The 53,639-nt window shown below is 32.1% G+C and overlaps 2 protein-coding genes across 2 annotated transcripts; one reads left to right on the forward strand and one right to left on the reverse strand.

Moving 5' to 3' along the window:
* Positions 1 to 2,889: 2,889 nt before the first annotated feature.
* Positions 2,890 to 43,444, forward strand: LOC107456453 (procathepsin L-like). The gene is made up of 8 exons (XM_087153495.1): positions 2,890 to 3,062; positions 5,786 to 5,935; positions 11,711 to 11,878; positions 21,828 to 21,951; positions 25,285 to 25,385; positions 27,351 to 27,511; positions 28,170 to 28,283; positions 43,317 to 43,444. Exons 1-8 carry the CDS (start codon positions 2,967 to 2,969, stop codon positions 43,417 to 43,419), a joined length of 1,017 nt encoding a protein of 338 aa, XP_087009621.1. The 5' UTR covers positions 2,890 to 2,966; the 3' UTR covers positions 43,420 to 43,444.
* Positions 43,445 to 44,948: 1,504 nt separating this feature from the next.
* LOC122273720 (uncharacterized) lies at positions 44,949 to 47,008 on the reverse strand. The gene is made up of 3 exons (XM_087152934.1): positions 46,947 to 47,008; positions 45,592 to 45,887; positions 44,949 to 45,325 (listed from the first exon to the last, which is right to left on the reverse strand). Exons 1-3 carry the CDS (start codon positions 47,006 to 47,008, stop codon positions 44,949 to 44,951), a joined length of 735 nt encoding a protein of 244 aa, XP_087009060.1.
* Between the last annotated feature and the right edge of the window lie 6,631 nt (positions 47,009 to 53,639).

The raw sequence follows: 53,639 nt of genomic DNA on the forward strand, positions 1-53,639 counted from the left end.
TCATCGATGTTTGGAACTGTGTGTGTAATAAGCTATCAACAGTAAAAATATTGTCAAAAGCATATTGTTCCAAAATTGTACGGTCGGCAGAAGGAAAAAACAGCAATCAGAAGAATTTGCAAAGATAAAGGTTGGTTTATTTGTTGACGAAAAATATAGTTTCTTAGATGCCAATCCTGACGGAATTGTACAGAATTTGGACGAAAATGAAAATAATTGTATTGTTGATGTTAAGTGTCCTCTAGCATGTACGAATTTGTTTCCAAATGAAGCTATACGAGAGAAAATTCACCTTTTGGAAGACGAATAAAGAAAAATCTTGCATTAGGGGAATACACAAAAAACACAATTTTTACTTTCAAGTGCGGGAACACTTGCAAGCGACAAAAGCAAAGTTCTGCTTTTTTACTTTTTGGACCACAAAGGGAATTAAAGTTCAAAATACTGAAAGAGTATTGATGACTTGATGTAGTTATATGTCTTGAGACTAGTAAAACCAATTATAAATTTTTAAATAAAGAAGATAACTTGTCTAAATGCAAAATTTTCAGCAATTTTCCAAAATCGTGCCAGCCGATAATCTCTTCCCAAGTGTAGTTATGTCATTATCGACCTATAGAGTAATCCGGCCCAGGGCTAGTTCACTCCGCTCTTAGAGCTGAAGCTACGATTTCCCTCCTCATGACGTCACTGTGTCCACAGATCTCGGAAGATCGCACGCGAAGATATTATGATAACTTAGCATCTTTCTCTTTGTAAAAATAAGTTAGAATTTTTCTGGTTATTAGCTTTCAAACTTTACGTAATTAACACATTATTTCCGTTCATAAACATAGTTCAAAAAAACTTTCTTGGCCATTATATTAAAAAAAAAATATACCATTTTAAACTTACAAAAATGTTTTACTAGTTGGCGAAAATGACGCTATAAATACTTTATTTTAAAAAGTTCAGTTTTAACTTTAATTATTAAGATAAATGAAAGCATATATCGACACTTTTTTATCTACATATTCTTTTATAACAATAAGTTGAGTTAAATTTAGAATCCCCGATTTTAAAATATGCCGTTAATAGCAATTTGTTCATACTTAATCATTAGGAAACATCAACCTTAAACGCTAATTACTGAAACAAAATAATAATTTAGGTTCATAATGACATTAGGAATTTTACAATTGCTTATAGATATTTAAATTTCAGATGATATAATTTATAGATATTTAAATTCAAGAGAATAAAATTTTTAAAAGAATCATAAATATTTAGAATAACTACATTAAAAATATGTTATGAAATTACGAGAATTTCAACTGTACACTATATATTTTATTTATACGTTTTACTTACGTTTTAATTTTCTTTGACTTTATCCATTCATTAATTATTTTCACATGCCTTTCTTTTTGAAGTAACGAGGCGGTTTCTATTTAGATAACGAATTTTTATAAAAAGTTCTTAACGATAGAAAAAACGTATTGCTGTTTTATATTAACTGTGTCATTTAGGGAACACACGGAAAATTATATTTTTTCCTTTTGTTTTTCTATCAGAATTTTTTCAAGTTGCAATCGCGCAAACTGGCATTTCGATAATAGTTTCAAAATTTTGTAAATTCGTGGCAAAAACTGAGGAAAGTCATTATAGAAAATAACAAATGTCTTAGAATATGTCACAAAAAGAAATGCTCCAATATTAGTTAGAGCTAGTAAGGCCGAACGCTCTGTTCTTGAAGTAAAAGTGCGAGCTTTGCGCCAAAGTGACGTCACTAGAGAAAATCGGAGGTTTGGAGCGGCGAGAGTTTCTTCAAAGGAGTGCACCAGCCCTTCTATTCTCTTTAGCCCTGAATCCGGCCACTTTGAAATTTAACCTCTCGTGCTCGAAAGCCTTTTCGATTTTAGGTATTTTGGTGAAAGAAGGCAAATTTGTTGAGTAAGACATTAAGTTAGGTTTTTGACCTTAAGGCTGAATCTGATGAAGGGACAAAAAATGGAAGATGCAAAGTACAAAAAATAGAAGATTCATTTGTATACTGACTGATTTGTATGAGTTCTTAGTGGCTAACAATCTAAGCTCACCAAGAGCTATAAAAAAATTAGTTATTGCATGCTGGCCTGCGTTACTTCTCAATCTTTTTTTCATAAACTAAGTGTCAGCTACGCATTATTTTTATCAGTTTATTATTAGTTTTTAATGATGTATTTACTGTTATTTATTTTATATAATATTTTCAGCAGCAGTTAATTTTTTACGAAATCATTTCATGTTACTATGAATCAAAGCGACTATTTCAAAATTGAACTAAAAAATTTATTTTTATTCACTCACAACTTACAGATTTTTTTTTTATGATGTTAAAAAACTTACTTTTCTGACAAAACTGGTATATAATGAATAAAAAAAAAGTATATTTTCTCTGTAAAATTTATAGATAAGGCATTATCTATGATCAAACCAGCTTTAAAATTATGGGCTAAATTATATTTAACTGTTTTGAAATTTAGCGAAATATTCTGTTTTATATTTTAAATTGTATTTTATGATGTTTAAAAAAAAAGATAAATTAGCAACAACTTTATATATACTCTACTCACTCTTAAGCTGGTTTAAAATTCGCAACGAATATCATTACATGGAAAAAGTTAATTACTAGTTATAAATTGCACGAATCGATTTCGCAAGCTCTACTTTTTTTTAAAAAATTAACGTTAAAAATAAGCAGATAAAAGTTTTTCTTTTCTTTGTGATTGAACTTAATCCAGTTTTGCATTCAACTGTAATTGATTACGAAAGAATCCATTATTTACTCGTAACAATCGTTATAGACACATTTATCTAAGAATTCAAAAAGCTTAAATTAGCAGTAAAATATTATGTTTAATGCATAGTATATAAACTCTAGATTTTGACTTCGTTGTAGCAATAATTTGTTGAATAAAACTAACTGATTTCTGAATTTACATAACATGAATCAATTTTTTGTGAAATTTTTAATATTTTTGTCGATTCTAAATATTATTGTTAGCGATTCCAGGTTTAAAGACATGTGGGACAAATATAAGGTAATGTATCTATACCATTATCTGATGCTCAAAATATTTACATAGTAGGTACTTCTCGTAAATAATGATTATTGTATAAAAAAATTACCAAATTTTTTTCTTGCTTCTTCAAAAATGTAACTAATTGATCACCCTGTGGGGTCGTGAACGAATTCAGGAGAGCTCTGACTTATTAAAGTATCAGTTTAATCAATCAAGAATAGTCTCTGAGAGGCTTCATCTTTCAATAAATTAAAAATATGAAGGGGAGTCGGAAGGCCAAAAAACAATAATGCTTAAGCTGGCCTTTTTCGATGTACCTTTTCTAAGAAATTACTCATATAGCTATGAAATATTTGGGGGATATTTGAGATTTCTGCAGTTGTATGATGTGATAATGTTTTAGAGTTAACAGGAGTACTTTTCGAGTTGTGAAAAGTTTCTGATGAAACTTTTTAAAAAATTAAACGTTCTCAGTTCATAATTTTTAAACAAATTTCTACCAATCATATGTATTAACAGTTACCACAATGCAAACAGGTATATGTAAATATTCTGTGGGAAAAAAAACAAGCAATATTTTGTTTAGATGTTGAGAAAAGGTACATCAAAAAAGGTCAGTTTTATCATTATAAGTATAAGGCCTACCGATTCCCCCCTAAAAAAAATTTCTTTTTTTTTTTTCAATTCAATACTTTTTTAAAATTCATATAAGTACAAACGAAGCGTTTCTTCTTTTCTGGATAAGTTTTCCGTTCACCACATAATACAATAGAAACCGCTTCAGATTTTTTTGAGGGGGTGGGGAAGGTATATTCTTACACGGTAAAACTTTTTAAGAGAGTATTTTATTTTTAAAAAATGAGAAATGTATTTTAAATTTGTGACTTATACATACCCTCCAACTTATGAATATTTTGAAAATAATTCTTTCTAGTGGTAGCGAACCAAAGTAGACATTTTTAAAGCAAATGGATCTCTCATAAAACTTTTATCAGAACTTAAGAATCTAGCCATATGGCCTGCACTTTTATAAGTAATAGTGGACAAGTTACGCTAAAATAAATTTTTTTTAAATATTAAGACATTAATTTTGCTTCCGTCTGAAAAGAAGATTTCTGAAACTACGGAAATTCCGTAGCAGTTAGTTATAAAACTCGTGTAACCTGATGACCCTTTATAGTAGTTCTATTTTATTTATTTGTGCAGGATTTTTGGAGTAAAATCCATCAATTTAATAGCTTTGCTTTACTACGCACTTATTAATATTTTATAATAGACTAGGGGCTTTGCTCGCTGCCAGTGATCCACCCCTATTATTGCTTCACAATCATATTTTTTTTCTTACGATAAGCAGATTTATAAATCAAAATAATGTATCTAAAAGATAGAAATATATTTAATTCTGTTAAAACGGATTTGGTTTCACAGATTCAATTCTCAATACCATACCAATAAACTTAATCGTTTTGCTTGGTTATTGCTGAAACTTCATCTACATTCATATTTTTTAAAATCTTGTTTAAATTCAGGCAACTATGAGAACTGGTAAACTGTTTTTCATCAAAGAATTTTATTTTTGCGAACTCAATTTTTTATAACACTTCAAAAAAAAAAAAGAGTTTATTTTTTAATACTTCATCCTATTTATTGGAGTTTTCAATTCTAGTTTCCGAACATCAAAGAACAATTTGATAATGTGTTTAAATTTTTTTTAAATGATCGGACACGTGACCCACGTTACCGTTTTTTCTTTCTTTTTTCTAGGAAATGCGAATTCTTTCTTAATATCCGTGACGCAACAACGACCTTAAAGCCTTAACAGTAACAAGTTAGTTAACAACTACTTTTTTCATCTAAAATGCACCCATTATGCTCCAAAACCGATGCTTTCAACGTCTCGTAATATTTATTACACAAAAACACCACCCCCAGAACGTACACATTATTTTACACTGGTCCAAAATTTTCGGGTAACTGAATTTGATTATCAAAAGTTTCATTACAGTTCAAGTTTATTAAAACAAGAGTTTTACGGTCAGCGGACATTATTTTACGGTTTTCAATAGAATGGAAAATTTCATGTAATTTGTTATCATTTTGTGTATTCCATGTGATCTTTATGAACTGATGATTTACAAATTTCCTTGATGTTCAATGAATGTTTGAAAGTATTCATCAGTATGATTACAATTATTTTAAATTTATTTTGGAACAAATACATTTTAAGTTGCATTATTGGTTCAAAAACTCAAACTGTGAAGTTCCATTTAAAAACGTTACCATCAACTCTTAAATTTTTCATAAACCTACTCAGAAAAATCAGGGAAATTTTTAATTTTAAAAATGATCCCTGATGTACCGTTTAACCTTAATTTCAGAAAAGCAAAATTATGAATAGTTTTTTTAATAATTTAGAATTTTTGAAAAGGGGACGCATATTTTCTAAAGAGACCAATGGACCTTGAGCCATAAAAAACCAACATTCAATCCATCAATATATAGAGACCACTATTAAAAGTGCTACTACTAGCCATTGTCCCGCAACAAAATTTCTTAATTCTGTCCTAGATTTATTTTGCGCCAGACATAGTATACAGCATGTTTGATGCGGTATAGGCGATTCTCCTGCTATTTAATTCTACATTGAATACTTGATATTTTTTTAAAAATTCAAATTTATTGAGAGATATTGTTTATAGAAATTCTGATTAAAATATGATTTATGGTAATTGGATTTTTAGACAGAATTTGATAAGAGTTATGATCCTGACGAAGAGAACTTTCGAAGAGAAATATGGGAACGGAAACATCTACATATAAGGGAACACAATAATGATTTCGAAAAAGGTGTTCACCGCTACAGTAAATCTCACAACCACATGTCTGACATGGTAAGCATGTTCTTTACACATATGTTAATAGATGCTACAGTTATGGTAAAGCTGGGCGATATGTTGTGAAATATTGATGTTTTTTTTTTAATTATCGCTTTCACGATATTTTAAATGCATTCTCTCGATATATTGTGGACACGACACATATCTACAATGACTATATCGTGATCCAGTAAGTAAATCCTCCTCCTATTTGCCAAAAGTTCTAGAACAGAAGAACTTACATGAACTATTATCCAACTTACATGAAGCCGGGGGCCGCAATTAAAAACACCAGTCAAATGGTAGGCAGTAACTTTATCAAAATCTTATATAGGAATCTTTAATGTTTGAAGGAACATTAAATATTACTGTCAGACTTTTATCAAGTTGTACAAAACAAAAGTATTGAATTACAAATTAAAATAATAAGTGGATTTTTACCCGAGAAATTTTTTTTTTGCACCGTCGGCATGTTAAATTTCACAGAAACGAAGAAATAAGGTCATTTTTTAACGAAAGAAAAGTACTTTAAACTCATAAAGATTTTATACGAGAATCGCTAAAAAAAATGACAACTAATATATTTTAGTTCACGAGCCGGACGTGGCCCGCGGATCGCCAGTTGGTAACCACTGTTCTAGAACATATGTGCTGAGCTCTGCTTTTCTAGATGCTATTTCACTTGGTGGAATTGACAATAAGCTATTTTAAGCTAAGACCGTCAAGTAGTCAATTCTCTTAAGTGACACATTCTAAATTCTTTCACTCTTATGTTTACAAAAAGACCAAACACAAGTTGCCAGGTACACAAAACAAAAAAATATCACGGTTACAATGAAATACATAGACAAATAAATTTACGTTAATTAAAAGAAGTAGACGAGAAAGATTTATATTTCAACTATTTCGATACGACTCTGTAGTTAGTTAACGTTAATTAACATTAATTAACGTTAACTAACTACAGAGTCGTTAGTTACGTTAATTAAAAGAAGTAGACGAGAAAGATTTATATTTCAACTAATTCGATACGACTCCGCAGTTAGTTAACGTTAATTAACATTAACTAACTACAGAATCGTTACTAGTTAGTTAACGTTAATTAACATTAACTAACTACAGAATCGTTACTAGTTAGTTAACGTTAACTAACTACAGAGTCGTTACTAGTTAGTTAACGTTAACTAACTACAGAGTCGTTAGTTACGTTAATTAAAAGAAGTAGACGAGAAAGATTTATATTTCAACTATTTCGATACGACTCTGTAGTTAATTAACGTTAACTAACTACAGAGTCGTTACTAGTTAGTTAACGTTAACTAACTACAGAGTCGTTACTAGTTAGTTAACGTTAACTAACTAACTTCTTTTTCGCCGGTGGCAACGTTTGCTTTGTTTTGTTTACGTTACTATTTCTCTTACACGGCGAATCGACAAATGATTGCCGCTAAAAATGTCACATGCCAAATCTAGCTAAGGTGGCTCAACAAATTGGCTAGTTTCAAATAGCGCTTTTAAAAACGGAAACTGAAATAACCAGAGAGCATCAGCTGCGGCAATCTCATACTATTAAGCTAGGCAGAAGTGAGTAGTCTTTGTCGAAAGATCTCTATTTTAGTATTTTGTCGAAAGCGCTTTTTTTCACGAATTTATATCTTACGAATTTATTTGACGTTTTTTGATTTATATCACGAATTATACTATAGCACGTTTCTAATAGGTTTAACGAATTACATGTCATTTATTTGAATTCAAATTTATTTTATTGACTTAGTATTTACTAAAAAGATGTAATTTTTTTTTTTAAATTTTTTTATGTGGATTTGAATAATTGTTTTGAATTCTTAGAATTTTGTGCATTTGCAATGTACCGAAGTTAGTAGCGAGCGAAGTGATCCTGGTTTGCGAAGCAAACCCTATTAGATTGCGTAGCGATTTTCGGGGGTTGGCGAGCGTTAGCGAGCAGGGGGTGCAGCCCTTAGGAAAATTTGCCATAGAGGAGCCTATGGTAATCTATGGCAACCTATGGCTACCATAGAAATTTGTATGGCAAGATACCATACGCCTATGGTTACCATAGAGATTTGTATGGCAAAACCCCATAAGCCTATGGCTACCATAGAAATTTGTATGGCAAGATACCATAGCCCAATGGTAACCATAGAGACCTGTATGGCATTTATACGGCACGTCACCATTCTCCTATGGCAACCATAGAAATTTGTATGGCAGTATACCATAGGGCAATGGTAACCATAAACATTTCTATGGCAGTATACCATACGCCAATGGAAACCATAAGGATTAGTATGGCACATCACCATTGGCCTATGGCAACCATAGAAATTTGTATGGCAGTATACCATAGGCCAATGGTAGCCATCAAGATTTGTATGGCAGTATACCATAGGGAAAAGCTGATCTAGATCCCCACCAACGAAACAACAACTCCTATGGAGTCCTCGAAAACATCTTCTAAAAGAAATAAATATCCATTTTTTTCACTCCGAAGTTAATTAAATTCAACTTGTAATCCCACAAGGCATTCCAGGTGAGTCTTTTCCTGCCTCCAGGTGGCTAATTTTCTCATTTTTGAGTGTTTGAAGTTCGATGTTCCATTGATTTAGGCTTAGAGTATCAGACCGCCATATTAACGTGTCATCCACTACAAGTGGAATCTTTCACTAACTTTGGCTACTTTAAAATTTTTTCGATCTCATTCTCGGTCAAAAACATTTTGTTGCAAACGTCTATGTGATTATCTATCTGAATTTATTAAGTTTCTAATTTCCGGTGGTCTGGTACTTTTATTATTTGTATCTTTTCAAAATATGTCGCGATTGGGTATAAGTTTTCGCTATGTTAAATTTTGCCGTTTGTTAACGCTGACTTTGTACACTTTATAAAGGGATGAAAATATAAGAAAGATAATTGGTTTGCAAAAGCATGAATAAAAGTAAAAATATTGAAAAAATAACGGGCTGGCAAAAGCATAAATAAAATAAAATAAGCATATAAAGAGATAAATTTAAAAAAATAACAGCAGACGATAAAATTAGAACACCAGTTGATTTTTTAGAATTAGTTTTGTGTGGAATTTAGGTTCTCATATATCCCGTTACGGGCACTTTATCTAGTTTGTTTTATAATATTTTATCTATCCCGCTACGGGTTTTTCTTGTTGTTTTATGATCTTTTCCCTATCCCGTAACGGGTACTTTATATTTGTTACTGTATGTGTTGTGGTGTGAAATAAACGTTTTTTTAATAAAACATAGAACTGTTTCCTAATATAGCTTGATACGTTACAACTTTAATTAATATCTTGCAGTTTATATTTTTATCTAAAATTTTTATATTTCTTTTTCCCAACTGTTTTTGATTAAACGACATCTTGCTTTTTATTTTATCCCCTCCCTCTGATTTTATATAAATTTTTAAAGTCACATCACTTTTCCATTATTAATGGTGTTCTATTCCCCATAGCAATTTGTAATCTCATGATGAAAAACGCAGTTAAGTGCTTATCATTAAGCCAGATCCATCATTTCTTTAATAATTAAAATTTTTTAATTCTTTTAACTTCTTCGGTGACAATTTCATTTTATTGCTGTCATATATCAATATCAAAGTCAGTGTTTACATTCTCATTAGTTTTTGATTTTAATTCCACTTGGGTTCTTGCAATGCTTTTTTACATTATCTTACATATGTTAGGGCTTTATATTTCTATTTGGTGTTTAATTTTTGCTTGCCATTAAATTGTTTATTTATCATGTCTCTGTGTTTTACTATCTTACAACTAATATTTCTTAAGTATCCACATAAATTTGTACAATGTTCTGTTGCATATTTATACTTAACTTGGGGTCATCACTTAACTAGATTTGCTGGATTACTGTTTGACAATTTTTTTGCTTCAATATCATCAACGGGACAGTCCCTGGCCAAATCATTTGTTGCTGTTACTAAAAATGCTTTTTAACAATTTAATCTTTCCTTAAGCTTACAACTTTTTCGTCATAGCGATTCCCTATACCTAATTAATTTTTATTTACTATCCCAACCAAGTGTCAATTTGTCAATAGCAATTACTAATTTAACTCCTGTCTTAAACAAGTTTTGTATTTACCAATGTTTCTATACTGCGTTCTCTTTTCTAACTGTGCTTAACGCAACTCAACATAAATTTTTTGAGTTTTATGTCCCTCTCTAATAGGGGATAAACTAATTTATCCTGTTTTTTATTCTTAGCTTTTCATAGTCTAATACCATCTTTTTTATGGATAAAATTTTGTTCACATGCCACCACTGGTTGCACCGTTACATATTCGGCTTTTGTCCCGTTTGATCTATTTTAAACTAATTTCGCTTCGACCACCGGCCCCACTCTTTATCTTTTGAGTTTTAATAGTATTTTATTGTTTCAGTAGTCTGTTTAATTTTTAGTTTAGTATCACATATCAAAATTTAAAGAATTTTCATACTCGCTCCGACCATCGGACCGTTATTTTGCTTCGCGTTCTTTTAGGTTCCTCTAATATCTGAGGCTTATCTAACTAATTATGATACCAATCAATCAAATTAACGTTTTTTATACTCGCTCTGACCTCCGGACCCACTTTCTATTTTCTTGTTTTTACAGCTTTAACAAATATTAGTTGCCTGTACTCAATATATTTTGTTCCTAATCAACATAACCAATATTTTTCCTACTCGCTCCGTCCACAGGACCCATTTTCTAGCGGTTAGTACTAACTGTTTGAAATTTATTTGAATAAGAACCGCATACAAAAAGGATTCTGCAAGTAAAACAGGAGAAGTTTATCAAAGAAATTTAAAAAAAAGCTTTCTGGATATATATTTATTCTACAATTATTAAGTTTTGCATTTTTAATATCCATTGCGAAAGATTCTTGTAAGTAATTATTTTTTGACGTATGGTAAAATATCAACGAGAAATGTTGCCATAGCTGTATGGCAAAGGTATACCATAACCTATGGAAAAATATTTCTTCATAAGTTCTTAGTTTTATGGCTAGTTTTATGGCATACTTCTTAGTTTTATGGCAAAAATTTGCCATATAAAAAAATGCCATAGGATATTCCTGTGGGGTTTTGCCTATGGCAAAATTTTGCCATACACTTTTGCCATACACTTATGGCAAAACTTTGCCATACAAAAAAATGCCATAGGATATTCCTATGGGGTTTTGCCTATGGCAAAATTTTGCCATTCAAAAAAATGCCATAGAATATTCCTATGGGGTTTTGCCTATGGCAAAAATTTGCCATACATGTATGGCAAAATTCTGCCATACGTATATGGCAAAATTTTTGCCATAGGCAAAACCCCATAGGAATATCCTATGGCATTTTTTTATGGCAAACCTATGGCAAATTTTCCTAAGGGAGCCCACTAGTTATTATATAATATAATAAATATTATATATTTATATAATATATCGTCTCATTTTAGCCATTGATACACTAACGTAAACAAGTGCAAACCGGTTTCAGTCACATAAAAACAATAAAGCTGTATAGTATCATCTGAAAATTAAGATTTTACATAGAATCTTAAGAGTGCGTTTAATAATTTGGCCAGGAGAGTAACTTAGAAGAGTATAAACTTATGTAGAGAAACTTTAATACGTCATTTTACTGATAATGATTAGAGGGGGCTAACGTAATAGATTACACGTGTGGGGTATTGTGATCTTCTTCTTCGTAAAGTACCCTATTTTATTGTTTAATGATAATGTGTATTGAAATGAGCGTTTGTTGCAGACAGAGGGAGAGCTTAAACGTCACCATCAATGTGCATTCATGTCTATGGAGAAAAAGGATAGCGGTTACGTTGAATTTAAGAGCGATTGTAACGGAAAATGTAAACGAAATATTCCAAAAAAACATGATTGGAGAAAAAAGAATATAATTACACCTGTAAAAAGCCAAGTGAGTAACAGTATTTATTTCATAATATTTAATTTTTTATAACAACGATTCCCAAAAGGTGTTTAATGGAACCTTAGGGTTCCGCGGAGAAGTCACAGGGGGGTGCGTAAGTCTCTATTTTTAATCAGTAATGATTTTTTTAAACCTGTAATAGGCTTGTATCCAACCAGTAATTCATTATTTATTTAATATTAAGATTTGTATGAAATTATTTAGGTAAAATTAATATCGGAAATTTAAAAAAAAATATTTTTTTTCCATTAACGATAGATTGCTAAAAGATACGCATTTATAAATTAGTGCATCAGTATTTTTCATCGAAGTTTGAAATTCCAAAATAAAATAATCAAATTCAAGAATAAAGAAATATTTTTCTTTGATAACCTTTTTTACAATTTATAAGTTCTTTTTCAAAAATTACAATTCAGCTTATTTTACACAATTTCAACTTAAATGGCAAAAATTGCTAGACCTAATATATACAGAAGAAACTCTCTGCAGACTTAAGAATTCAACTGCCTAACACAAAACATTAAGGCTTGTTAATGAAACAATGAAAACATTTCATTTACATTAAAAGTTTCTGAATTCATTTGAAATTTTTTTTCTCGTTTGCATATTTACACTGACTAATGAACGTTTCTTAAAAGTCAGGGTTCCACCAAAACAAGTTCGATCGTTTAGGGTTCCATGGCTGAAAAAAATACGGTTGAAGAAATGTATTTCTCACCTACAAAAGAAATGAAACAATCAATTCGCATAGAAAACAAGCTTGATAGTGAAGAGGGCTAGTTATAAAAATTTCCACTAACATCATCGTTTATGGAATTTTTTCTTCCCTCCTATCAATTTTTGCTTTAAAAATTTATGAGAATTGAAGAAAACTTAAAACAAGGTAAGTAGAACTTACCTTGTTCTCCTCCAGGACTACCACAGGTATCCGGTAATAAATATTAATTTGTTTTACTGCATAAAGGACTCTAGCATGTTTAAGACAAGCACTTTTAATAACTAAATTAGATAACACAAACAAAAAGAAAACACAATTAAGCTTCAATTATTTTACGGAGAAGATGCTTGATCGACATTATCGAGATCTTGATATCAACTGTCCTGCTGCGCCGGACAACTATAGACGGAATTCTCGACACCTCCTTTCGTTTCTGCCAAGTCTTTAACTTTATCAAGGGTAATTGCGGCACTGAGTAAAAAACACTGAAAATTTGAGGAGTAAAAAATCGATACCAAAATATATCACTCATGGGCACAACTCAAAAAACACAGGTGTAAATATAAAAATACACATTCTTTCAGCAGCAATACTAGCACAACTCATAATTGAACTTGAAGGTAATCCTCGTTTAAGCAAACTGAAACATTTCTTATGCATTTTGTTTAGCAATGAAAACTTTAAACCCACTTATCTCACAACTTGATTTTTTTTTTTAATTGCGCCGCTATCAGTCCATGAGCGATATATACCAAACATGATTACATGTGAACTTTTCAAACTAAAATGTTTAATTAAATTACTCGCTAATGTAGAATATCACACCTTTAGAGTAACTCCCCTTTGGAAAATTTGCCATAGAGAAGCCTATGGTAATCTATGGCTACCCAAGAAATTTGTATGACAAGATACCATACGCCTATGGTTACCATAGAGATTTGCATGGCACAACCCCATAAGCCTATGGCTACCATGGAAATTTGTATGGCAAGATACCATACTCCTATGGTTACCATAGAAATTTGTATGGCAAAACCCCATAAGCCTATGGCTACCATAGAAATTTGTATGGCAAGATACCATAGACCAGTAGTAACCATAGAAATTTATATGGCAGTATACCATAGAGAAAAGCTGATCTAGCTCCCCACCAAAGAAACAACATCTCTTATGGAGTCCTCAAAAACATCTTCTAACAGAAATAAATATTCATTTTTTCACCCCGAAGTTAATTAAATTCAGCATGTAATCCCATAAGGCATTCCTGCCCTTAGGAAAATTTGCCATAGAGAAGCCTATGGTAATCTATGGCAACCATAAATAGTTGTATGGCAAGATACCATACGCCTATGGTTACCTAGAGATTTGTATGGCAGGATACCATAGGTCAATGGCAATCATAGAAAATTGTATGGCAGTATACCATAGGCCAATGGTAACCATAAAGATTTGTATGGCATTTATATGGCAAGACACCATAAACCTATGGTAACCATAGATATCTGTATATTATTTATGTGGCAAGACAATTCCTTATGGAAATGTTCCCTAGAGATATGTATTGGAACTCACCATACCTTTATGGTAAACTTAATGTAAAATACCTACGGGAAAGTAACATATACACATATATGGCAAACTTATGGAACACACCATGTACCATACAATGTATGGTAATCACATTGCAATGCATCATAAATGTACGGGGAACAGACTGTGATTCAAAACTACTAATATTGAAGAATATAGTTATTTCTTCTTCTTCAGGAGCTCAACAGCACGCCTTCTCCAGCTCCCTCTGTCCATGGCAACTCCCCTCCAGTTCTTAAGTTTTAGGACTTTGAGGTCGTTTTCGGTGTCGTTGAGCCATCGAGTAGGTGGTCTACCTCTAGAGCGGGACCCCTGAGGGTTCTTGAAGGTGGCAATTTTTACAGGGCTATCTTCAGAGCCTCTCCATATATGGCATCTTAGTCGGTTGCTTCGGATTATCTGCATAATTTGAGGATTTTTATAGAGCCCATAAAGTTCAAAGTTGTACCGCCAACATCCCCCCTCTGGTATGGTACCAAAGATAGTTCTAAGTATCTTTCTTTCAAACGTTTCTATCGGGCGTTGGACGTCAAGGTTTCAAGTCCAGGTTTCGTTTCCGTATAGTAAGACAGGCAGAATGAGTGCCTTATATAATTTTAGTTTTGTTTTTCGGCTAATAAAATTCGATCTTAATTGACTTTTTAGTCCAAAAAAACATTTGTTGGCCATATTGATTCTATTGTCAATTTTAGATTTTAGTTTGTTTTGGTCATTGATAATTGTACCAAGATACTTAAATTTTTTAACCTTTTCAAAGGAATATCCGTTTATCTGCAAAGGTTCACTATAATTTACAGTTGAGCTTGAAAACTCCATGAATTTGGTCTTGTCTTCGTTAAGAATATTGTTACACTATTGAAAATATTGCTACACCATTGAAGAATATTGTTTATCGTAATGTATATAAGTGTGGTTTAAAACTAAATTGTTAACGAATAAAATATGGGCAAAAGATGTGATCTCTGTCGAAAGGGAACTTACTTAATTTTAACATTATGTTTGTAGAATTCCTCATGCTTAATTTTTTTTTTTTGGCCCGGCATCCTTAAGAAAATTTACCCTACAAGAATGATAAATCTATAACTTTCCTGGAGTCATATTTTGCCTGGTTTTTGCATTTATAACTTTTTCTAAATCAATTTCTAAACAGTAAGAAAAAGCTCAACTTTAAATAATTAAATTCAAAAGTTTAAGGAAAATATTATGTCTGCTGGTTAATATATTGTTTTGTAGCTTATGTTTGGTTTTATTTCAACTCCTTTTTAAATAACAACATTTTAAGGAAAGCATATTGTAGTTTTTCTTTTTTTTCAAATTAAGCGTTCATTTTTCAACTTTTTTCCAAGTTCATAAGGTCCCCTAAATAGTTCATTTTGTAACGCGGCTTTGAAATCCCAGAAAAATACCTACACAATTAGTCAAATCAAAACATTGTAATAGGCCAAATTTCTTTTGAACATTGGTTTGGTTACACAAAACTGTATAAAAATGTGTAAACTAAAAATAATAACTTTGAAAAATCAAAAGCCTATTTTTTATGAACACAATATTTTTCTACAACTAAATTCTATAAGTAAACTGATGTTAATGTTAATTAAGAAAAGATGAATTTTAAAATAATTAAAAAAAACATTTAAACAAAAACATTAATTTTATTTTCAAATCTCATACATATTAAATGCCAGGTTACATCAAAAATAAATATGAAGTAAAATAAGAATCATATATGAAAATAACAATTTATAGAAGTATCAGATTAATTTTTTTCAAAAAAAATCAGAACACATGAAGAAGACGAAAATTACATGAAAGAGATTAGTCAACTGTGGTAAAACTTCAGAAGACCACATTACAATACTTGTAGCTCAATTTGCTTAAAGTAAAAAATAAGCATTTGATCAATGAATTTATCAACATAAAAAGTTGTAAAAATGTTTGAGTTTATTTGTCATAGAATGAATGAATTCCTAAAAAAGTTTAAACAATAAAAGCCATATATAATTAGTAGATAGTCCCTAAATTTAAACTATCAAATCTCTGATAAAATTTTGAATGGTATAAAATACCTTTCCACAAAAATCTTTCGAATACTGAGATACGTTTAAATCAAGAATATCGGGGGTACCAAAAATAGTTAAACTTTGAGGTTGTGAACCATTGGCTACTAAATAAAAATCTCCCATACATAATTTAAATACGTTTTGAATTTCTGTAGGCGAATTTGAAAAGACATTTGGACCAGTTCTTTGCAAATATTTGAACTGGTTATAATATCCCTTAGGAAAATTTGCCATAGAGGAGCCTATGGTAATCTATGGCAACCTATGGCTACCATAGAAATTTGTATGGCAAGATACCATACGCCTATGGTTACCATAGAGATTTGTATGGCAAAACCCCATAAGCCTATGGCTACCATAGAAATTTGTATGGCAAGATACCATAGCCCAATGGTAACCATAGAGACCTGTATGGCATTTATACGGCACGTCACCATTCTCCTATGGCAACCATAGAAATTTGTATGGCAGTATACCATAGGGCAATGGTAACCATAAACATTTCTATGGCAGTATACCATACGCCAATGGAAACCATAAGGATTAGTATGGCACATCACCATTGGCCTATGGCAACCATAGAAATTTGTATGGCAGTATACCATAGGCCAATGGTAGCCATCAAGATTTGTATGGCAGTATACCATAGGGAAAAGCTGATCTAGATCCCCACCAACGAAACAACAACTCCTATGGAGTCCTCGAAAACATCTTCTAAAAGAAATAAATATCCATTTTTTTCACTCCGAAGTTAATTAAATTCAACTTGTAATCCCACAAGGCATTCCAGGTGAGTCTTTTCCTGCCTCCAGGTGGCTAATTTTCTCATTTTTGAGTGTTTGAAGTTCGATGTTCCATTGATTTAGGCTTAGAGTATCAGACCGCCATATTAACGTGTCATCCACTACAAGTGGAATCTTTCACTAACTTTGGCTACTTTAAAATTTTTTCGATCTCATTCTCGGTCAAAAACATTTTGTTGCAAACGTCTATGTGATTATCTATCTGAATTTATTAAGTTTCTAATTTCCGGTGGTCTGGTACTTTTATTATTTGTATCTTTTCAAAATATGTCGCGATTGGGTATAAGTTTTCGCTATGTTAAATTTTGCCGTTTGTTAACGCTGACTTTGTACACTTTATAAAGGGATGAAAATATAAGAAAGATAATTGGTTTGCAAAAGCATGAATAAAAGTAAAAATATTGAAAAAATAACGGGCTGGCAAAAGCATAAATAAAATAAAATAAGCATATAAAGAGATAAATTTAAAAAAATAACAGCAGACGATAAAATTAGAACACCAGTTGATTTTTTAGAATTAGTTTTGTGTGGAATTTAGGTTCTCATATATCCCGTTACGGGCACTTTATCTAGTTTGTTTTATAATATTTTATCTATCCCGCTACGGGTTTTTCTTGTTGTTTTATGATCTTTTCCCTATCCCGTAACGGGTACTTTATATTTGTTACTGTATGTGTTGTGGTGTGAAATAAACGTTTTTTTAATAAAACATAGAACTGTTTCCTAATATAGCTTGATACGTTACAACTTTAATTAATATCTTGCAGTTTATATTTTTATCTAAAATTTTTATATTTCTTTTTCCCAACTGTTTTTGATTAAACGACATCTTGCTTTTTATTTTATCCCCTCCCTCTGATTTTATATAAATTTTTAAAGTCACATCACTTTTCCATTATTAATGGTGTTCTATTCCCCATAGCAATTTGTAATCTCATGATGAAAAACGCAGTTAAGTGCTTATCATTAAGCCAGATCCATCATTTCTTTAATAATTAAAATTTTTTAATTCTTTTAACTTCTTCGGTGACAATTTCATTTTATTGCTGTCATATATCAATATCAAAGTCAGTGTTTACATTCTCATTAGTTTTTGATTTTAATTCCACTTGGGTTCTTGCAATGCTTTTTTACATTATCTTACATATGTTAGGGCTTTATATTTCTATTTGGTGTTTAATTTTTGCTTGCCATTAAATTGTTTATTTATCATGTCTCTGTGTTTTACTATCTTACAACTAATATTTCTTAAGTATCCACATAAATTTGTACAATGTTCTGTTGCATATTTATACTTAACTTGGGGTCATCACTTAACTAGATTTGCTGGATTACTGTTTGACAATTTTTTTGCTTCAATATCATCAACGGGACAGTCCCTGGCCAAATCATTTGTTGCTGTTACTAAAAATGCTTTTTAACAATTTAATCTTTCCTTAAGCTTACAACTTTTTCGTCATAGCGATTCCCTATACCTAATTAATTTTTATTTACTATCCCAACCAAGTGTCAATTTGTCAATAGCAATTACTAATTTAACTCCTGTCTTAAACAAGTTTTGTATTTACCAATGTTTCTATACTGCGTTCTCTTTTCTAACTGTGCTTAACGCAACTCAACATAAATTTTTTGAGTTTTATGTCCCTCTCTAATAGGGGATAAACTAATTTATCCTGTTTTTTATTCTTAGCTTTTCATAGTCTAATACCATCTTTTTTATGGATAAAATTTTGTTCACATGCCACCACTGGTTGCACCGTTACATATTCGGCTTTTGTCCCGTTTGATCTATTTTAAACTAATTTCGCTTCGACCACCGGCCCCACTCTTTATCTTTTGAGTTTTAATAGTATTTTATTGTTTCAGTAGTCTGTTTAATTTTTAGTTTAGTATCACATATCAAAATTTAAAGAATTTTCATACTCGCTCCGACCATCGGACCGTTATTTTGCTTCGCGTTCTTTTAGGTTCCTCTAATATCTGAGGCTTATCTAACTAATTATGATACCAATCAATCAAATTAACGTTTTTTATACTCGCTCTGACCTCCGGACCCACTTTCTATTTTCTTGTTTTTACAGCTTTAACAAATATTAGTTGCCTGTACTCAATATATTTTGTTCCTAATCAACATAACCAATATTTTTCCTACTCGCTCCGTCCACAGGACCCATTTTCTAGCGGTTAGTACTAACTGTTTGAAATTTATTTGAATAAGAACCGCATACAAAAAGGATTCTGCAAGTAAAACAGGAGAAGTTTATCAAAGAAATTTAAAAAAAAGCTTTCTGGATATATATTTATTCTACAATTATTAAGTTTTGCATTTTTAATATCCATTGCGAAAGATTCTTGTAAGTAATTATTTTTTGACGTATGGTAAAATATCAACGAGAAATGTTGCCATAGCTGTATGGCAAAGGTATACCATAACCTATGGAAAAATATTTCTTCATAAGTTCTTAGTTTTATGGCTAGTTTTATGGCATACTTCTTAGTTTTATGGCAAAAATTTGCCATATAAAAAAATGCCATAGGATATTCCTGTGGGGTTTTGCCTATGGCAAAATTTTGCCATACACTTTTGCCATACACTTATGGCAAAACTTTGCCATACAAAAAAATGCCATAGGATATTCCTATGGGGTTTTGCCTATGGCAAAAATTTGCCATACATGTATGGCAAAATTCTGCCATACGTATATGGCAAAATTTTTGCCATAGGCAAAACCCCATAGGAATATCCTATGGCATTTTTTTATGGCAAACCTATGGCAAATTTTCCTAAGGGCTGTAGCACATCTTAGTTTATGGCAAAAATTTGCCATATAAGAAAATGCCATAGGATATCCCTATGGGGTTTTGCCTATGGCAAAATTTTGCCATACAAAAATATGCCATAGGATATTCCTATGGGGTTTTGCCTATGGTAAAGTTTTTCCATACGTGTTGGGCAAAATTTTGCCATACAAATAAATGCCATAGAATATTCTTATGGGGTTTTGCCTATGGCAAAAATTTGCCATACACTTTTGCCATACATGTATGGCAAAATTTTGCCATACGTATATGGCAAAAGTGTATGGCAAAACTTTTGCCATAGGCAAAACCCCATAGGAATATCCTATGGCATTTTTTTATGGCAAACCTATGGCAAATTTTCTTAAGGGATTTGCAAATTTGCTGTGGTACAGATTGTGTACCACGAACCAAATTAACTAAAATCCCATTACCCTGTTCAAAAACAAATGTTGATGATGCCCAAGGAGACCCCCAATCCTGCACATACTTGGGGAAAGTGGAGAAGGATATGGACATTAAATGTTAAGTACTCTGAACCATACAAATCTTTTAAAGATCGCACAAACTTACAAAGTGCATTTTTAGCATTTGATCTATCTAAACTAGACACATTTTCTTGTAACAAGATATTAAAAGAGTAGACTAATGGTAGCCAATGGTTCAAATATTTCTGTGGAAGGTGATCTTTCAAGAAAGACAAAGAAAAGTACAATAAGAATGATATCCATTCTGAAGCTTTTCCACATTTTCCTTTTTTCTAGTGCGCTCAACAGGTGGTTTTATTATCATTAGTTTTTCATTAATTTTAGCCATTTGTTGACCAAGATAAAACTGTTTAGTATGATTTGTGGAGTCAAACCATGCAAAAACCAACATTCTGACGACACCCAGCAAAACAGAATGTATATAATCGGGTGCCATTGAATATATAATATTATGGCCTATAGTAAAATTTTGCCATATGAAATAATGCCATAGGATATTACTATGGGGTTTTGCCTATGGTAAAATTTTGCCATACGTGTATGGCAAAAAAAATGCCATAGGATATTCCTATGGGGTTTTGCCATACGTATATGGCAAAATTTTACCATAGGCAAAACCCCATAGGAATATACTATGGCATTTCTTTATGGCAAATTTTCCTAAAGGTCATTCAAGAAAAAACTTACTTCTTACAATAGTCGCGATATTGGATTTTAAAAAGGCGTAAAGTCAAATTGCGATATTTGGTTTTAAACAAATCATGATATTGGATTATAAATAGGAATTGCGATGTACGATTTTTAAATCGCGTGAATACTTTTCACAACGCATAGCTTTTAATTCAGGTAAGTATACGAAAATCGATGTTTGAATAAAGAATCCAAATATTAGCAGATTCCGGTGCAAATCCAGACATTCAAAATGGCAAAAAGCAGCCAAAACAAAAGAATTAAATTGGCGAAAGAATAATTTAAGACTTAATCCTTCACGTAATTGACGAAAGAAAGCAAGTAAACGTCTCGTCAACGGATTTAGAAACAGCTTCAAAATTTTGTCGGATTATAAATTTTTGATTCGCGGAAGTCCACGAACCCAATGATGGTCTTGAGATAAGCTGGATTCTGCGATATTCGCGCAAAAATTGCTAGCCCTGTTTCTAGTGTTCAGTCACGAAAAAATAATGTGAAAAACTCGGAACTCCAGGGTACCCTTGAAATACAATCACCCCTGCGTTATGTAATTGTCTTTTTCCAGCAGTTTGTAACATTTTATGTCTCCTCAATAAATAAATAATTTAAGATTAAAATTTTTGCTTTATTTTTGTCGTTCGTAAAGCTCATACTATTTTTTTTTAAGCGACCACCAATTTGAGGGTTAGTTTTGCACTCCAAATTGAAGAATTTTTCCGCGAGTGTTTTTATTTTCCACAATTTTAAATTTGATCTTAAAATTAAGTACTACTTTTACTTTTTTTACAGGGTCATTGTGGATCTTGTTGGGCATTTGGAACAGTTGCAGCTCTCGAAGCTCACTTAGCTTTAAAAACTGGTAAATTGGTAGAGTTAAGCGAACAAGATGTTATGGACTGTTCCAGGAAATACGGTAATCTTTAATCACCGATCTGTTTAAGTTACTGGATTGCTGATACAAAACAACCATAGACTCATAATATAAGTAGACTGCTCTCGCAATGGTACTACTGCTCACTTTGAAACCAACATCTGTATGATTCAGCCACAGTGAGGAATGAATTTTTTTTTCCCTTTTGGACCTAGTGCTGTTTCATTTAATCCGCAACTTAATTAATTTTAATCGTTTAGTTCAGTCTTTCTCAAAGTGGGCGATAACGCCCCCTTGGTGGCGTTTGAAACCTAGAGGGGGGCGTTAAGGGGCCCAGAAAAAATGGGGGGCGTTGATGTGGGTTAGGGGGGCGATGTATAATTTGTAATTTTATTTACTTTATATAGTATTCTAAATTTCACTAAAATTAAAACCCACCTACTACACAACAACGAATAATTAGTTTATATTTCTACCCTGTATGATGTTATAAAAACTTAAAATACTTAACATAGATTTCGTAGGATAGCCTGCACACCGTACGCAATCAAGTTGTAACAAGTTTCTGCGGATAGATAAAGGAACATGATCGATGATAGTTAATAAAATTAGAGCAATTTTACCTTAATTACATTGCTCCAGAACGACGCGATGAAGCCTTCAAGACCATTTGAATAAAATGCATCTTGATAAGAAGGAGAAAAATGTAGCCTATTTTCAAGATCTAGAAAAGAAGCATAATGCTCAGCCAAGTCTATCGAAACTTTTTTCTATGGCTGCTAAGCAAGACGATGACGGACTTCGAGCAATACATATATACATACAATATCTCTCATACAATATCTCTCTGTTAATTGCTCAAACAGGTAAACCACATACCATCGGAGAAACGTTAATTTTGCCGGCGATAAAAAGAAGTTATAACTACTGTGCTCCATAAACCGGTGGCAGATATAATTCGAAAAATTCCTTTGAGCAATAGTTCTGTTCAAAGACGAATTGATGAAATGGCTGAAAACATTGAAAAGTCATTGTGCAATTATCTGAAGACTTGTAAATTTTCAATTCAGTTGGATGAGTCCACTTTACCAACTAATGAAGCATTGTTGTTGTCTTACGTGAGATTTATTAAAGATGAAAAAATATGTCAAGAACTTTTATTTGCTAGAAATTTAGAGACAGACACGGAAGGAGAAACCATATTTAAAACACTAGAAAAGTTTTGTGATGAAAAAGGAATTCCGTTGAAGAATATTATATCAGCTGATACAGATGGCGCTCCAGCTATGACGGGTTGTCAAAAAGGCTTCATATCGTACTTAAAAAAGAAAATTCCTGATGTGCTTGCTGTACATTGCGTTATACATCGACAGAAATTTAAGTGAACGGCTATTTCAATCATTGCGACATGTCATCAGAGCAGTCAATAAAATCCGAAACAACTCTTTAAATGACAGATTATTTAATCAGCTTTGTGTTGATAATGATGAAGATTTCAACAGATTGATCTTTCACACAGAAGTGCGTTGGCTATCAAAAGGAAATTGTCTGACTCGTCTTTACAATCTGTTTGACTCTGTCATAGAGTTCTTGGAAAATAAAGACACAGAATTGCGCGAAAACCTCATCACATCAAAGAATGATATCGCATACCTGACAGACCTTTATACATTGCTTAATAATATACATGAATCGCCAACTTCGAGGCGATGACTTGAACTTAATAAAAACAAAAAAAGGCGTCGCTGCTTTTATAGCCAAGCTGCTCTTACACAAAAAGAATATCGGCAGACGTGAGTTCCATAATTTTACCAATTTATCAGTATCCTGCAACAAAGACGACTTGCTCGTCTACTGCCAACATTTGAAAAATCTTCACAGTGATTTCATTGAAAGATTCCAGGACATTTTGAAATTGGAAATACCAGACTGGGTGTTAGATCCTTTTTCAAATGTCAACATAGAAATATCACCCCAGTTGGAAGAAGAACTTATAGAACTGACAACGAACGAGGAAATAAAAATCAAATACAAAAATGGCTACAAAAGTCAATTCCGCAGTTGTACCCTGGATTGTGGTCTATAGTTGAACGATTTTTGATAGCATTCCCATCGTCATATTTGTGTGAACGTGGATTTAGCGCTGTGACAACGCTGCTTACTAAAAAGAGAAATCATTTGCAAGTTACCAAACGCGGCGACTTACGACTGTTTTTGAGTAAAATCTAACCTGATATCAACAAACTTATTAAATATCATCAAATTCATTCATCTCATTAGATTAGTATAAAAACGAAAACTGATTACATATTTATATTGTTTCTTTTAATTTCATTAAAATATATTATTAATATTATAAAGTTAAGTTTTATTTGCTCTCACTGGTAAAAATTTCTAGTTTAGAATGTAAGTTTAAACATCAGAACCGACTAATACGTATTACTAAATTAATTAAAGTAATGAAATTGTGGTTTTTAAGTTTTAGGGGTGTATAAAAAATGGGGGGCGCTGAAAAATAATTGATTTTCAAAGGGGGCGGTAAAAGAAATAAGCTTGATAATCACTGGTTTAGTAAAACAAATTGTCTCTCACTATACCTGTGAGTGGCGCTTTCTTCAAGTGCACAAGATTTTTTCTTAAATCAAAATATTTGGTACAAAAAGGAAGAACTGGCAACACATTTATTGCCACATGCTGACAGATTGTATCCCAAATTCGATTGGATATTCGGCAAGGTTCTTCATTCAGACTATTGTGTTTGGGGGATTTAAGGGTCTATAGTTAATGCTAAGCAAGCACAGAAGGTTTGACGCTCTCAGAGCTTCTTGATTGGGTGATAAATTATCTCTTAAAATGGTTCGTGCAGGTATCGGACAATGGCGTAAGAGATAATCTTTAGTAATAAAATTTTTTTTAAGGTAAACTTCTATTAAATAAGACAATATCGGGTCAATACGAATTCCGCTCCCGGTTAAAGTAAAATATCTTCAGTGGTGGAAGGATCCTGGGTTAGAGTCCTTTACCGTTAGTCTGACTGTGGGTTAGTTCCATCAAAAAGTCCTCCACGAAGGCAAATACTTGATCCAGGAGTTGAACATTAATAAACCCAAAATTAGGTCGGCTGTTCAACGACGGTTATAAAATAAAATAAAAACTATGTCTAACTTCGGGGTTAGTAAGGATTCACTACAAACAGTTCTGGTTGTTCCGTATCAGCAATCCGAATAACCTCTAGAAATCAATGATCCTGAAAATTCGTTTCGATGATAAGTTACACAAGTGTTCTGTAACTTATTTTGCGCACCCTACATAAACATTAATACATTTTTTTCGATATTTGAAAATAATTTATATTTTTTATACCTTCGACGACAGGAAATCATGGTTGTCACGGTGGATTTACGGATCATGCTTACCATTATGTCAAAACAAATAAAGGAATAAACAGAGCAAAAGATTATCCGTATAAAGCCAAGGTAAGTGACTGACACAAGAGTGATATAGGGGAGAGTCGGGTAGCCCCGCCCACAGTCAATGTCATATGTATAGATTATTTTTTCACATCAATGGGCCATCGGACATTAATTGTTATATTAAAAAAAGATTATTTTCAAAGTTTGAAGTATTTATGCAGCTGTTAACATGGTAAACAATAGTTTTGAAGATATGTTGAATACAGTAGTCATGAAATTAAGAAAAATTGGTTGAATACTTTGATTAAACTTCATTTTAATACTAAAAAAATAAATTTTTCTATACATACAACATTAAAGTATGTAGTCTTAAGTTTAATTTGCACGAAGAAAGAAGTTTATATGTGAAAAATTTTTCGAGTAATTACAAATTTACAAAAAAAATTGGATTTCGGGTAGCTCCGCTCACATGAATGTCGGGTATCACCGCCCAATTTTATTTCATCGATGAATGTACGGTTGCAAAGATTATTATTTTATTGCTTCAAATTTGAATGTTATATGCATTTTTAACAACAAATATTGTTGTTTTTAAATGATAGAATTCACTAGAAGTATATAAATATGTAATAAATAAAATAATTTTGTGATAAAAAGGATAAATGAGGTTTATCTATTGTCAATACATTGGTCACTTTCATTTACACCTGAAAAAACAGTCAAAAAACATAATTTTTGTAACTGGACGGGGCTACTCGACACATTTTGATAAGCACTGAAAAACATGTTTTAAATTTCTATTTTTCTTAAGTTAAGTTTTTTTTTGGTTTATTCTTTTTGCATTATTTAATTAGATGGTAAAACAATAGAAACATACAAAAATATTGATTATTACTCAATATTATGCAGAAATATAAGCAATACTCCTTAAGAGGGCGGGGCTACCCGACTCTCCCCTATATGTAATTAATTACATTAATATGGATATCATAGTTCAGTTCTTCTTAAACATAAATATTACCCACAAAAACACTGAACATTTTGGTTTTGAAATATTGTTACCTTATAATATATTGTAGCTTAAAAGGATTGTAGCTCTATGCTAAACATTTAGTTAATGTAGCTAAAACGACAATTACGTAGATTTGGAAAATTTATCATCCGTACCCGTAAATTAACTTAAGGAATACAGATTCTGAGGCTCAATAACGATAAATAAGTAATGCGAAGTAATTTTACTTTTGAAGAGATGTATGACAATTTAAACAGGATATTGTTTTTATCACTAGTTAAAACTACATTTTTACAGTATATAACTACTAGATTTTTTTAAAAAATAATTTGCTCTGAATGTTCAAATTTTAATTCTATAGTTCTGTACTGCCCAACACGGATTTTTATTTTACTACAAGTTTAACAGTTATTAATTTTCGAACTAATTGTCAAATCCAATTTTTTTTTATTCCCTCCTACTCTCTATACAACTTTATACCTAATTTTTACCTAACCTAATTTTAAATATCTAGTGTTATAGACTTAGAGCAAAAACAAAGCAATCAAAATTGCAACCAAAAAAAAAAACTCATTAAGTTCATAAACAAATATGGTTATTCAGCATGCCGAATTTCAACTTGTTGAGAGGCTCGTCTGGTACTTTTCCCAAGATTAATGGACAGTGGAATGTGGCTTAATGAGTTGATCTAGTGACATCATTTAGCGTGAAGAGGAATATTAGATTTTTGTGATGAGCACACTTGTGGTGCTGTCATCTATGTTTGCCCACGAGAGTTTCAATAGCCTCAGATCATCATTTCAGAGGCGCAAAAAACTGGAAACTCTTCATACGTTGAATGAATGCGGGAAAGATAGCGGTATCCACGCTGGGTCTCATTTACTTTACACCACACTTTTCTCAACGATTTTAAACCAAAGTTGTATCACCTTTCTCATGATCAATTTTGAAGCCTTAAATTTTGAACACGGTTGTTATTACATTCTTTAAAATTGATAAAATTATTTTTTTCTTAGGAAGGTAAACGATGCAAGAATAAGAAAAGAAAAAATGAAGCACCCATCAAGTACTATGGCGTACTACCAAAAGGAGACGAAAAATTATTAAAAGAAGTCATTGCTACTCATGGACCAGTTACTGCCTTAATTCATGTCACGAAAAATTTACATCACTACAAGTACTGAAATAAGTATCTAGTTCTAAATAATAAATATTTGGTGATGCAGTATGGTGAGATCAGCCGTTAGCTTATTTCAAGTAACATGTTTCAGCTGTTACGACATAAAAACCTATCAGTTATTAATTGCGGTTACAAAATAAGAGGCCATGGAACATTTCATAGTACATGGAATAGATGTCATGGAATATTTATTCTCGTTACTTTGAAATTTTAATAAAATTAATATAGTTTTAATTTAAAATCTACCAAATCATATTTTTGCGAGGAATATATTTACAATTAGGAGAAATAGGCTTTTAAAAGGATAGTAATTACACAATTAATTCTGCAAATTGTTAACATTAAAGACAAGAAAAACTTTACTTTGGTGGTACGTCAGCGAGTCGAAAAGTAATGTGTTTTTTCTTCAAGTTTTCGGAATTAGCAGTAAAAAACACTTTAATTAGAAGCAATTTTTAATAATAAAAAATTCTATAATAGATTCAGATCCAATAAAACAAAATTGTCTGACATTGAGCCAAAGATTGAATTTATTTGTTCAATCAGACAAATATGCCATTAAAAGTATCTCAAAAGTTTAAAATAGTATAATGTTTAAAATAATATAAAAATCTGGGTTTTTAAATATACATAAAATGTGTTTGTTTACCAACAGATCCGGAATATTTCATGACGATGAGTGTACTAAGAAACATCTAGTCAACCATGCTGTTTTAATTGTTGGATATGGCCAATCAAAAGGCATACCTTACTGGATTATCAAAAATAGGTATGCATAAAATACACCAAAAATTAAAATGAAATAAAAAAACTTTTTTTTTGCGACAGCTAAAACTGGCAAAGCAAATAAAACCAAACAGGGCCAAAGTATTATCCAATATAGGATCAATATACTGAAGACAAAAATGAGCGTAATCTGTACTTAAAATAAGGAAACTGGTCACTTGCCCAACACAGCAGCTGACCCTGCCAGTCAGATAATAATACGTCTAACAATAAACATACCATAACCGGTCAAACGGCCGGTTATTATATATATATATATATATATATATATATATATATATATATATATATATATATATATATATATATATATATATATATATATACACGAAGGTTGTTCAATAAGTAATAAGACTCATTTTACTGCCCCGAAACCATTAATCGGAATGATAATTTCTGTGGCATAAAAAAAGTTTGTTGACTGTATTAACAAAAGCAACCGATAGATGGCGTGTACAGACTCATGTTCCTTAGTATCAAGCGGTTAAACTGATTTTCTTAACCACTTGATGACGACACTTTAGTTTAAAACTTTGGATGGTGCCTTGATCAAGTGGTTGAAGTTTTGAGGTAGTGTTTGGGAGGGGTGGAAGTTAAAATTTTACGTTTTCCATTTTCGGTATGGTATTGTGCCCCGTACAGTTATCGATGAAAAGCACAATTTTCTGTTTTCATTTTCTTATTTAAATTTTTAGGCCAGCTTTCAAAAAGGTTTGATGTCATCCAAGCTTTTCGATTAGTTTCATATTATAAAGGAAATGATTTTACGCCGCTGAAACATCTTGGTTTTTTCGATTTCCCTATCATCAACGGTTTTAACTATTCTGTTCCATTCACATTTGCACAATACAATAAAGTTAAACGCTCTTTACTTCTTTTGCCTCCATGACATGCTTCACCCTTTACATGCATAAAAAAGTCCAGTCTTTTTCGTCGTAATTCTTCACGATCAAGCATATTTTCTTCCTAAATTCTTCACAAGCTTCGTCTAAGCAAGCACTTTCACCACATTTTCAAACCAGCCATTACTTGCTTTGAAATTTAAGTGGCCTAATTCTTTTGCAAAAGATTCAGCATTTTCTTTGATTTCTGATAAGGCCCTTCTCCATATCGGGAAATTCACAGGTTTTTATCTTCTTTCGCTTGCCTAGGCCATCCTCGAACTTTTCTAAAATAACTGCTTTATTTTTTTAAATTGTCGAGAGTGTACTGCTTTGAGTTCATTTCGTTGAAAGAGATGATTTTTCGAAACTTTTATAATAAAAACTTTCTTAAAGTAACAAAATTCATTTATAGAATTTGAAAGTTTAATTTGATTTAATATAAAATGATGCGATGCATATGTCATTGCAATTTAAGCACAGTAAAATCAGGGTAGGGTAAACTAACCAGTGAAGGAACACTTAAGCTTCGCTTGCCTTTTAAAAAATCATATTAAGTTCAAAATTCGTAATTTCAGTTAAATGACAGTGTCAACATATTTGTTACTAATTGCAAACTATGCAAAAAAATTGAAGAAACTTACATAATATTGTTTTAAAGTTTTGGAGGTTCAAATAACAAGTAGTAAGAAGACCCAGTGAAGGAACAGAAAATTGCTCAGTAAAGGAACACTTAATTTTGGTTATTTTTTAATGCTCTTTATGAATTTTTTAGCTATACAAATATATAAAAACAAGACTATTTGTGAAATTATAACATACAAGTGTTTGTAAAATGCTAACTCTTTTCTGTAATCATGAACTAGAAATTAAAGTTATGTTACATACAAAATAAATTTTAAAAAAAATCATTCTTTTTTATAATTTGACAGTCAAATCTAAATCATTGTGTCATCCGATGCTGCTTATTATCATTATTATTTTATCACCTTTTTGTTTACTCTTTTTCCTCTTATTTCTTGAAGCTTTTTTTCTTTTTTAAGTATTTTTTATTTCTTTTTCTTTTCTATGTTCTCTTGTTTTGACTTTTTTTGGATCTTTCAGCCTCTTGAAATTTTTGCCATTTCTCTGAAGTTAGTGCAAAAGGTAATTTATTCGTTTTTTTTCTTACTTGACCTTTCTTTTTATTATCATTATTTGGCCAATGTAAATGGTTCTTCCAAACTTCTTCTGATTTTTCAGCAACATTTCTAGAATGCCTTTCTCGAAAATAGACGGGGGAAAGGTGTCTTGAAGTTTGAGGCAAATCCATCTCTTGTTGACTTGTATCTATAGGATCTGTAGAAGTACTGATTTTATTTATAGAATCATTTCTTTTTTCAACTAAGAGAAGATCAGCTTGAGGACTCATTTCAAATTCGATATCTAAGATGCATTCATTATCAATACTAGCTTCAGTTCCTAAGTTTGACTTAACCAAGTGGTCTTCTTTTAATACGTACTTCTTCCATATTGAAAAAAGTACAGGCACTTGGATATTTTCGATATTAGACTCTTCAGTCAATGCTGAGTTAAAAATTTGCAACATATCTTGAGGGATTTTCCTCTCAAGCTTCTGAAGAAATTGAGTATCGTTTCTGTTTAACTCTGTTTTATGTTGAGGAGCTTGCTTCTAAATTCTAACATTGTAAAGAAGTTTTTATAAATTATATAATCACGTTGATAGCTTATTAGGAGTTCTTGTTGCAAAAGCCAGCGAAAAAATTTTCTATTCAAATTTTTATGATTATATTTAATTAGTTTTCGATTTGTAAACATAGTTTATTAAGTTGCCTAACATTTGATGTAACTACACACCCCATTAATAAATATAAATTATAATTTTTTCATAAATTAAGCTATTAAATTAACATTTTGAACTGAAATTATTTCAGGAATTATTCATACAAATTTTAACAAAATTTCGGTTGTCCTCTATATAGCAGAATTACTTATCCTAGAGTCATGTAAAATCATATTTCACACATTAGTGTTCATTCACTGGAAGTATTCCCAGGGTTAGATTCTTCACTGGTTGGAAGTTTTTTTTTTGTCTTTTAAACAGAATTTTGATGTATAATATGACTAAAAGTACAAGAAAATTAAAAAATTTCTTTTATTTTCATTAACTGGGAGAAAAACCCAGTAAAGGAACATTTGTTTCTTCACTGGTTTTTCATCGTTTGGTGATCCAGTGAATAAACACCCTCTTATCTCAGTACTTGATTATGCTATAGTGCTTTAAAAAAAAAATAAAACGTAACTTCAATAACTATATTTTGAAGTATTTTTTTAACAGTGAGAAAAATAAGACTACTACATGCAATTAATTCCACTTCAAACATATAAATACAAACACTCACCTTATAATTTTTTCAACGAAACAAGGTGTTGCAGAGATAATAACAGATTCAAAAATTTTTCCAGAGAAGTCTATTTGACCAGGTAATCCAAAATATTGCTAGATGACTTACTATTGTTTGGCAGTAAGCTATTGTTACCAATCAATCTAAAAAAAACTTTCAAATTCTTATTTTTAATCAATATATATGAAATGTTCCTTCACTGGGTAGTGTTCCTTCACTGGTTGGTTTACCCTAATTAAAAGAGTTTAGAAACATTTATTTTAAGAAAATTTGTTTTACATGTCAGCTAGTCAGACAGTATTATACAAAATCATATTTGTATAGTTACTTAAGCAATTGTAAATAAACTTCTTTGCTTGAAGTTAAAGCATGCTAAAGTTAAATAAATTATAATTTTAAGTAGAATTGTTAAAAATTACTGTTTGAAAAAAAAAACATATTATTAATGTCCAATTCAGATTTGCAGAATTTTGCGTGATTTGCTTGTAACATAAAACGTATGTGTTTAGTATTAGCAAAGAATTTGTCACTTATTTTTTTGCAATATAACCATTTTTGGGGAGAATTTTCGAATGGTTAGGTTTTTATTTTTTAACAAAAAACAAATTGTTTCATTAAAATTTACTCAATTAAAAAATCCGAATTATTCAATTTAAATTTTCTCTCTGTCACAGTTGTAACTTTTTCAAATTCTATTCAAATTTCGCTTACTATAAATTTATTTAAACTTTTTTCGAAACAGATTGTTTAGCAAAATAAGTTAATTCGTAATAACAGTTTATTATTGCAAATTAATAGCAAATTTTGACTGGAAACTGTCTTATGTTAAGCGTAATATATTAATAAATATGACTTTTTTCGCTGTTTAATAATTGCATAATGATTAAATTACATACCATTTTCAATGAGCTTTTCATAAAAAGAAATAATAATGTAGTGTTACAAAATAACTGTATGCAAGAAAATAAATCCCTTTTTAGTTTTAAACCTTAATTTGGAATAATAGTAAAAATAAAATATTTTTGTTATGGCGGAGTATGGGTCATTCTCACAAAAACAGTCATTTTCATGTCCCCAGTATATTTTATGTTTGTTTTACATCTTACGGAAAAAAAAAATTCAGGGATAGCGTCCTTCAGAATGCAAGCTAACAAAAGAATGAAAATAAAATTATCAATTTTTATTTTTTATTTATTTTAGGTAATTAAAATATACCAATATGTCATTCCCTCACTTGTCCCCACTACTGATTTAAAAAAAGTAAAAAATTGTTTCTGAAATAAAAAAATTTTTCTTACAAATTCGTGTGTTTTATTTCAGAATACTGAAATATAGAATTCAGAAAATCAATTTTAAATTTAATTTCTGATAAAAATATTAACACAGCACTATTTTAAAATTTGTCCCCAGTGTTTCGCGTCATTCCCTCACAACAATGTTCTTATCACCTGCAATCTTCTTAGAATAAAAATATTTTAATAAAAACTTCAGAAGTTAACAACTGGCATCATAGAACAAAATTGCAGTATGTTTCCATCTTCAACTTAAAGAAGCTTTGCTGTGGAATAAATTTGAATGAATCAAACCAGGTAAAATTTTTTACATTTGTCATTCCCTCATGTCATTTTTTAGAGTAAAATAAAATACAACTTCATCGAGAAAGTGGATAATTATATGTTGCTTTCTTGTATGAATATAAATGTATGTGATTGACTTCAGAAATTAATTAGGCCTAACTGTTATTTTTAAATTTTATTGAATTTGTCATTCCCTCACTAGTGTATAAAGTGAGGGAATGACGCTGAAGTGAGGGAATGATTCAAGATGAGTATATTATAAAATTGTTTTTTGTTCAATCGTGCCAGCCAATTTTATTTCCCAAACCTGTAAAAACTATTAAATATATAAGACTAAATTATAATAAATATTAGATATACTTAGTATGTTATCATTTTAAAACTTTAGGTAGATGTAACTTAGATAAAAACATGTATTAAAATAAAATATCATTCCCTCACTATTAGTGTCAGTCCCTCACTTTTTAAATAGTGAAAATAATTAATATACTTATTAATTAATTTGAAAAATAAACAAAAAAATTAATAATTTAATTAATTAATTATTATAAATTAATTAATTATTATAAATTAATTAATTATTATAAATTAATTAATTATTATAAATTAATTAATTATTTAAAAAATTAATTAATTTAAATATTAAGTATAATTTATAGGATATATACTTTCTTTATAATGCCATTACATATTTCTATTAATATAAAAAGTTTCAGAGCTTTTTATTCACTTTACTTTTTTGGGATTTTATGAACTGAAAAATGACAGTTTTTGTGAGAATGACCCATATGATGATAAATAATTATTAAAAGTACATAACTTTAAACGCATTTTAGCCTAAAAACTTCTTTTCTTAATGAGGAAAAATATATGAATTTTAATTTCACAATATAATTGGGAAAACAATTTTTGAAACCTAATTTAATTCTGATTGGAATCATAAAAAATTAATATTAATTAGTTTCAATGATAAGATTGATTTCATTCATTGATATATCTTACAGTTCGCTTACGAAAATCTAGTGACATTTTTAAATTACATAATTTTATTTTAATTACATTTTTCTTAATAAATGAGCTAAATTTAAATTGGTACAAACTGTTTAGATATTCAAAAAGTGTAAAATTTATATCTTGACAAAAATTAAGAAATTGTTATGAAATTTCGTTTATTAGAAATAGAATACTAATAATTATATGTAAACTAAAAATGATTTAAAAGGTTTACCAAACCTCAAACAGCGTTCTTCATGAAAACAAAGACCTTAGTTTTTATTCTTATTAAAGGCACAACCATTAAAAATAGGTTGATAGCATTTCGTTTTATTTAACGAGTTGAACTCAAATAAATTGATTTAGCTAAATTGTGTAATAAGTAAAGCTAAATCAACAAATTAATTGATCTTGAATTGTTTGGAAACGTCTGTTTAAATTGCAATAATTTACAATTGTATTACTCTTGAAGGATAAACATAGTTTAATAATGAATTTACAACAATTATTTTTTATTTTAAAATTGTAAATTTTAGACAGTATACTTCAAATCTGTAGAATATGAAGAAAAAAAATATATGGTATGAAACTTTACTACATGAGTTACTCACCAAAATACTAAAAGATTGCAAATTAAATATATTGATATTTCAATAACATCAAATATTAATGCTTCTAACACCAGTATTCTAAATTTTATTTAATTATCTATTAATATTTTAAATGCAAATATTTTTAAAAAAATGCAAAAATTTTTTTAAATTTCTTAAATTATATTTAATTAATATTTTTTTGATAAGTTATGTAAACATAAATTCAGCATAAAAGATATTAATTTAAAATATCTCTAGCATTTTATCTTCGAGAAATTTTTAGTAACGAAGATTATTATTTTTTATTTTCACTTTTATTAATGGTGAGTAACTAAATCATGAGTAACTAAAAAATCAATACTAACTTAGACTTGATTTATTGACCTTTTTTGTTCAATATTTGTTTAAAAAAAATTTTTTTTTTTTTTACATCTTTCATTTTTCCTCTTTAGTTTGATAATAACTACTCTACTTTTTTTTTTTTTTCATTATCAAAGAAATCGACATGGAGTAATTACAAAAAAATTAGTTGTTTCATTTTTAAAAACGCAAAACACAAAGTAACTATCTGTACCACTTTCTAAGCAGGAATACGCACAGTTAATTAATTAGCTGTAAGTCTATGCAATATTTTCTAAATTAAAAAAAAAATTTTTTTTATTAACTTTAGAACAGTATCCATTAAATTATAATCTAATTGTTCAAATAACGTACAATTAAATTTACAAACTGCAGAGCCTTACCATTTTTGAGAAGAATCGATTGTCATATAAACTAAGCTGTATATTTTTTAAATGAATAAATTTTATTTAGAATAAACTTGCAAAGTTGTAGCTAATTCCAGTTTGTTTGTTTTTTAAATGGCATTTATAAATTTACATAAAATTTTTATTTTAAAATTGATATAAAAATAATTTTATTAATAAATTAGCAATATATTTAATAGTTTAAAAAGTTTTTTTGAATGTCTTTTTACTGTATAAAATGAGTGAGCAATTTTCTCATTAAATATGTGATTTATAACACACACTCTTGTTTACGGAATAAGTTTTTTCAATTAAATTTTCAATTTGTTTTTATATTTATATCAAATAAAGATCTCCAATAAATTGTTTCACACTAATATTTTCTATATATGTTATAAAGATAATTTTTATAAACCAAGAAATTACCGCACATTTTTGGAAGGTTTTACATACTTCAGACATATTTTTGAAAACGGCTCAATTGCTCTCGGTGATGAAAATAAGTATATATGGTAAACGAGAGTATAATTGAGCGATGGTAAGGGAAAAATATTTCTCCCTTTCAAGTTGTTTTCCTGGAGAAAAGGATTCCGTCCCCTATATAAAATCCCTCTATGGAAATAGAACCCCCTCCCTTACAAACGGACACTGGTGCACATCATTGATAATGTTTTAGGTTAGAATAGGGTTAGGTGAAAAGTAGGAGACACCATTTCAATGTGTTACTGACGTCTTTATGTCCATTTTTTTTTTTAAAAGTTTATCGTTATGAGAATTGGTTTTCTATTCTTAAAATTTGTTATTATTTTTTTTTATATTCAGAAGAAAAATCTACACTATTTATGGAAAAAAATTAAGTTATCATTGATTAGAAAAAAAATTCGTGAAATCAAGTTTTTTTTTTTTAACATTGAGTGTATAGGAAATTTGAAGGGATTTCTTTTTTTCTTCGAGATATCGAAAAATTCGTGAAATCGAGGATTAAGAGCATAAGGAGATTTATAATGCTATTCAATTCGAATAAAGATTTTACAAATGTAGGTTTGAAATCAATTCCTATATTTATTAGACTAAAGCTAGCTAAAAATAATTTAAAATATATGCTCATAATTTATGTTTAATAATTCTTATTGCACTAACTTGATGTTTTTATCAAAACCTTTTTTTTCCGCATTTACATGAAATCCATAATTTTAAAATTTAAAAAAAATACTATGCAAAAGCGTAAAAAATATTTTAAACTAATGAACAAAACTAAAAGATAAAGAAAAAACGTGTTATTATTAAAAGAACATGGATGACGCTATTTTATTTTCGGCTGAAAACGTTTTCATTTGACTTAAAAATATGAAAAACAAATCAGAGCGGATTTATGATTGATTTACAATTTGTAAACAAATTACGGAGAAATCATATTGTGAAAGAGCTACAAAAAGACGTCACAGAAGGCGTTGCCGAGAACTCCAAAACCCGCATTTGGGGCTACACGAAAGACAACACCCCTGGAAAAAACCTACTCAAACAAGTGAAAAAATTCAACCTGACGGTCTACGCACCAGCAGATCCGACCTACATGCCCATGAGTGTTCATCACACGCACGATATTCTTCATATACTTATTACGAATTCGAACAACCCCTTCACTATCAATACTGTGTTCGCACTCAGCAGCGACCATCTACCCATCCTTGTCACTGCAAATTTCAAAAAACAGGATAAAACTAGGACAAAAACCAATACTGAATGGCTCTCGTACACTAACTGCCTCCAAAAAAGAACAAACCAGGCAAATAATCTAAGCTCAGAAACGGATATAGAATATGAGATAACTCATCTTACAAGGGCATTCAAGATGCCTACGGAGATTCATCTTATAAAGTTGATATTCCAAATGACTACTACAAGCTCCCGTTTTACATTAAATACCTCATCAAGATCTACACTATCTTAATAGTGAAGGGGTTGTTCGAAACCCCTTCAAACAAACTTAGAAAATCTTTCCAAAGGACAAGAGATCCTAGCACCAAAGCTCAAGTAAACAGCTATACCAAACTGATCAAAAAAGAGATCTTGGAATTTAAAAAGGAGTCCTGGGATGAGTTAGTTAGTTATTTAGTGTTTTTGGCGCAAGAGCCAGAAATGGCTATACCGCACCATGAACTTGGTCTAAAAAACGAGTGCTTTGTGAGTCCTGGGATGAAAAGATTGAGAGCCTCTCAGCACAGGACAAAACTGCCTGGACTATGGCTCGGGCTCTCAAAAGACCCAAAGCAACGAATATGCCTCTCCTTGGCCCTAGTGGTAAAACCTATTCGGACATTGACAAAAGCGAAATCTTTGCAGACACAATTTTCCATTAATAAGATACCCAGAAATATTAATACTGAGGCAAATATACTGGATACTTATAATAATTATATCACTACGCAAACCCCAAACAAAGACATTGAGCTGATCACTACAGAAGAACTGTATAAGATCATTGATAAATTTCATAACAATAAAGCAACGGGGATGGACAAAAACAACAACGTTATGATCAAATTCCTACCTCCAAACATTATTGAACAACTCAACTCCTGCCTCGAAAAGTGCTACTTCCCAATCCAATGGAAACAAGCTCAAATTGTGCTTTTCCCCAAACAAGGGAAAAACATCCTTATGCCCGATAGCTATAGGCCGATAAGTCTCCTCAAGGCATTCTCAAAATTGTTTGAAAGGACTATCCTAAACCGACTGAAACCCCATCTCACCTTCCTACCCGATGAACAGTTCGGGTTTCGAGATAATCTCTCAACGATTTAACAGCTGGTCACGATAGTTGAGGAGGTATCCAAGAGTTTTTACAAAAAAGAGACTATTGCTCTTCTGACTTTGGACGTGGCCAAAGCTTTTGACCGCGTTTGGCATCAGGGACTTATCTACAAACTGATAAACCACGATATCCCAAAGGACCTGATCTTATTAATTAACAATTACTTAAGCAACAGGGTATTCCACACCAAAGTTAATGACACCAAACCAAAGTTAACTGTTCTTCCTAATTTTTTGTATTACATCCCCCACTGAATTTAGCTCTAGCTGCATACACTACTACCCCACTCAGATGAATGAGTTAGGACCCCTGACGGGACCGAAACTTAGGTAACCAATTCATATAGGCATAGACATAGGCGTTGCCGAGAGCTCCAATCAACGCTCTCAAACTCTTTCTTCTCTACCTGTAGATGTTAAAGGTTGGTTACATGCTACAATTAAGCAGCGACCACTGGCCAGTCTGGATCACCACCACACTTGAAACCAAAGAAAATAACACATTCAAAAAGAAAGTAGACTGGATTTTATTTCACAATATCCTACATCTCTCCAATAGTAATGAAGATGATACTATTCTTAACAACCAAATGATATAGATCATGCAATTTTATTTTTTTTATGACCGCCGTTGAACAGTCGACCCAATTTTTGGGTTTACGACTACTAATGTTCAAATCCGTAGACTTGTAATTTTGAACCAATCCAGAAGACAAGGAAACTCCTGGATCGGTACCCCCAAAGGTATTGATTTGTTATGGGAAGATGGAGGACTTTGAGACTCGACAGATTTAACGGGCATCAGTCAAGATCATGCAATTGAGGATATAACTAACTCACTATCAAAGGCCCTTAAAGAGGCCACTGAAATTTTTTCAGCAAACCTTAATAACTTTAAACTTCCAAGCCATATTAGAAATATAATAAAGGAGAAAAATAAAATAAAGAAGAGATTTCAACAGAACCGTAATCCCGAACTTAAAAAATAAGTAAGATTAATAAAGAAATTAAAAAAAATATGCAATAATCACAGAAATAAAGAATGGGATGAGAAACTAAATACTACTGATAATTCCATATGGAAAATGATCAAATCACTTAGAAGAACACCGAGTAGCAAAATGCACTTAAAAGGGCCAGATGGCACGGTATACACAATAGACGATAAAGCAGATGTTTACGCAACAACAATGGAAAAGCAATTCTCAATAAATGATGACAACAATGACCCAAACAGTGATAAAATTATCTTGGACAAATATAATGAAATCATCAATAAACAGCATAATAATGTAAACAATATTAACCCGACCACAGAAGACGAGGTCACCTCTGTCATCAAAACCCTCTCCAATAGAAAAGCGCCTGGACACGATAACGTTACAAACTATATGATCAAAAATCTCCCAAGGAATAAAATGAACCAACTTGTTAACATCTTCAACTCCTGTATTAATGCACTATATTTTCCCACCAACTGGAAAAATTCTGATGTTATCCTATTTGCAAAACCCGGCCAAAACAGCATCAAATCCCGAGAACCATAGACCAATTAGTCTACTCTCATCTATCTCAAAAATATTAGAAAAAGTTATTCAAAATCGACTGAACAACCACACCCAAAGTATTATTCCAAATCAACAATATGGCTTTAGGAAGAACTTATCAACAACAAAACAACTGATTAACATTCTAGAATTTCTAATCCAAGGCTAAATATAAACATGATACTGCTTTTCTACTTTTATTAGATGTAGCCAAGGCATTTGATCGCGTTTGGCATCAAGGCCTTATTGTCAAATTTTCACAATTAAATATTCCAATGGACTTAAATATCTTAATAAATTCATATCTTACTGACAGGAAATTCAGAATAAAAATAAACAACACGCTTGGACTATAGAGATATTAAAGCAGGTGTGCCACAAGGAAGTATTCTTGACCCCCTGCTCTACATATTATACACAGCAGACTTCTCAGTCAATAATCGAAACAATAATGAATTTACAGCTCTATATGCTGACGATACTGCTCTAATCACAAAATCTTCAAGCAACAGACAAGCAGCTATCTATATGCAGCAAAAAATGTATGAAGTAGAAAAATGGTGTTAAATCAGCCTTCACCCAGAAAAATCCCTACTCATCATTTTCAATAAAAAGAAAAATGGCAAAACCATTCCCAATATTTTACTCTATAACAAAATCATCAAACCAATATCACACGCCAAATACTTGGGCGTGATCATTATTATTTCGACTATCAACTGAAAGAAGCACATCACTAACGCCATTAACAAAGCTAACGGCGCTTACTGGGAACTCCACTCAATCCTAAATGCAAATTCAACCCTGAATATTAAATGCAAAAGGACTGTCTATGTAATGGCTATTGGGCCAGTTCTAACCTACGCATGCCATGCAATTAACACCCTAAGCAATTCTTTAAAAAGAAGTAGCTAGTGCTGAAGGTAGAATCCTCAGAAGAATGCTAGGTGCACCTAGATGCATCAGCTATAACAGCATTCTCACAGATCTTAAAATCACCAACATAAACGAATATATGGATAAATTAAATAAGGATTTTTATACAAAAGCCATCAACTGTACCACTAGCGATTTTAATTTACTATTGACTTTATAGAAGACAACACCAAATTCAGCCCCATCACCGCCTTTTTCAAACAACATTTAGGATAATATTCTAATTATTCATTCAATTTGATACACACATACATCTCATGCAGAGCAAACATAACAATTACTAGCTCGGAGCAACCCCCCTCGGAGGGTCACGACCAAAGAGTTAGTATTTGATGTGAGCTGAGCAACCCAGAAACGAGAGGTAATACCGGGACGCCTGGGTCAGTTCTATAACAGAGGATATACTTTTATTTTTACCTTACACTCAATTCATGATTATTATTATTTGATCTTGATAACCCCAACCCGATTTGTATATATGTATATAGCTAATTTAATCAAGTACCACTTTTATTATACCTCAATTGTTTTATATTCTCGCTTATCTTAATTATTAGTGTTTATTGATCTATTTTTGTGTTTGTAAATATCGTTCTCATTTTATTATTTTTTTTTATACTTCGTATTTGTACCCTCATATGGGGCTCCTTTGTGCAGGATTTCGCAGTTTTTGAACTTTAACATGTAAAAAAACTATGTTAATTAAAACTTTAGCAAAATTTATCGATATTATATTCGTAACTGGACTCAGAAATTTGATCAATATTGGCATTATTTGTATGTAATATTTACCAATAATAAGTCAAAACATACCTTGCACAAAGTAGCCCTCAAGTGGGGCTACTTTGTGCAGCGATAGGAATTCAGTTTAGTAATCATGGTTTTAGTAAAATATTGATATAAAATTGTTGAAAAAGTTAATTGTTGACGCTTTTAATAACAAAAACATCAAGATATGTAAAGATATTAGTTTGAAAATAATTTTCAGCGTTAAAGAACCATTTTTTATAAAGAATTTTTTCTTAAAAAGAATGTTTATTTCAAAACATTTGAGTTTAAACAAAAGGAAACCATATACATTTTTGAACATTGAAGTAGATGAAATTTCAAAAATAATATTTATTACATATTCATTAACATTTATAATATTGATGAATTTGAACATTACATGCTTGAATGAACATGATAGAATTTGCTCTTCAGTTTCTGTCAAGTTCCTGATGTCCTATAAAATATATTTTTAGTGTTAAATCGTTTGATTAATTCATTGGAAAGTCTTTGTAGAAGAAAAATAATAGTTTACCAGCATGTTTCTTGTGAATTTTATTAGAGATAGTATTTATGTAGATTTTGTACTTCCGAGAAGCTTCTGCAATCGACATGCCACGAGCAACTGCTTGCAAACATTGTTGCAGCTTTTCTAAAGTGTAATTACGGTAGTTTCTCGTTCCAGGTAATTTTTTTTATAACGTCTGCCCATTTTTCTGTCGAAAAAAAAACGAATGAAACTTTGCACAAAGTAGCCCCACAGTGCATTTTTTTTTCATTTTCCGTTTATTTGTTATTAATTTTCAAAATTTTTTAACGCTAACATGATATAATTGTTTATTAATATGTAAATAAAAAATTTTGCGCTTACTACAATTGTTTTATCAACGTCTTTGCATTTCACAGCCAAAGTTTCCACGCACACTTTTCGACGTCTGACGTTCTCGGAAAGTTGTTGACATTGGATAAACAAAACACACTCTGAGATTGTTTTAAAATTCAAAACTTTTTTTGTAGTAATAAAGGAGACTTCTATCTTCAAATTCCACACATTTTTAACGTGAAAAAAAACATAATGCTGAATAGCAGCACTTGAAAAGTGCCAAATTCGAATTTGCACAAAGTAGCCCCCGCTGCACGAAGTAGCCCCACTTGACGGTATTATAATTATTTTATGTTATTTTTATGATTATTTCAAACATATTCCAATACCAATTCCGACCTTTTCTCAACTTAAGATTCGCTGGCGTCAGCGTCCAATGAGATCCCGCGATTCCTAACGTGGTGGTAGGCACCGCCCCCTCCGATTTCCAATTTCATTTCCTATATCTTTACCCGCCACTATCGAATTCACATTATCGACGAATCGGTTAATGACGCTACGCGGCAGTGTACCGAGCTGCATGTAATTTCTAACGTACATGCTACAAGATGCTCCACTAGGATCTTGATCTACGTTGCACCCAACATTATTGTTTCAAACCCAATTCTCAAATTGTGCAACATTGAAGCGGAAATGGATCCCTTAACTTTAGTCGTTGCCCTGCATTCATTGTCAGATATCTTTTAAAAAAATGGAATACTCATCACAAAACAGATTCTATGGACTATACTGTAAACTGATTTTATATCACTTGCTAACACTGTCATTTCTTTTTTAAGCTTTTCCTTTGTTTTGTTTAGTCATGAGCTAATAAAATCTCTCTCTCTATATATATATTAAACTTAACATATAATGTTTTTTATTATCTTGCAGTTGGGGTGAGAAGTGGGGAGAGAAAGGATATTTCAGGCTGATAAGAAATAAAAAAAGCCATTGTGAAATTGCTAAACATACAACGTTACCAATTCTGGCCTAAGAACCAATAAAGATTTTGATAAATATTATATTCTTATTATTTGCATTTTTTAAACTCATTTTATTCACTTCGTATGATTTTACCTACGTACACAGTCCCTAAATTGAACGGTCGTTGAGAAAATAATTTCTTATTGGTAGCTGCAACTATGTGTTTCGTCGTTTTAATTTAAATTTGAAAAGTTAAATCTTAAATTGTTATACCCACTATGTTAAATCAACCATGCCGTTCAAACGTATGTATGTAGAATGAATTAGTTCGGCAAATATGCTTTTAAGTGTTGACGAAGTAGCTTTTCTTCTTCTTTTTATGAGCTTTTTTTTAATGTATCTAGCATTAAAAAAATAATCCCAAAACAATAGTGATAAGATATTACTTTATTAAAAATTTTCAATCGCGCTTCGAAGATATATCGCTCATGGGCTGCAATAGCAGAACTCCAAAAATCATGTTTTAAGATAAGAGGTTTTAAAGTTTTCATTGCAAAGCAAAATGCACAAGAAATGCTATCCTTTGCTTAAACAAAGATTATCTTCAAGCTGAATTATGAGTTCTGCAAGCATTGCTGCTGAAAGAATGAGCATTTTCATATTTAAACCTGTTCTTTGACCAAAACGCGTGTTTGAGCCACTATTACAGCCTATGAGCGATATGTAGAGGGGAAAGAACAGTCATTATGTTTCGAGCGTTTAAAAACAGGCGCTCATTTTAACGACTTTCCAAACGTGAATGAGAAGAAATAAAAGTAATTTGAAATATAAAACGTAAAGTGGAAAAATAAATGTGAAAAACAAATCTAGAAAAATCGCAATAGCCGTGTGAAAAACAGAACAAGAAAGGTGAAGAACTGCGACTTAACTTTTCCGTCCCTTCGCTAGCTAGCTTGGTCAAAGGACGACCAATAATGTTTGTGAAATAAAATGTTCTAAGAGAAATTAGCACTTCGAACTCTCTTCAGTGGTGAACCAGTTCGCTGTAGCACGCTAAAATCAAATTCTATGGAAAAATTATTCGATTGCATTACATGAATTATTGGATTGCAAACAGCGTGGTGACGATTCAAGCTGTAAAGGCGATTCGTTGGTGGTATTGATTTTTATATGAATTTAATTCTAAACTTAAAAGACATCTCAAAAGAACGTTTGTACATGAATTAGTTTCCTTTGTTTCAGTTTGTTACTATTTTCAGTTCAATATGCCAAACGAAGCTGAGCAGAATCGTACTGAATCTCAAATTGCACGTATAGCTGTTAAATTACCACCAACATGGAAGAATAATATCAAATTTCGGTTTGTTCAGGCGGAAAGTAATTTTGATTCATCAGGAATTACTAACGACCAAACTAAATATAACAATATTATTGCAGCTATCGACCCAGAGACTTTATCGGCAGTTGCAGATATTTTGTTTAATCATCCAACCGCTAATAAATAAAAGACTTATCGCGGAATATTTTTTATTTTATTTCCAATGGCAGATTATAGACAGTAACAACATGCATAAACATCTAATAAAATAAGTCTATTAATCATAACATGTCTCTAGCTTCCCAATAGCGTTCAGTGATGGAATTCCTGCACAGTGCAGAGCAGCGGAGAAGGTGCGTGGAGTCCATGTCCTCACCAGAACTGCAAAGAGTGCATACCGGGGAAGAAACGATACCAAATCTAGGCAGATGTTTCCGCAGACAGTCATGACCAGTGACCAAGCGGAATTCAGCTAACGCTCTTCGTCTTGGGCCATTTCGCAAATTTAGGATGGTAGCCCACCAAAACTTAGTAGAAGTTCGGTCGATAAGTTCTTCATGAGCACAAGTCTTAATGGTCCTCTTAATAAGCTGTTTGATGAACAGAAGGGCATTTGTAACGTAACAGTGTGTGACAACTGTGCTAAAAGCATCAATTCCTCGAGAGGTAATGCTAAAATGATGTTACTTGAGAGACACACACGAGAAGTCATGTTTTTTTTTGTGTTGTTGAGAAAGTGAGTTTTTTTCTGAGAAGAGATTTCTTTTGGGTAATTTTTTGTGATTTTTCGTGTGAATGTTTAAATAAATTGTTTGGTACAACTCACGTCTTATTTCTGGTTGTTGTGACACAACAGCATAATGTGCGCAGAAGTCTGAATAATTAAGACCCCTTTTTTTGCTAAGTAGTCTGCATTTTCATTACCCGTAACTCCGCAATGGGCAGGAACCCACTGGAGAACAATGGTTTTCTTAAGAGAAGCTAGGTTTACAAGTTGGAGGTAGCAATCCAAAATGTCTCGAGTTAAGGGATTATTTAAGGATGCAGTGGCAAGCAAAGCAGCTCTTGAGTCACATAGGACAACAGCTTTTACAAAAAGATCGATATGACACTGTAACTGGACTAAAGCTATCTCTCCATCAAAAGCAGATCCCTGTCTCACGGGGGCATAAAAGGAAGAAGCCTCGGAGAAAACTCCGTCATCGCGGAATATACAGACTCTGAAAATAAACAATTTGAATTACAATTAGGAGACCACAAACTGTCACATTTGTTGAGGAAGTTGCGAATGCTGGAAGGTATACCTCAAAAAAAAATAAATCACACTGAATAACTTTCGTTGTAGTGGTCGAATTTTCACGAAATAATAGTCAATCTTAATGGTTCCTGGGTGTGAACTCAAATGTGCTAATTAATTAGTGCTAACTATTAATTAACCCTTTTATGGGCACTTTATTTCTAGCAAAGGTAAATTACAGTATTTTTGGAATTGTTTTAAGAACAGTAACAGATATATATTAAAAAAAAATTCATTTAGTTTATAAAAATGCCATTTTTTTGGTAGTTAATATATTTAACATGACCTATTATGAACTTACTGACTTTTATTTTTCTTTATTTACAAAATAAATTCCTTAAATGCTACAAACTTCAAAAGGAATTGTGTATTTTATAACTTTTATACGTTTTTTAAAAGTGACAAATGGTTACCAATTTTATTCAAACTCACTTCAAGAAAGCTGAAGTTATTGAAAAATGGAAACTTGAATTAAAAGTGGTAAAACGTGGTGGATACTTACCACTGCCTTAAAAAGGGTTAAGTTACGAAATCAGACACAAATACGTACTTTCTCTGAATAAACATATATTTTCTTTTTTACATATTTCGAATCTTGACACTTGAAAAAATGGGTCCTAAATTGGTTCGCAATAAGGATTTATATAACTGCCGAAGGTTTGTAACTAATAACAACCATTAAGAAACTGAATGAATGACAAGACGGGAAAACATAATGCTTCTCGTTGCTAAGCAACCCCAAGAATTTTTCGGGTTGTTGTCTGAGCAAAGAGAACAGATTTTTTTATCTCCTTTGAAAAGGAAATTTGAATCGATTAATAAATTATTTTTAATTTTAAAAGAATTTTAGAATCTTACGGTTGAACTTTTTATCTGACATTATTTTTTTTAAAGCTGTTTCAACGTCATTTCCAAATTTTCATAATACCAAATTTTCATAAATTTATGAAGAGTTGTAGGGCTAATTGCCTTTACACCTCACTTCGAGTCTCTTGGGTGATCAAGCAAAGGAGGACCTGAAAAAAGATAGCGATTGTGATGCATAATCATAAGATTTTATAAAATTCACGCCTTTTTTTTCAATAAAACTGTATAACTTAGTAAATGTTATATGGCATTTTGATATATATGTTACGGCCAAAGCCCGAAGTCCGGCCACTTCGCGAATTGGCCATACCTCTCGGCCAAAGCGCGAAATAATTGAAACGATCAGTGAATATTCTACTTTGGCCGGCCATCTTGCGAGGTGGCCACGATGTTCCGGCCAAAACGCGATATGCTCATTCAAGAATGCCCGGTAGGCGGCGCATCTGCAATTCCGGAGGGAATGTGCCACGTGGCGACATTTGTCTGCTGCTTCTCGATTCTTCCACAGCAATTTCACTGTGAGTTGAGTGCTGTTTTCCTCGTATTTTTTTAGTATTCTATATCGTATTTCTATAGTATTCTATATCGTTTTCTCATAGGCTGCCCCATGGCTACTTCTGAGGGGACTAATACGCAGGGCGATGTCAGTGAAGTAGCACTTGATATTAAAACAAGGTTCTCTGACACCCTGCACACGCTGCTGCAACAAAAAGCAGATAATGCGGGGGATCCTCACCAGAGACAAATACCGCACTTTTGTAGAAGACGTAAAGCAGACTAAAGTGTCTGCAAAGTAAAGCAGAAAAAACAAAGCGTTGATTATCGTCGACTGAGAAAATATGATGTTATTGAAGTTAACGGCATAGATTTATCGTGCCAGTAACAGGAGATAATTGTGTTATCTTGTATTATGCACACACAGAAGAACTATTCGCTCGACACCCACTTGAAAATTGGATAAAGAGGTCGCACAAAGATGGAAAAGGAGCTAAAAACTAAGTAAACAAATGTAACGAAAGAAGTGATTACATTATATCTACGCTTATGCAAGCCATGCCAAACCAAACTATCCAATCCTAAGAAAGGTCTACTTTCCAAACCTTTCATATGTAAAGAATTAAATTCCAGATGCCTGGTGGATCTCATTGATATGCAGACGAACCCTGATGGAGATCACAAGTTTATACTCAATTACCAGGATCATTTAACCAAGTTTATATTATTACGACCTCTGAAAAGTCAAAGAGCAGAAGAAGTTGCTTACCAGTTACTTGATATCATCACCACCATAGGTGCTCCAATCAGATAATGGAGAGAATTTGTAAACCAAGTTATAAATGAACTGAAAAACATGTGGCCGGAATTGAAGCTTGTTCACGGGAAACTGAGGCATAGCCAAAGCCAAGGTTCCATCGAACGTGCCAACCAGGGTGTTCAGAATATGATGATGCCATGGATGCAGACAAATGAATCAACACATTGGGCTCAGAATCTGGTGCTTTTGATTGACATCGATAGCGAACTGAACTGAGAGTAGGTTGTGCTCAATCAAGCTCCGACGATTCAGAATCATGCCTTATCATCGAACTGCCAGCGGCGGGAAGGTTTCACCTCCCGGCCGTAGTCAAGACTCCTCACCTAATATCTCAGCTTCCTTAGATGTTGCAATGGACGACGCCACTAAGATGTGCGAAGATCTCAGGGCGAGACTTCGACGCTACGATGTGAATTATTTCCTGGATGATCCCACCAATGTTCCCACCCCGACTCCCGAGCCCAGCGCCCCCGAAACATCTGAGACTGAAGAGCCTGTGCCCGTTCCCGAGCCCAGCGTTCCTGAAACAACAGAACCTGATGAGGAGGCCTCGGCATCCGAAACAGCGTTCCCAGATATTCCCTCCACTAAGCCTCCAGCCAAGAAGAGAAGGAAGAAAAAGAAGACGAAAGCAGCCAAGAAAATCAAAGCCTCTCCCTCAGCTAAGCCTACTGCCTGCCAACCACCTTCCACTGCTCTTCCACCGCCGGAGTCACCCCCACCAGCCCCGATGGAGACCACCGACGCCGCATCTTCCAGGGCCAGCAAATAATGATGTGAAATCAGCTAAATTCCTGAAAGTGCTCCTTCGTGGCCTCCCAAGGGACTTCGACCCAGACCTAATTTCCCTTGAATTAGGGAAATTAAATATCGAAACACACAAGATCATCCAGTTCAAGAGGAGGGTGGGTGGAGCCTATCAGCCCCTACCACTTTTCCTAGTGATCCTACCCAGGCTGACCAACCACACGAAAGTGTATTTCACCGACAAAATCAGAGACATCCAGTTCAGCGTTGAGCGGTTCCACGGCGGCCGTCGGCCGATACAGTGTTTCCGCTGTCAGGCCTTTGGACACACCCAGATCTCTTGCTCAAGCCCTCCAAAGTGCATGAAGTGTGCCGAAGGGCACCACTCTTTTCAATGCAAGAAACCAAGGGACACTCCTGCAACTTGTTGCAATTGCAACAAAAATCACACCTCCAATTTCTCAGGGTGCGAGGCCCGCCCCTGTAGAAAAAATCAAAGACAGAAGAAGACCACCCCAGCATCATCTGCACATAGATTGGTCTCCTTAATTAAAGAACTACAAGAATTGCTTAAAGACGAAGGAGTCTTGTCGCTTCTTCAGTCACTCTTACCCCAATCTTCCCTTATTGCCACATCATCTTCGATGAAGAAGTAGATAGCCCGCTGGGCTAGAGGCTTCGTAAAACTTATTTTATATCGGTATATCGGCTCAGAATCTCCGCTTTATCCAATGCATGAAAAACCGTTCTTTCCACCAAGGCATTCAGCAGTCGCCATATGAGGCCATGCTTGGCTGCAAAGTGAAAGTGGGGCAGAGTACTTTAAATCTGCCCAAAGAGGTTGCCAATAATCTAGTTACAGAAGAAGACCTCGAGAACGTCGAGTCGAACAAGAAATGGAGGTTGCTATAAATTCAAGGAATGCATTCGGAAATGAAGCTCCTGTTATGACAGTGGAACCATCCGAAATTACTGAAGGGTTGGCCGGCAATAACTGTGATAATATTCTGTGTGGTGGGTGGAAAAGAGTGTAGAGCAGTGCATTCTTGCAGATCCCGCGGGAAAGATGTCCATGCAATTTGTGGAATTAATTACGGAGGGGAAATTACTTGCAGGCTATTTCACAATAAACAAGTAATCAGCAAGAAGAGGTCAGGAGCTCATGCTAGTTTGCAAACTAAAGGTGCAAAGATACTGAGAAGTTCAGGTGCAAAATTTCCACCAGCCAAAGTTGGAGATAATGTGCGTATCCGCATACCAGATGTTGACAGGGGTTGCGGTGATCCAAGAAGCGTTCTTGCTGTTGTCATGAACGTCGAGGACGGTTTCTACAAGCTAGGAACAGAACATGGCGTTCTCAAACACCTGTATTCCAGAAGGGAGTTTTCCATTCTGCACGAGAAACTACTAACACTTGATTCCATAGGCACAAAAGAAAAATTGCTACGAACCATAGCGTCTTCCTAATCATTGACAGGGGGCCAAGGCTACAAGAGATGCAATTGCTCGACTGCTACAAGAGATGCAATTGCTCGACTAAGTGTGTAACAAACCACTGTAAATGCAGAAGCAACAAACTTTTATGTAATTCGAAATGTCACAAAAGTTCAGCTTGTTGTAATAAGTGATTACGGTGATTTATAATTCATTTTTTAATTAAAGGAAAAGAGTAAATTTTTTATGTTGGTCATTTTACTACTTATTTAATATCTTTCGTGTTTCTAATAACTTTTAGTGGTACGGTGGGACCAAAATTTTTTAATATTTGTTTTATTAAAAAGTTAATTTTCTAATATTGCCTCTTTTGTTTTCCTTTTTAATTTAATAATATTAAAAATAAACAAGAATTAAATTTAAAAAATTTAATTTTTTACTTTGTCTCAAATGGTAACATCCCACCGCAGTTTGTGGGTGTCAGTATTTTTGCTGTTATTTTGGAAATTTTTTATTATTATCTCCCATTTAGCATTAAATTGCTCAGAATAAAGCAGGCAAAAACCCTTTAGAACCTTTAATTCGCAATCTGGATAAAAAAGTTAAGATGTCTTTAATGTTGTATTTTCTAAAATTTATTAACTATGTGTATTTCCAAGTGATGTAATGCGACATTAAGATAAGTTTCGATCCTTATAATTTAAAACTTAATGTATGATTTATTATATTAATAAACTAGGGGAAAATGAAACGTTGTTGAAAAGTTGAAAAAGGAAAGGGAAACCAAAATGGTTAGTTATATTTTTAATTATTTTAAAATATATTTTGGAGCCTTTAGTCAACTTTAAAATTTTTGTTCATAGGATTTAATTCTCAACGAGGAAAAAAATACAAGTGACGAGGAGCGAGTCATAGTATTAAGGGAACGTAAAGATTCTAAGCCGTTAGATATTCCGGTTCAAGGTTGTGTATTTCATCCTGAATACAACGTGTTTGCTCCTAAAATTTGTTTGAATAATGCAAACTCTGATTTTCCTGATATTTAAAAAAACTCTAATATAAATTTAACCATTGTTAAATCTGGTCTAACTCTACCAGAAGGCCCGTTCCCAAAAGACGCAAATCAAAACAGGCGTTCTTTCTCCAACATTTATTACTTTGCCATTACAAAATCAGGTTTAAGAATAAGAAGGTATTGGTTGAGTTATTCATCACAGCTTGATTGCGCGTACTGCCAACCTTGTTGGTTGTTTCCTCAACCACGTGACTGTTTAAATTGTCCATGGAGTTACAAAGGAATACGAGACTGAGAACATTTATCAGAGAGGATCCAGAGCCATGAGCAATCTCAACAAGATGTCAATTCCTGCGTTATATTTGAACAATGGAAAAAAAATGAAACGATTCATGAAAGTTGGAAAAAAGGGCTAAAAGAAGAAAAGAATTTTTGGCGAAAAGTTTTGCGAAGAATTTTAGATGTGACTTTAATGTTATCTACTTGCATTTCGAGGAACAACAGAAATATTGTACCACCAAAATAATGGCAATTTTCTCTCAATAATTGAACTTTTAGCGAAATATGATCCAATTTTAGAAGAGTTTTTGAAACGTCCGAAAGGATCATTACTTAAGTTCCTCCGTTTAAAATGAACTTATAACTTTTTGGCCTCACCGGTTTCCAAAGACAAAAAAAAAAAAAAACGAACTGAAAAATGCCCCATACTTTTCATTAACTTTAGACACCACTCAAGACATAAGAAAAATTGATCAACTGAGTGAAGTTTTCCGTTATGTAAAGGTGATCTATGATGATGAAGGAGATCCAATAGAATTGAGGATTTGTGAGACTTTCGTATCATTCACCGAAGTCCAAGATCAGTCGGCCCTTGGATTTCAAAACAGATCCTGAAATCATGTACCGAAAAAGGCTTATTAAACAGGACTGTAGCAATCTTTTTTGATACAGTGCAAAGCAAATATGAATTTTTCGGGAATAGTATCATTAGATAGAACGATCTCCAGGTAACAGCAAATGAAAATAAAGAATCATCCAAAATTACCCTAGAAATGTATGAAGCAGTGTATGCTTTAAAGGATAGATATACAGATATTCTGAAATCTTTGAGCAAAATTATTTTATGCAGTAAAAAATCTGCGGAAAGGATTGAAGCTGCGGGACAAAGAAAAAAAATTGAGAAGTTTGACTTTGTTCTGCTTTTTGTAATCTAAACTAAATTGCTAAATAGTGCCAACTTAGTCTCTAAGTGTGTAATTGAGCTAGCGTCTGCTCATAATCTATTGAAATGCTCGCTATTAGAAACTAAAGAAATGAGGAACAATTTCAACAACTTGCTACAAGAGGCATCGGATGCGTATAAAAAATGGGGCATACTGAATATATTTGAAAATAGAGGAAATCGAAAAATTAAACATTTTGATGACTTATGTGAGGGCGAAAGATTTGAAGATCCAGAGTCTTGTTTCCGGGCAACTGTCTTCTATCCAGTTATGGATACAGTAGCTTTTCAACTGGAGAGCCGTTTCAAAGACATGGATGCGGTTGTCAACACTTACAAAGTTCTTCAACCACCAACAACACTATAAAGAGAAATTGAGGAACATGCCAAAACTTTTGCCTCGAAATTTTCTGAGGATGTTATTTCACTTTTCCCATCTCGCTGTCCATAAGATCGTCTTTTATGGATGAAATTTAAAAAAATGAAAGATGTTAAAGGGATTTTTTACTAATTAAAAATTTTCTATCTTCTAGCTATTCTGATGTTTGCACAACCTTATTTATGAACTTAACTGTACCAGTAACCGTGGCAACTGCAGAAAGTATTTTCTCTAAATTAAAGAGTATAAAAACTTATTTGAGGAGTTCGATGGGGCAGGATCGATTGAATGATGGACTTGCTTTATTGTCTATTGAAAACGAAAAAGCATGAAATATTGACTTCGGCGATATAATTGATGAATTTGAGGTAACAAAAGCCAGGAGAAATAAATTTTAAGTTTTGAAATGTTTTATTTCAGATTTTTTTTTTAGTAATTAACAATAGATTAGCAAATTTAGTGGACTGTGTTTCAAATTATGGATCGATTTATATTTTGTACTAATTATCAACTATTTTTATGACTTTTTTAAAATTTTATATGAATTTTTTTTCTTTTTACATTTTTAAAAAAATTATATTACTGTGAAATCTTTTTTAAAATTTACCTTAAATATTAATCTAAATTTTTAAATATGAAATTTTTATGTTAGACATTTATTTCAATGCAAACTGATGTGTATAACTTAAGTGTATA

Source organism: Parasteatoda tepidariorum, chromosome 10 (assembly GCF_982258835.1).
Source record: "Parasteatoda tepidariorum strain Cologne lab strain chromosome 10, Ptep-v5.0, whole genome shotgun sequence".
Taxonomy (NCBI): Eukaryota; Metazoa; Arthropoda; class Arachnida; order Araneae; family Theridiidae; genus Parasteatoda; species Parasteatoda tepidariorum.

Bases quoted from the DNA above. Each gene is read 5' to 3' on its own strand.
- LOC107456453 (XM_087153495.1), top strand. From the start codon at position 2,967: ATGAATCAATTTTTTGTGAAATTTTTAATATTTTTGTCGATTCTAAAT. The intron at 5,936-11,710 runs GTAAGCATGTTC...CGTTTGTTGCAG, and splicing joins ACAACCACATGTCTGACATG to ACAGAGGGAGAGCTTAAACG. The intron at 28,284-43,316 runs GTATGCATAAAA...ATTATCTTGCAG, and splicing joins TACTGGATTATCAAAAATAG to TTGGGGTGAGAAGTGGGGAG.
- LOC122273720 (XM_087152934.1), bottom strand. From the start codon at position 47,008: ATGCATCACAATCGCTATCTTTTTTCAGGTCCTCCTTTGCTTGATCAC. The intron at 45,888-46,946 runs GTGAGGTGTAAA...GTTTATTTTCAG, and splicing joins GATCACCCAAGAGACTCGAA to AGTCTGTATATTCCGCGATG. The intron at 45,326-45,591 runs GTAATGAAAATG...TTACCTCTCGAG, and splicing joins TGCCCATTGCGGAGTTACGG to GAATTGATGCTTTTAGCACA.